At 39.6% G+C, this 72,089-nt stretch overlaps 1 long non-coding RNA gene across 1 annotated transcript; it reads right to left on the reverse strand.

The window, feature by feature from the left end:
* Positions 1-22,574: 22,574 nt before the first annotated feature.
* Positions 22,575-41,743, reverse strand: LOC124271125. The gene is made up of 3 exons (XR_006896952.1): positions 41,709-41,743; positions 23,191-23,196; positions 22,575-22,690 (listed from the first exon to the last, which is right to left on the reverse strand). It is a non-coding gene; the product is annotated as an uncharacterized LOC124271125 (long non-coding RNA).
* Between the last annotated feature and the right edge of the window lie 30,346 nt (positions 41,744-72,089).

The raw sequence follows: 72,089 nt of genomic DNA on the forward strand, positions 1-72,089 counted from the left end.
ACGAATTTCATTAAATTGAAGAAACGTTAGGTTATACCTACTTGGGCTGTACATCAAAGATTGATGAAGTCGTGCAGAAACGATGTCAAATTGGCCACACACGCTTTACTCATGAATATGTGTTGAAAGCAGAGGATCCTCCGTTCTGTGTGCCTTGCTTGACTGCATTTTTTCTCTCACAAGGGATATCTATTATTATTTGTCTCCTTTAAAGAACCTTTTAATTATGTCAGTGCTCATTTCATTTTGGACTGTTTGAAAAGAATATAGTTTTTAATAAGTTTTGAATATTCAAATCATCTGGTTGTCAAAAACAATAGCTTGATGTTATCGTCAGCTCAGATGTTATTTGACGATAGTGCCACTCGGGTTTATTGAAGTACGGTAAAATCATTGTCTCCGTGACAGTGGCACGTAAGGCCATATATATGTCAAAGGATATAGTGTTTGAATTCCTAGATAGCATTTGATTTGCTTTTTTAATATTGGTTGGCATATAACCACTGGTGACCAAAGTCACTGCGCAAAACCTGCCGGGAAATCATTCAGGAATCAGAAGCACCGTAAAGTCCCCTTGATCCCATGTAAGATCGTGTTACTTTGGTTGCTACTGGTCTATGACCTCGTTTTAATGTATCCTTAACAATCTGATGACAAATGATTTGTTTTAATATCGACATTTGTTTGTTTGTTTTATAAGGACTGTGATACATACCTTTCTGTTTTACTGTCCTTTGTTGACATGTATTAAATTATAACTAACTCGTTGTTAAGTGACTGGAATTTCACGTCATGGGATGAGTCACTGGTCGGACTGACAATCTTGGAACAAGTACCGTTTGGCGGGTGTCCATTGATGACATGAGGTGCATGACTGTAAACGTGACCTTGTGATTAAATCTGAATGGACTAATGTACATTACTGCCATCCTGGACACAGTTGTACCTCATTTCGATGACCATCTTCTGAACACAAGCTAGTCTTCATGGGCAACAGTGCTAGGCCCCTATCATTGGTGATTTCTTACGTCTTGAGGCAGTAGCAACTCTACCATGGCCCACCTGGATCGCAACACCATACAGCTTGTTTTGGGACATTATGGGTCGAAGAATGCGCCAGAGAGATCCTCCCCTACAAAATCTTGAAACAAGCCCTCCATTAAGAATGGAACGCAATACCTCAACGTCAAACGTAACGTCTGATACTGTCAATGAGGAGGAGAGTCAGGGATGTTATTGCAGTTGGCGGAGGTAACACGAGACATTGACGCTGACACTATGCTCGGTTATTGATACTTTATGTGATTTCGTGAGGATTGTTAACCAGAATCTTGAAAATGACAGCACTTTTAAGTCATAAGACATACGTGATAGTTATTAGCACTTACCATGAGTAAACTTTCTGCTATGTTTGTTGCTCTGAATAAACTACAGTTTTGGTGATTTTTGCATTTAATAATAATAAATAATAATAATGTCACTTATAAAGCGCAAATGTCCACACACTTATGAATGCTCAATGCGCTGAAAAGAAATGAGTAAAAGAGTCAATCATAGGCACTTTTGAAACAGGTGAGTTTTAACTTTTGACTTGAAAGTTGAGAGAGATTCACATAGTTTGATATCTAAAGGTAAAGAGTTCCAGAGAGTTGGTGCAACATAGGAGAAAGCCCTTTTCCCATACGAAACTAGGTGGAATTTGGGAACTTGTAGTAGGTGCTGATTCTGTGACCGGAGTGACTTTGATGGAATGTATTCTGTGATGAGTTCGGTGAGATATTCTGGAGCTTGATTGTGGATTGGTCATTCAGTTATTCCTTGAGGGTCAGTATATACAGATTGTAAGTTAAATTGAGGATTCGATAAGTGCCTTGCTTGGGGTTTTGCTGGTAACATACTAATATTATGATAAACATGAGATGTTTCCATGTGTATATTTTTGCCCATTGCCAAAGGCAGTTATACAATACGTGATCCACATTGTCAAGCTAGTTACAGCAAGACATGCTTGACCGTGATTCGTTCATCACAAGGGATACAAAACGGAGGATCCTCACCTTTTAATAGGTACTCATGCGTATATCTAGTGTGGCCAATACGACATCGTCGCATAATGACCTCTTCAAATCTGGACTGACAACCAAAGTAAGTGTAACCGATATAGGGTTTTATTGCATGTAATTTATTGATACCCACTTGGGTGTCCCCTTCTTTGCATCAGATCACGGATATACGATCTTATAGCAGCTTTGTAATCAGAGTATGGGATCAGAAGTGGTGTCACAGATTTGTTGAGTGCTGCCTTAGCAGCAATATCAGCCATTGTGTTCCCAGAAATGCCAACGTGGCTGGGTAACCAACAAAAGACGATGTCGCATTGGCCAGTAGCAAGGTCATTGTACAATTCAATAATTTCTAATAAAAGTGGATGTTTGCAAGAAAGATTTTTAATAGCCTGAAGACACGAAAGAGAATCTGAAAAGATGATGTATTGTTTATATTTACGGTGTTTATTAATATATTTAAGAGCTGTTAGTATTGCGTTTGCTTCTGCTGTGAAAAATTGAACTGTCATTGGGTAGTCTGGAAGATATTGTTTTGGACCCAATGACAGTGGCACAAGCAACCGCGCCACCATCCTTGGATCCATCTGTATATACGGATTCATAGGTATTATATTTATTTCTTAATTGACTAAATTCTTGTTTATACTGTAGATCATTAGTTTCTGATTTTTAAATGTGGTTAATGTTAAGTCAACTTCTGGCCTCACCAATTGCCAAGGAGGAGAAGAAAGAAGACGGGAAGGAGATATATTGTCCAGCTCAATGCCGGCAGCAGAAATATATTGTTGGATTCTTATCCCAAGAGGTGGAACAAGTGAAGGTCTTTTATTATACAAATCCTCATAAAGAGGATTAAAAAACGCAAGTGTGAGCAGGATTGGACTCATTAGAATATAACTTTGTGATATATTGTAGGGACAATTTGATACGGCGAAGTTTTAAAGATGGCTCATCGGCCTCAACGTAGAGACTGTCAATGGGAGAGGTCCTGAAAGACCCAAGACAAAGTCTTAGACCCTGGTGATGGATAGAATCAAGTAGTTTGAGGTTGCTTTTACAGGCCCCACCATATACGATAGAGGCGTAATCAAGCTTCGAGCGGACCAGTGATCTGTAAAGGTGTAGGAGCGTAGCTTGATCCCCTCCCCACCTTGAATTAGACACGACTTTCAATAAATCGAGTGCCTTCAGGCATTTAGTTTTAAGAGATTTGATATGCGGAAGAAAAGTTAAATGGGAGTCGAAAATGAGACCTAAGAACTTGGCCTCCTTTACAACCTTGATGGGAGTGCCATTTAAATTTAGTTCTGGGTCCTTATGTGGCTTATATTTTCGACAGAAGTGTATACAATTAGTTTTTGATTTAGAAAATTTAAAGCCGTTTTCAAGACACCATTTATTTATTTTGTTTAAACACAATTGCAGTTGCCGTTCAATAGTATGCATATTTTTACCACGACAAGAAATATTAAAATCATCCACAAACAGCGACCCATCGATTGAATTATTTAAAATTTAAAATTTATTTATTTATCTTTATGCTAAAATGTGTTACAGATAAAATACTGCCTTGTGGGACACCCTGTTCCTGATTGTAATGATCAGACAGGGTAGAACCCACGCGGACTTGAAATTGCCTGTCAGTTAAAAACTTGGATATGAAGTGAGGCAAACGGCCTCGCAAACCCAAATCGTGTAAATCTCTTAAAATCCCATGTTTCCAAGTAGTGTCATATGCTTTTCTAAATCGAAAAGATCGACACTGCATGTTGTTTTGAATAATGGCATTTTAACAAAGGATTCTAAACGCACTAAATGATCGATCGTACTTCTATTTTTACGGAAACCACACTGGATATCTGTTATAAGGTTATTGGTTTCCAAGTACCAAACAAGTCGATTATTTATCATGCGTTCCATGGTCTTGCAAACACAGCTTGTTAGTGAAATCGGTCGATAATTCGAAGGATCAGTATGGTCACGTCCAGGTTTAGGGACGGGAACAATAATAGCATCCCGCCAAGAAGCAGGAAATTTTCCAGATGTCCAAATAATATCAAAATGTTTAAGAGGGTCTCAAAACATGATTCTGGTAGGTGTTTTAGAAGCTGATAATGTATGTTATCAGCCCCTGCAGCAGTATCATGAGCCTGGTCAAGAGCAGTACGAAGCTCATGAATAGAAAATAGTTTATTGCAATCTTCCCATTATCTGAATTGAAACAGGTTTCTTTTCCTGTTGATTTTTATAATTTTGGAATTGAGGTAAATTAATTCGATGAGGAAGAGTGTTTGGCCAAAGTTTCTCCAAGTTTATTTGCAATATCAGATTTACTAGTTAATAATTCGTCTCCATCTTTAAGATGCTTAATGCTAGATTTAGAACCCTTACCTTTTATTTTCTGGATCATATTCCATACTTTTGATATCGGCGTTCGTGAATTTATTTTTGATACATAATTTCGCCAGGATTGACGTTTATTTTGCTTGAAGGTACGCCGTGCCTTAGCATTTAACATTTTAAATTTATTCAAATTATGGACCATAGGATGGCGACGGAAATAATTCTCAGCTTTCTTCCGTGCCGTCCTAGCCTGTTTGCATTCAGCGTTAAACCATGGTTTTCGGATGTGCAGGTTGAAGTCTGTTACAACAGAGAGTTTGATATAAATTCCAGTTAGCTTTTTTAAAGTTCCATCTAGAGGATGGGGTATTATCAGATGGGTTCACAGGCTTTAATATTGTTGGGAAATGGTCACTTCCACAAAGATCATTGTGGACTGACCATTCAAATTCATTCAATAGGTCTGGGTCTGTAATTGATAGATCTAGAGCTGAATAAGTTCCCGTGCCAGGATGTAAATAGGTGTTGGAACCGTCATAATATATTCATAAATCATTATCTGAACAGAACTCTTCCAATAGTTTACCTTTAGCATTAGTATTTGTACCACCCCAGAGTGGGTTGTGGCCATTTAAATCTCCCATAATAATACAGGGTTGTGGGAGTTGGTCATATAGATTTTGAAGTTCACTCTTCTGAAGAGCTGAAGACGGTGAGATATACAAAGAGCATAATGTGAGCGTAACATGAAAAGTGAGTCGAACGGCAACAGCCTGTAGACCAGTATTAAGTGAAACAGGGCTATGGATAATATTCTGCCTGATGAGGATGGAAGATCCGCCAGTGGCCCTGTCACCCCAAGGTGAAAAATAATGATACGCATTGAAATGGCGTAAGTCAAAAGTGTCCGTCTGTTTTAAATATGTCTCCTGCAGACAGATTGCTGATTGATCTTCAGTAAACCATGCTTGTCGTAAGAGGCGACTAACGGGCTCAGGTGTTCAGGCTCGCTCCCAGTTGCCTCATTTCATCTCTGACATTTTGTCATAAAAATCAATCCATGTTAAAGACAGTTATCACATTAAAGACACATTTGACTAACCAAGGATACATTAGCAACCCTTGCCAGTTCGTTGAAACTGTTGAATACTAGATCTCAGCCTTCTCAAATAATGTTTGTTTGTTGTTTAAGCAGCTCTGCATATAATCGCGTCGACAAATAAGCACTTTAAACAAAAACTGAAAATGCACATTTGAAAAAAACCATTTTAATCATTGTAGGCATGACATATGTCTTTGAACAATTAAGAAAAATAGTTTTCAATTCTCGCTAATGACTTAAAATTAAGATATTTGCAACGATAACTGGATTATAACTATACCTATCGACTTGTATGTTCTGATGTTGAAAGGTTGAAAAGGAGAACCACTTTGTCACCTGTTACAACAAGCCGACACCATCATTACCTGCGGTGATAATCCGTCATGGGTTATGTGATCATTTTTCTCTTTGTGTCTGACTGATACCTTTTCAAAATCGCTGTTGAAACATTTGATGTTAAGAATGTTGAGTCAGCTGCCATCTACATACACCTACACATCTCCAATAACTACCCGTCAGAATCGAACATGCAATCGATAAACCAATATATACTGCCTACCTGCCGCTGGATGAACCAAAACAATATCTGTGGAAGATATAATCGATCGATTAACCAATATATACTGTCTACCTATCGCTGGATGCACAAAAAGTGAGATGCTGTCTCATCCCGGCTCAGTCAATGCTGAGTGTAGCAAAGGAAACCCCAGACCTTCTTCCTTTGACTGCTACTTCAGTGGATCAACGATTCTTGGGTCCAGTGTCAGGTAGGTGTATCATCTGCAATAAAATTTGTTTACTACAGTCGAACTTCGCTTATCCGAACGCTATCTTTTCTCCTATTTTGTCTGCATAAACAGATATTTTGGCCTTTTTTAGGTATATTTTCAGCAATTCTTTTCCTTTGCGGAAATGACCACTTGCTTGACAACGACATTAGAATCTATGTCGAAGCGTCGCCTATACAGATTAAAGAATTTGTATATCCATAAAAATAGTCCTCATTCTTCATCTGCCAAACTTCTAGAATGCCAATGAGAGAAGTCATGTGTTAAGGCTTTCATATATTTTGAGTCTTTTAGGAATTAGATATATTTATTGATTTCCTTTGTGAAATAATTTATATTAATCAGATAGATTTTTTATTTCTGACATGTTTGCCAGAGGCCCGTCGTACAAGTAAAACGGTTATAAAGGGCAAGTGGCACAAGCGTTTGCGTTGCGTTTTATCAGTGCATGGTGTATAAACGTAGCAACATTCTGTAGGAGCTGTACATTTTCGGTTGATATTAGTACACAGAATTTGTAAAATGTGTGACAGGGAGTATACTTAAAAGGGACATATTGGCTCCTTAGATTGTCATACTGTGGACTGATGAGAAGAACGTGATATGCAATCCTTCAATATTATTCATTTTGCAGCATTGGTTCTCAGAAGCATGACATAATTTTAAATACGTTAGATCATAATAACCACATTGAAGCTGGGATAAAGATACTCTTAAACAGAGAATACGAATATGAACATTTTCAGTTTGAATATTCCAAGTCCATTCTTGCTAGAAGCATACCTTACATCTTTGGTGGACAATGTTCCTGCTAGAAACATACCTTACATCTTTGGTGGACAATGTTCCTTCTAGAAACATACCTTACATCTTTGGTGGACAATGTTCCTGCTAGAAACATACCTTACATCTTTGGTGGACAATGTTCCTGCTAGAAACATACCTTACATCTTTGGTGGACAACGTTCCTGCTAGAAACATACCTTACATCTTTGGTGGACAATGTTCCTGCTAGAAACATACCTTACATCTTTGGTGGACATTGGATAAAAATGCTGTAATATCTCCAGCTCCCTGTCAAATCCATGGATATCGAAGACCCAGTTGTAAAAATGTATTTTAGTTAAAGAACAAATAAACGTTGTTGATTTTTACTCTTTTAACCATTACATATGAAAGATCTGTGGTTAGTCTTACGCGGAACACCAAATTCATTCTTAAAAAAACGTATGGTTGATTTATACCGAGCGATTAAAAGTTGCCAAAAAGTCGTCTGCGTCAATCGCGCTCGCCAACGAAACCATAGACCGGTTACGTAACTCTGTCGCCAGAGCACTTCAGTGACGTCATATGAGGAAGGGTTTTCAGTTAGTTGTATATATAGTGTGTAGCTAGCTAGTCATTTTGATGATTTCTCGACATCAACGAAGACATGCCGAATCGTTGCGTTGTCGTCAATTGCTCCTAGGGGTCGGGCGATTGTGTCACCATGTACAGATTTCCACAGTACCCCGCAGTTCGTAATAAATGGGTTATGTTTGTGAGTGCGAAGCGAGCGTTGTGGAAGCCTGAAACGATATCTTTCTTGATTTCAGATCGCTTCACAGAAGTTACAGAATCAAAACTACTTACTAGTTGTAGTAAACTATGTATATGATTGATTACCATACAGATTTTCCATGACACAACTTGTAACATAACGATTTCTTCCTCAGAAGAAGTTTTACGCCGCACTGAGCACCGTCAGAAGCGAGGTTGTGGTCGAAGTAACAATAATACTGTAAGTAGTATTATATTGACACCCACCTCGCTTCCACGAGAGAAATTGTTATGTTATAAGCTATGTCATGCAAAATCCTATTGGCCATCAATCAAATACATATTTTACTACCAGTACAAAGTAGTTTTGATTTTGTAACTCGGTGAAAACAAACCTAAATAGCATTTATACTCAGACTGGCGGATGTTCACGAGAGGGCGCCGCCATTTTTGAAAATCGTAAAGTCACGGGCTAAAGTCTGTTAGAATTAATGAGATTATGGCTTGTTTTCATCAAGTTAGAAAATCAAAACTACTTTTTTCTCGTAGTTAAATATGTATTTGAATCATGTCCAACAGGATTTTGAATGACACAACTTATAACATAACGGTTTTTTCCAAGGAAGCGAGGTGAGGGTCGAAGTGACAATACTGGGCGATAAATTTCTTGCTACATTCACGTGGTTAACGTCCACTCACCGGTATGTAGATACTAGTCAATGTACGTCTTTATATTTGGTCTTATAATCCTAATTAGTTTATTATCATACTTGTGTATGCATTTTGAATCTAAATAAAAAGCAGACGATCTGCTGATACTTATAGTGAATTTATAACTGGACTGTAATATCTGGACATTTTATAGTTTGCTAATGTGAATCATAATTCGCACACACGCCATAGTGTATGTTGTCTGTCTCATTACACTTCACGGCGAAAACAATGATTCTGTTGAATGCTACGATAAATGAATGAAAACAAAATGCAAATATTAAAATTAAACAGATTAAAGTTATAGGAACAATGTCAGGCTATTACCTTGTTCGAGGAATGTATCCATCAATATCCACAAAAACGAGTGATATGCCATTCATCTGCAGCTGTTCCAAGTGATGTGTCTTTTAACAGTCTAATATACGAAAAAGTGATATATCGTTTCAGGTATTTCACATTGGTGTATCGTCTCATTGGTCACCCAAGATAGCACACATGGCAACTAATTTCATAAAAAAGTAATTTAGTTAGCCAATAATGAGGAATCAATCAATCTACTGGCGGTTAATACTTTGAAAGAAGGACGTTGTTTTTTGACAGACACGACAGAGTGTATTCAGTATAGATTAGTAAATCTACATACATAAACACTACCTTCTGAGAAATCCGCTGTGCAAGGTAAAAGTAATTAATCAATCAGCGTGTTATCGGTTAATCCTTTGATCGATGTTTATAATGTTGAGTATTTACTCTAGACACAAGAAATGCCAAATGGGAACCTTTGTCGGGTAATCTAAGTGGTGTTACCACTAATTATACCTGTTATAAATTCATTAACTGACCATCAAGTGAATGATGACAAATAACATGTGTTGGTTTATACCATCTAACACGGGTTCGACAAGGGAGTATTACTTGCTGTATTGCATGAACTTTTAATTGCATGTGAAAACTTATGGGCCGACACTGTTTTGAGAATACGAACAGAACCTCATTGTTGCATAAGACATACATATAAGCATTTGCTGCGTGCCAATACTGTATGCACCTGTTTACCTAAGCTATTGTTCAGATTCATCTAGCAATGGCAAAGTAGGGTTGTTTAGTTTACAGATTCAAATAAATCAATTGTCAATTTTTTAATATCATACATAACAGACGTCATATTTTTACATGACATGATTAAATATCGAGGTAATACCATCCAGGCATTAGAAAACCTGAAAAAGCCCACACTGCTTTGATACTTTATTACAATCAGACAAGAACTACCGGGGATATTTTCAAATAACTTCATCTGATGGGCATCCACCCTTCTTAATGTCGCACTGTGTAGGTTGAGTGAGTTAAGTGAGTGAGTTAATATTTAACGTCACATCGGCAATATTTCAGCCATATCGTGACGAGAACATTTTACATTGTAATGGAATATGTATATATTATAAAACCTGTCATCGAAGGACAGTAAAGCAACTAGAGTATCACAGATATATAAATGTAAAACTAGTAATTGAATCTAAAACATTTTAACCATAGGGGAGAACACAATCTAAAAATGGGCTATAGATCGCTAACAACTGAAGCTAGATCACCAAACTAGGGACCATGGGGACTTACAGTACATTTGCTTCCTGCATGGGCCCTAGCTGGATTTATATCATCCCCTCAGCCGTTAGCAATTAAGACATATCTAGCCATACATTAAAATTACAAATATTCTACGAAATTTGAAATTTACTTTGAAATTTACTTTGAATGTTTTGGGACTTACGTACCCTCTCAGGAGGACAATTATTTTACAGTACTTTAACCCCCCTCGAGGATACAGCCACTAACAATCTATGTTACTAATTCAAACTTTCAATCATAAAATATTTAGCTATTTACAAATCTGTTAACAAATTTAATTCTTTTAAAAAAGCAATAATTAAATGAGTACTTACATTAGTAAAAAGATCCTTCATAGTTCGGGATTTGAAATAGATATCCCTTGTGATGGAGTACTCAACACAGTCAAGCAAGACATGCTTGACCGTGATTCGTTCATCACAAGGGATACAAAACGGAGGATCCTCACCTTTTAATAGGTACTCATGCGTATATCTAGTGTGGCCAATACGACATCGTCGCATAATGACCTCTTCAAATCTGGACTGACAACCCAAGTAAGTGTAACCGATATAGGGTTTTATTGCATGTAATTTATTGATACCTACTTGGGTGTCCCACTTCTTTTGCATCAGATCACGAATATAAGATCTTATAGCAGCTTTGTAATCAGAGTATGGAATAAGAAGTGGTGTCACAGATTTGTTGAGTGCTGCCTTGGCAGCAAGATCAACCATTGTGTTCCCAGAAATGCCAACGTGGCTGGGTAACCAAACAAAAGACGATGTCGCATTGGCCAGTAGCAAGATCATTATATAATTCGATTATTTCAATTAAAAGTGGATGTTTGCAAGAGAGATTGCCTTTTTAATCATTGCCTGATTCCAGTGCAAGAAAGAGAGTCAGAAAATATTATATATTGTTTATATTTACGGTGTTTATTAATATATTTAAGAGCTGTTAAGATGGCGTTTGCTTCAGCTGTGAAAATTGAACTGTCATTGGATAGTCTGGAAGATATTGTTTTGTACCCAATGACAGTGGCACAAGCAACCGCGCCACCATCCTTGGATCCATCTGTATATAAGAATTTATAGGTATGATATTTGTTTCTTAATTGACTAAATTCTTGTTTATATTGTAAATCATTAGTTTCGGATTTTTTAAATGTGGTTAATGTTAAGTCAACTTCTGGCCTCACCAATTGCCAAGGAGGAGAAGAAAGAAGACGAGAAGGAGATATATTCTCCAGCTCAATACCAGCAGCAGAAAGGAATGGTTTAATTCTGTGCCCAAGAGGCGGAACAAGAGAAGGCTTTTTGTTATACAAATCCTCATAAAGAGGATTGAAGACACAATTAAATGCAGGATTAGATTCGTTTTGAATATAGTTTAGTAATATATTGTAAGGATAATTTAATACGGCGTTGGGAAAGCGAAGGCTCATCTGCCTCAACATAGAGACTATCAACTGGAGAGGTTCTAAATGATCCAAGACAAAGTCTTAGACCTTGGTGGTGAACAGAATCAAGTAATTTAAGGTTGCTTTTGCAGGCTCCGCCATATACGATCGAACCATAATCAAGTTTAGATCGTACCAATGATCGGTATAAGTGAAGGAGGGTAGTTTGATCCCCTCCCCACTTTGAGTTGGAAACAACTTTTAACAAATCGAGAGCCTTCAGGCATTTAGTTTTAAGTGCTCTAATATGTGGTAGAAACGTTAAGTGTGAGTCAAAAATAATACCCAAGAACTTGGCTTCCTTCACAACTTTGATAGGAGTGCCATTTAGAGATAGTTCCGGGTCTTTATGCGGCTTGTATTTTCTACAAAAGTGTAGACAATTAGTTTTGGACTTGGAAAATTTAAAACCATTTTCAAGACACCATTTATGTATTTTATTTAAACACAGCTGCAGTTGCCGTTCAATAGTATGCATATTCTTACCACGACAAGAAATATTAAAATCATCCACAAAAAGTGATCCATCTATTGAATCATTTAAAACCTTGGATAAACTGTTAATTTTGATGCTAAAAAGCGTGACAGACAAAATACTGCCTTGTGGGACACCCTGATCCTGATGATAATGGTCAGACAGGGTAGAACCCACTCGGACTTGAAATTGCCTGTCAGCTAAAAACTTGGATATAAATTGAGGCAAACGGCCTCTCAATCCAAAATCGTGTAAATCTCTTAAAATACCATGTTTCCATGTAGTGTCATATGCTTTTTCTAAGTCGAAAAAGATCGACACTGCATGTTGTTTATTAATTATGGCATTTTTTACAAAAGACTCTAAACGTACTAAATGATCGATGGTACTACGGTTTTTACGGAAACCACATTGTATATTAGTTATAAGGTTATTGGTTTCCAAGTACCAAACAAGTCTGTTGTTGATCATACGTTCCATGGTTTTGCAAACGCAGCTTGTCAGTGAAATTGGTCTATAATTAGAGGGATCTGTATGATCACGTCCAGGTTTAGGGATGGGCACAATGATAGCATCACGCCACGACGAAGGGAAATTTCCAGTTGTCCAAATGTCATCAAAAATATGTAACAGTGTCTCCAAACATGACTCTGGCAAGTGCTTCAGGAGTTGATAATGTATGTTATCAGCTCCAGAAGCAGTATCGTGAAGCCTGATCAAGAGCGGTATGAAGCTCATGTATCGAAAAGGTTTCATTGTAGTCTTCCCCGTTATCTGAATTGAAATTAATAGCTTTCTTTTCTTGCTGTTTTTGATATTTTTGGAATTCAGGTACATAATTTGCTGAGGAAGAATGTTTGGCCAACGTCTCACCAAGTTTATTTGCAATATCTGATTTACTAGTCAATAATGTGTTCCCATCTTTTAGATGGTGGATGCTAGATTTAGAGCCCTTACCCTTGATTTTCTGGATCATATTCCACACCTTTGATATAGGTGTGCGCGAATTAATCTTTGATATATAGTTTCGCCAAGATTGACGTTTACTTTGCTTGAAAGTACGTCGTGCTTTGGCGTTTAAAATTTTAAATTTGTCCAAATTGTGGACCATAGGATGGCGACGGAAATAGTGCTCGGCTTTCTTCCGGGCCTTCCTAGCCTGTTTGCAGTCATTGGTAAACCATGGTTTTCGTACGTGAGGAATTGCAGAGGACTTTGGGATACACTCGTCAGCTATGTTATTTAGTTCATCTGCAAAACATTTTATGGCATCAGGAATGTCATTAAAAAGTTCAGGTTTCAGAATGTCAGCACAGAGAGCTTCATATAAAGGCCAGTTAGCCTTTCTAAAATTCCATCTTGACGATGGAGGAACATCAGATGGATTCACAGGTGTCAGTATTGTTGGGAAGTGGTCACTTCCACAAAGGTCGTCATGGACCGACCATTCGAATTCACTCAGTAGGTTAGAGTCAGCAACAGTCAAGTCAAGAGCTGAATATGTTCCTGTGCCAGGATGTAAATATGTCTGTGAACCGTCATTATAAATGCATAAATCATTATTTGAAATAAAATCCTCCAGTAATTTACCTTTGGTGTTTGTATTAATACCACCCCAGAGTGGGTTGTGGCCATTTAAATCCCCCATGATTAAACAGGGTTTAGGTAGTTGATCATAAATAGCTTGCAGATCGGTTTGTTGAACAGTTGATGAAGGCGGAATGTACAAAGAGCATAAAGTAAAAGCAACCTGTAATGTGAGTCGGACTGCAACGACTTGAAGATTTGTTTTAAGTGGAACTGAGCTATGGATAATATTGTTCCTCACCAGGATGGATGATCCACCAGAAGCTCTATCACCGGGAGGAGAAAAACAGTGATATGCATTGAATTGACGGAGGTCAAAAGTATCCGTCTGTTTCAGATGGGTTTCTTGTACACAGAACGCTGACGGCTTAAAATCTTGGACAAGTAGCTGTAAATCGGCTAAATTATTCCTCAGTCCTCTACAATTCCATTGTATTATGTGTGAGGACATTATGTGTTCGGCGGATGGACTGGGGATCTACCCCTCACCTTCCTTGAAGGCGACAAGCTATGTGTCCTACCATGGTCTTGTTCGGACACATCCATGTTGTCAAGGGATCCAAACTTATTAAAGATTTGGATCGGGTTTTTGGCCCCTTTTGGGGCTCTGCCACTTTGATTCCTTCTGGACTGTTCAGTGTTTGGTTTGGACTTGTTTTTCACGGTTGTCTCTGGTTTAGATGATTGTTTCTGAGATGCTGATGTATCCATCTCAGAAGATGCTTTGGACTGAATGATACTTTTGGAGGAAGACATGGTTTGGGAACAGGACGTCACTTGAGAAGGTTTCACCTGGATTTTAGTAGACAGCAACGTGGGAGCAGAAGTCGAAGTCCAGGTATAATCTGTCTGGCATCCGACTGAAGTACATTCAACTTGTTTCGGTTTCGAGGCTTTAGAAGAAGCAGAGACGGTGGTAGCATAAGTCGGACCAGACTGTTCTTGTGCAAGAACAGTCTTTTTCGCTTCTAAGAATGAAATATTGCGCTCGTGTTTCACCCTCGAAATTTTAGATTGCAATTTCCATGTAGGGCACTCTTTGGATGAAGACGGGTGGCAACCAGAACAGTTGACACAAACAGGAGGTTTGTCACACAGACTGCTGTCCTGGCATGTTCCAGCGCATCGTTGGCAAGCAGCTGGACTGTGGCAGGATTTGGACCCATGACCGTACTTTTGACAGTTAAAGCATCTCAAGGGGTTAGGAATAAATGTGACCACCCTCAAATTGCAATAACCTGCTTTCAGAGATGTGGGATGAACTGGAAGACAAAAAGTGAATAAATAGGTGTTTGTTTTGATAATCTCGTTATTCTTTTTGACCGTGAACCGTTTAACATCAGTAACTCCTTGTGACTGCAATTCTACGACGATGTCAACTTCATTCATATCAGCAAGACAACGCCCAATATCACGGACGATGCCTTTGCTTGTATTCAATGTCCTGTGAGGGGACACCTCAACAGGAACATTTGCCAACGATTTTGTGTTGAGCAGAAGTTTAGATTGTATCTGTTTCTTACACTCAATGAGCAAAGAACCAGATCGTAGCTTTTTTAATCTCCTTAACATCACCGGCTAAACCTTCAATGCCCTTTGCCACAGCAAAAGGGTTCAACTTGAGAGGGCCACCATCAGGAGCACACATGACAAGGAAATGAGGCCAATTGTCAGGGCTGGTGAGAGATGTAGGAAGCTCATCCTCTGAGGAAATCGAATCATCGGATTCGTACGAACGTTTTTTTGTGTGGGGGTGCCATGATTGAAATATATATGTTTCACCCTCCTAGATCCTCACCCACCACGGAGTGTCAACAAGGACGATGTCACATGTCTATGGATCTCCAACAGACGACACCAAGGATACTAGGAGGGTATACTCAAGCAGGATAACATCTCGAAAGATATGACCTACCAGATTGGCCCATGAGCCATCGCCTTCTGGCACCAGCATCTAGGCAAATTTTTCATGTCTGAAAATACATTTATCATATTATATATAACAAGTCAATAATGTTTCTAAAATCCAAGCCAAATAATGATAGAGCAATGAAAGTTTTAGTGCTCAGGGCTCGGCATGACCAGCCGATTGGTTGAACCGGGCCCATCCAACCACCCGTCTAGGCGAAGTCAGGGCCGAAGTGGTGTGTTGAGCAAAGGAACACTGTTCCTGGAACCAGTGCCCTCAACCACCAGGCAACCGTCCTCCGCCGACACAGGGGCGCAACCCACGGCAAACAGGTTGGTGGACCTAATATCCCCCCGGGTCCACAACGGGGGGTTGAAGGGCTCTTAGCGTGACCCAGCACCCACCACGAGGAGGTGGCCCTTCACGGGTGCCTGTGTAGGTTGAAGAAATTAACCGTAACCGTGATAAGCGAGGCTGATCAGCGTTTTTCGCTATTCCTAGCGTCTGGCTCGAACAAATAAAGGCTTAGCGACAGCAATAGATTTTGACAGAATCGTCTATGAAAACAAGTTGTAACTCGGAAACTAGGCAAAGCAGGAGACAAAATTAAATGACAGTAGATTGTGAGAACATATAGCATTCATTTTTCACAACAGTTGTCACGATTTCAGGTTTATACAAACTTGTAAAAAAGATAATTTACCCCCTGAAATGTACATGAATTCTGCATCGGCCCTCATACCTATTCCTCATATGACGCCACAGAGACGCGCCGCCCTGATTGGTTGAAATTTCGTTCGCGGATGAGAATTGTGCACTGTTGTCAAAAAGGTCGATTTAAGTTACTTAAAGATCGAAATGAGTAGTTTTAATGACGGGGTTTCATTTATAACGATGCCACTTAGTGATTTATGTATTTGTACCCCCCTAGAGTATATGTGATATTAAACATATCTCATAACAAAATACAATAACATCTGATAGGTTTTTGATGTATAGCAGTGAGGGGGCTTTGACATGAGTTTCAACCAATAAAACCAATATAACGTTTCTGTGCCAAACTATTGATGGGTATCTCCCGCATTAGCTAGTTCAGTGTCACTAGTTGTTGTTGATCTGTGGATGCCCATAAAACCTTTACATACTTGCAACTGTATTTTGTTCAATCTTATGAGAGCCAGTTATCAGAGCCTTCTTTGCTTCAAAAGTTATATGGTTTATACATGCCTGTCAAGTGAGATGTCTAGAAAATAGCATACTAAAGTAGTTGTACGATGACGAAACTCTAATTGGAGCAAGTTTGTAGATCCCCCTTAAAAACAACAATACTTGTCTTTAATTTACTTGAAGACTCCATGCATGTTTCGCAGTAATTCTCTAAAATATCAGTTTGCCTTTGGAGTCCTATTGCAGTATAAGGTAACAGAACAACGTTATCAGCAAATACAAAGGAACAATAGTAAGTCAGGGAATAACTGAACGCCATTTGTACAAGTGGACGTGATTTTGTCCGCCAATACATTAATGAAAAATGAGAACAGAAACGGACACAACCTCGCCATACCCCTAGAGGACATTAAAAACCCTTTGTGTTTACGTTATTCGATGTACACACACAGGCTTTTACGTTTTCTTAAATTAATACAAAAGCCTTTGTTTGTTGACAGAATCGATTAAACAAGCATAGGGTTTTCCACTCTTTTTATAGGTAAGTACTGACAAGGGCTGTAAGTTAAAGGTATGATCAGTTAGTTCAATTCTTCGATATTTTTATCACAGCACTTAGCCCAGAATAAGATATTAGTATATTGTTTGCCAAAGACACCGTGAAGTAATATTCAGCTCTAGTTTTATCTCCATTTTTATATGAGACTGCATGTTTACATTACATCAAAGCATCATTTTATAGCATGGTATCAACATTTGCTTCAGACCGGCAATAGCACCACACTCATCCCCTTTTACAGTTATATATGTCAGTACCGTTAAGAGTACTACCAATGAGTTAGATCCTTTACCCAACCCTTTAAATAAATGCTGGGTAGGGTATTTTATCTTGCCTTCAACGATGCGATGATTAAATTTAATAACAGTCTGCTACTATTCAACAATAAAAGCGGCAAAACCATTTTCGCATCCTCAAGAAATATTTGCTGCTGTTCGTTACGACTCCAAGCACAGACACATTTTGCAGTCCACATTATTGAGGTTATTTAAGTATAAAAATGTTAAAATATCAAACTTCTACTTCGATCCCAGCGAGGGCACCCTTTCAGATAATGTTCACACATCACCATGTCAGGAAATACGTACATGTATGAAAAAACAGATCTAAAACTTTTTTATCCAATTCATTTTCATGAAAAACCAAATGGGAAATCAACACATGTAAAATGAACCTAACGATCGGTGGATTTTTTTTTATGGAAACCACGTTGTATGATTGCAATGATATTGCATGATCAAACAAACGTATCGATATTTCATTATTTGTTTCATGCTTTTCAAAGTGAAATGGGTCGATACTTTGAAGGATCAGTATGATCTCACCCAGATTCATTTATTGAAGCGAAAAGAGCATAACGCCACATAGAAGGGGAATTTGAAGATCTTGGTTAGAATTGGCCTTCTGGAACCCGTGCTTGTTGTAAGAGCCAACTAACGGGATCGGGTGGTCAGGCTCGCTAACTTTGTTGACACTTGTCATCGTATCCCAATTGCGTAGATCGATGCTCATGCTGTTGATCACTGGTTTGTCTGTTCTAGGTTCGATAATTAAAGACCGCAGTCATATAGCTTATAAAAACCAAGCAAACAAACAAACGTATGTAGAAACCTCAATAATTGCCATACTGTTTGGATTTTCAGACAAGGTTGTCCAGATAATATCATTTCTGTTTTCATCAGTATATGCCTGACTTTCTCACTTTCAGAAACAGTTTGTACACAGGTTACACTACCATTTTTTTATTTTTTATCAGATGCAACCATTACTGTAAAGTTTGATATTCCCATAGAAATAGAGAAGAAGTGGTTTTGGTCGAAATATCAATACATCCCTGTGAATGACACTCATGTAAATATTGACAATGAGCTGACCCAATTCAGTGTAGTGTTATCATGGTCATCTTAAACAAAAAGTACATGTTCAATATATCGATAGGTATTCTTGTTAGTGCAACTGTAAACAGAGCATGGGACGAAACCAGTTATTAATCACGAACTCATCTTCTCTGTATTTTGAAGAATCATAAGTATTAAAAAGGCAAAATTCGACCTGAAGCTACACGTTTTGACGATGAGCAACATGTTGGTTAAGCCATCCTTTGGCCAACAGGAACTTCATAAATAAAGACTTGAGAGAAATGTTTAGAAATTGGTAGGACAATTATGACAAGAGGTTAGTTACACTTGTTAGTGCAACAGTAAACGGTACATGGGGCGAAATCAGGGAGTCCAATGTAATCACGAATTCTTCCTCTTTTGAAACTGTTTTAACGAAATCTGTTCCAAGGAGCTGGAAACAGAAGATGGATGTTGGCACTACCGGCCGACATATCTACAAATCTTTAAAGCCTGGTCGTAAAATGTGTTGTCGTGATGAGGTCATTCTGGCACGATTGCGAGTTGGACAGTGTGGGTAAAGTAGGGCTCTTCTATAGTATGACCAGAAATTATTGAGAATTTTAGGAATATGTTAAAATGGATTTCTAGTATAAACAACCTTGACCAGCTATCAAGTGCTTGTTTCATTCAAGAGATACAACTCCGTTAATCCCTTCTCATTAGTTTGGGAAGAGTTATCCCCCTTTGTTTACTTGCTAGCAGACGACATTTTCAGTGATCCTCAGTATGGATGATTTAGAGAAGAGGAAGTTGATTTTGGAGTATTATAACAGGGACATCAGATCAGCTAAAGTGATTTCAAGTAGAACAGGCATCCCTCTGTCCACTGTTTATCGTGTTTTAAAAATATTGCAAATGGATATGGCATTGAGCACCAGGGAGGCGCAGGTAGGCCCAGAAAATTGACTGTCGGTGACACGAGGCGGCTTGGTATTCTTGTTTCTAAAAACAAACGAAGGAGTTTAGAAAACTTAAGGCTGGATATGATTGATAGAGGAACTGTGGCTGTCTGTAATGAGACAATTAGAACTGAGCTGCATGCAAGGGGTTGGCAGAAAAGTCGAGGAATTCCATCACCGATCATGAAACCTAAACAAAAGGAGCGAAGGTTGAACTGGTGCTTACAGCATAGAAAGTTTAACTGGGACAATGTGATTTTCTCAGATGAAAGTTCTGTGTGGCTGTTTCCTAATACACTGAAATTCTGGACCAAACAAACTGAAAAACCTTTGTATCAGCGCCCAAAGTACAGTCCGAAATTTAACGTGTGGGGTGGCATATCTGTGTTAGGGGCAACGCCCCTCTGTGTATTTGAAGGGAATATGAACAGTGAGCGGTACACAGATATTCTCGAGGGACATTTATCAATCTGCTCACGTGTTCTATGGAAATGTTTGGATTTTCCAGCAGGACAACGACCCAAAACATCGCTCAAAGCATTCACAGGCCTGGTTTCGGACCCCAAATATGACATTATTAGATTGGCCAAGCTATAGCCCTGACCTAAATCCAATAGTAAGTGTTTGGGGACTTATGAAGGAAAGTGTCAATAAGAAAAATCTGGCAAATATTGCTGAAATGAAGGAAGAGGTGGTCCGATATTGGGACAGCATGGACCACGACTTTCTAACTTCTTTGATTAGTAGTGTGCCCCGCCGCATTGAAGCCTGCATTGCTGCCTATGGTGACTTGACAAAATACTAACTGTTCACCTGTCTTTGAATCTGGAGTTATGTTCTGCTAATATTAACATTTAATACGTGAGTAATGAGTGAAATTTTTTTTACAATCTTTAAGTTCTCAATAATTTCTGGTTGTACTGTGTAACTGTGACCATTGCAATTTGGAGACGCCGGCAAATATTGAAGACTATCATGCCCCTGAAAATTATAAATTAATATCACAAACACACCATCCATATGCTACAGGTTTAGATTTATCAGAGAGTGTTTTCTTATCATGTTGAAAATTAGTTCTTTTCACGCCGTTTCATAGTTCGCTGCTGTGCAATATCACTGGCCTATCTATATGGCTGAAATAACGTCAAAACGACATTATTCTCTTACTATCTATTCTCTTACTATATAATTCGTTTTTGTAGACATTGATTATCTTCAATTCAACTGACAACCAGTTTTCTCCACCAGGTACACAGTAGGCAGACATCAACTAGCCGACACATTTGATATATCATCGGCAATGTACAATTCAAGTATGCGTACATTAAAGGAGATAACAATCCTCTTCCTGGCAGCGTTCATTGGTAAGTTCGAGACTCGCCGAGGTATTTGGATGTCATGGGTATCAGGTCTAATTGTCGCATGGCGTTTGCTTAGATTCATCCTCGATTACCCGCTGTGTTTATGCTATTTAATGAATACCCTGGACCCTGTTCATCAAAACGATGTTAAAGTATTGGGAGTTCAGATCAACTATCGCTATAACGCATCCAAGACCCATTCCCCACAATACCACCATTTCTAATGTGATTTCACCGGCTCCACTTGTCCCATCCTTCACTTAAAACACACAAAAGTCACCATCAACAAACAGTAAAGGCCTCACTGTGATTTCACCGGCTCCACTTGTCCCATCCTTCACTTAAAACATACACAAGTCACCATCAACAAACAGTAAATGCCTCTTCTGAAAGCTTTCATCTGAAACCGAAAACTGTTGCACATCAGCTGGAACGCCACCATCGAGAAGAACCAGGCTTCAACAAAACGATGTAAAAGTATTGGGAGTTCAGATCAACTATCGCTATAACGCACCCAGGACCCATTCCCCACAATACCTCCGTTTCTAATGTGATTTCACCGGCTCCACTTGTCCCATCCTTCACTTAAAACATACACAAGTCACCATCAACAAACAGTAAAGGCCTCACTGTGAATTCACCGGCTCCATTTGTCCAATTCTTTACGTTAAACACACAAAAGTCACCATCAACAAACAGTAAAGGCCTCACTGTGATTTCACCGACTCCACTTTACTAAAAACATACAAAATCACCATCAACAAACAGTAAAGGCCTCACTGTGATTTCACCGGCTCCACTTGTCCAATCCTTTACTTAAAGCATACAAAAGTCACCATCAACAAACAGTAAAGGCCTCACTGTGATTTCACCGGCTCCACTTGTCCAATCCTTGACTTTAAACACACAAAAGTCACCATCAACAAACAGTAAATGCCTCTTCTGAAAGCTTTCATCTGAAACCGAAAACTGTTGCACATCAGCTGGAACGCCACCATCGAGAAGAACCAGGCTTCAATAAAACGATGTAAAAGTATTGGGAGTTCAGATCAACTATCGCTATAACGCATCCAGGACCCATTCCCCACAATACCTCCGTTTCTAATGTGATTTCACCGGCTCCACTTGTCCCATCCTTCACTTAAAACATACACAAGTCACCATCAACAAACAGTAAAGGCCTCACTGTGAATTCACCGGCTCCATTTGTCCAATTCTTTACGTTAAACACACAAAAGTCACCATCAACAAACAGTAAATGCCTCACCGTGATTTCACCGGCTCCACTTGTCCCATCCTTTACTTAAAACGTACAAAAGTCACCATCATCAAACAGTAAATGCCTCTTCTGAAAGCTTTCATCTGAAACCGAAAACTGTTGCACATCAGCTGGAACACCACAACGGTCATCGAGAAGAACCAGACTTACTTCAAAACCCAAAACTACTTGAAGGTGCCCACATGAAGAAGGTTTGCCCTGCTATCAACGGGGATGAAGGATATTTTATCCCCTGGGCCTATCATCACTTACTCAGTTAATTTCCTGTAACTTTACTCAACCAGTGTACATGATCTCTTGTATAATATCACTTCACTACTGACTTCTCAACAACCTCCTTAATCCTCTATGTAAACAACCTATGCAGATCATTCCCTACTGGCTGCCAATCAACATCCTTAACCTCTTATGTATGCTACCTATGTACATCCTCTTAACTGGCTGAACAAAGAAGTTATATATCCATAAAAAACGTCTTCATTCTTCATCTCCTCAATTTCTAGAATGCCAATCAAAGAAGTAGAACATAATGTTTCAACGCGACAAGACGGGAACGAGTCTAAACACATTGCAGTTTTACACTGCAGGAATAAGTGATTAAAAGCATCACTGGCTACAAATGAGTGAGTGAGTTAAAAGTTAACGTCACCTCGGCAATATTTCATCCATATAGTGACGTGAAATGTTGGGCATACACAATAAACACAAGTAGGTAAATAAACAGTCATCGACGGACTGTAAAATAACTAGAGTATCACAGATATAGGATATAAAACTAGCATGGAAAACTAAAACATTTTATTGAAAGCAGACAATACAATATAAAACACGGGCTATAGATCGCCAACAACTGAAGGTAGATCACCGTACTAGGGAACCAAGGGGACTTACATTACTTTTGCTACGTGCATGGACCCTAGTTGGATTTACACCATCCCCTCAGCTACTGGAGGTAGTAGGAAGATTTAGCCGAAATTTAAAATAACAAAAATACTACGATTAAAGAATATGGAAGAGCGAAATTTACTTGTAAAGTTTTGGGACTTACGTATCCTCTCGGGACGAACTGGCTACAAATACTGACCGGAATTTTTTTTATGTAAGTTTAAGGTATGGTACGCCCAAGAGAGCTTTGTGAAACACCCATAAAATCGTAAGTTAAAGAGAAAAGTAACGAGACCTTAGGCTAATGAGAGTTTCGTGAAACGGTCTCCTGGCTTGCTTTTTCCCCTTTCGTTTCTGAAAAGAACGATTGACCGTATTCAGAACTTCTATTTGATAATTAGGTCCTCCCTTCTGCACTGGTTGAATTTTGCACAGATATGTCTAATATATGTATGTGAAGCCCAATTTTTCTTTAGTAAATCGGAGTCTTAAAGAATTTTTGCCATATTGGACACTTCTTCCCAAACCGGAATGAATTTAACTTTTCAAACTTGTCTAGAATTCCCTATATCCGATGGGAGCTATGCAAACCGTTTATTTCTTTCAATTAAAATGTCGTTTTCTAAAACCAAATGATTGATTATACCTTACAGCCGTCGACATATACATTAAAGAGGATAAACTCTTTCCACATCGACAAGAAATGCAAGGCTAAAACCAGAGTCGATTGTACAATGTCATGAGTATGTGTTGGTGGATCACTATCAACTTGTGATGATAGAAGTAACATGGTGTAGCCTTCTGGATTTGTTAAAACGAAAGTTTGATTGTGACTGAAGGGGCACCTGATGTTTCAGATATTGCAACAACGACCCCAACACTACCAATAAAGTATACGCTTTACGGCACAACCAAAACCTGGAACGAGGCCCGTGCTGTTTGTGAGTCGAATGGTCAGCAGATGCTGAAGTTGGATACTGAGGCCAACTTTGACAACTTCATGGCTTGGAAAAACATCTGGGAGGCCAATGGGCAGCTGTACGTATAACATATATAAAGCAAAATTATTGTGAACCTATTTTATGAACCTATAACAGAATCCGGCTGTGAACTGCCTGTTTGCGTTATCAATTGAGGCACTAGATCATGAAATGTACAGTTCGTATTGGTATGAGAAGTTGCTCCGAAAAACTAGCTGGTACCTTCACGAAGCTTTCAGGATACGTTGGGTTATGGCGACATGTGTGACACGTTGTGTCTTTTTGACATGTGTATGACATGTTCTGTTGTTGTGACGCATGTGTGTGACCTGTCCGGTTAATCAGACATGTGTGTTACGTGTTCTGTTGTGAAAAGTGTGTGACATGTTCTGTTGTGACCTGCGTGTCACATGTTATGTTGTGACATGTGTTTCACATGTTCTGTTATGACATGTTTCTCGTGTAATGTTGTGACGTGTGTGACATGTTCTGACATGTTTTGTTGTGCCATGTGTGTCACATGTTCTGTTGTGCCATGTGGGTCACATGTTCTGCGGTGACATGTGTGTAACATGTTCTGTTGTGACATATGTAACATGTTCTGCGGTGACATGTGTGTAACATATCTGCGGTGACATGTGTGTAACATGTTCTGTTGTGACATGTGTGTCATATTCTGCGGTGACATGTGTGTAACATGTTCTATTTTGACATGTGTGTGTCACATGTTCTGTTGTGACATATGTGTCACAGGCTCTGTTATGGTATGGGTCTGACATGCTCTTTTGTGATCTAATGTGAGCTGTATGTCACATGTTTTGTTGTGACATGTGTGTCACATGTTCTGTTGTGACATGCCTACGACACATTACATACGGTTCTTGTGACGTGTGTGACATTATATTGTGTACTCAGGGACTCCTTCAAAAGGGATTATAGCGCAACTCTTCCAATGAAAACTTAATTACGACAGTCGTATCGCTAAAATCGCTTTGTGGGACGGGTCCGAGACCGACCGTACCGCCTGCATTTATTAAAACGGTAAATTAATGTTCTTATATCGTATGTTTAGATACAAACTTTTATCATAATGCCTTACTTTATAAAAATGACTTCGTGAAATTGCAATCAATAACATGGGTGTTTCAGGACCGTAGGTATATGGACTGGACTACACCAACATGTTCTCACAGACCCTACTGTGTTCAACTTGGAGTGGCATGACTGTGAGCCACTTGGAGCCTGGGTGCCTTGGGATAACAGCGAACCAAACGCACCAGAAACGGAAAAGTGCGTACGGATACGATTAACTAACAAGTTCCGCACATTCCAATGTAGTGCTAAACGTCACGTGGTTTGTCAAGAGGCTACAGGTAGGAAGCTTCTTTAACTGGTGCCGAGTTCCAGCTAATTGTACGTTGGGTCTTGGTCAATGCAACCTGATGTAACACATTTGCCAGATCAATTCTTACCACATATAAATATCAGAAAACGAAATGGCTGAAGGCACTGGATTTAATGAACGGTGTTTCTAATTCTAAATGGGAAGACATCAACACAAGACGTAATGAGTGTGTAATTGCGCAATATCACGCGTAGAGAATTCCCAAAATCTTCACTGATTCATGTTTCAAAAAGCTGTCGTAGTGCAGGTCGTAAGTCTATGCTGATATATGATGGGTACATGATCTCATTGAAGCGGGATTCCAACTCTGAGGAAAATTCATTCTGATGTCTTGGAGTAGACTAGAGGTGAAAGCATTCGTTCGTCAAGCCGAATACCGATTCGATTCCCTACATGGGTATAAATGTGTGAAGCCCTTTTCTAGTGCCCGCCAGTCGTGGTGTTCCTGGCAGTATTGCTAAAAGCGGAGTAAAACTAAACTCCCTGATTTAATTTCGACACAATGTTGATCAATGTATGACTCGTCACACTTCGCGAACTAAATATTGATGCGTTTTTATGTGTTGACTAGATGAATGTACCTTTGAAAGATTTGATGGTCAGGACGTTGTTCTCCCTACGGCTGCCTCCTCCATTAATGTGGGTATTGATGACTGCCAGCGCGCATGTCTCACTTATACCGGAAGTGTACAGTGTGTTGCTGTAGTCTACAGCGAAACAGCATCTGGCGACCCTTGCAGGATATACACTAGGCAGCAGGTGTACATAATCGACAATCCGGAAATGACGTCATCGTCTGGTAGAACAGCTCTCGTGAAGCGGTGTGTTCAAGGTACATATACATAAGAAGGTCTAGATCTTCCTTATGATGCAGGGATAGGAATGATTTAGGTAAAGAATCAGTTCAAGCAACTTGTGTCGGTCATAAGGGATGACCTGAGTGATCTTTTGGCCAGACTAAGTGACTTGGTTGATATCATGTCATCGTAGCAAAACAGTGTGGATCATTGCTCATGATATCGATCACTGGATTGTCTGCTTCACACTGTCACATACAGACGTCCGTCCTATAGCGTATTACTCAAACACTCAAATAATTATGGTTTTTCACTAACAGTCCAAACCTTATGTAATCCACATCTTTGTATTATTTCAGAATGATAAAAATACTGGACCTTTCCAACTTCTTAACCGATTAATTATAAATAAATCTGTTCCTTTTTTAATGTCATGATAAAATAACTTTCAGGTGATTACATGTCGACTGCCGTATCGGTTCCAGCAAACAAAGACAATGACCCAATAACTACATGTCTTGTGACCACGTCATTGACATCTATTAAGACGTCAGAACCGATCTCAGCATCACCCACAACTATGGATATTCAACTGGATATTTTAACCGACACTCAATCAGAATGCATACATTCTTCATATGGAAGTTTTAGTAACGGTGATCCTGTGCACGAAAGTGCATTTACACCCGCAAATAGCTTTCCTGAGACGAACTCATTGACGTCCAGTTCAGTGAATTCTCCTGAGACATCCATCATAGAGACCGAACCTTCTTCCGAATCACATTCTACATCCACAAATCGCATGTACTCAGTCGCCGTTTCAATGATTTCCAATTCAGGAAAGACATCCGTGATTGAGACCGAATCTATCGAATCACATCTGACATCCACAATGACATCAAATAAGCTTACTCCTATCAGCCTGTATTTTTCAACCTCGTTAGTCTCTGACAGCACAACGACCAAAACAGCTTCTGCGTCAAACGTTGCACCCTCGGAAACATTAACGATGACCATGTCTGAATCGTCACAAATCACCACGTTGCTTGATGTTGTTGATACGGCATCATCTGAGGCCACACAGCCTACATCGACTATAGTCAGCGATCCTCTGGAACCGGAGTCAAGCACACAGGTTTCCAACCTGGATCTGGATCCATCAAGCGTGGTGTCAAGTACTGGTAAGAATCCATTATCTTAACATCAGCCAGTTGATGTTATTTTCAGGACGTTGTCTAACAATCCAAATGGACAATGCATTTTGAAGCAGAAATTATTGATAACTTTTGCCATGTGAAAACTCACTGTTGTCACATATCAGTTTTGTCAATATATTAATCAATGCTATTAAACTTCAAGTTTGTACACAATATTCTGTCAGAGAAAAAACATTGATTGCTCACGTTCCTCTGATAATCTTCATATGATAGAGCTCTCCTTCCCAGCAAACAAATGTTCACCAGAAAAGGCTAAGAAGGCAGAGGAACTTCATCAGAGTTCTATTTATTTCCAATCCAAAGTCATGACATCCATTAAAGCAAATAATCTGCACTTTAGTTCGAAGAAGTCAAGTCAAAAACAGATTAAAAATTATTTACTTCCCCGACATCATTTGTTGGCAGTTTGAAGTTCCTGAGGGCGAAGGATCCGTGAAGATCGGCTTCAGCAACCCATGCTTGTCATAGGAGGCGACTAATGGGATAATTTGGTCAGTTCCACGTTTCACAAAGCGATCATAGCCCTACGACTATCGTATCTCCTATACTTTAACATAAAGTTACGACAGTCGTAGCACTAAGATATCTTTGTGAAACAGGGTACAGGCTCGCTGACTTGGTTAACAAATGTCATCGAATCCAAATTGCGTCGATCAATGTCAGTCACTGGATTGTCTGGTCCAGACTCAATTATATACAGATCACTGCCATATAGCAGGTATATTTCTGAGTACGGAGTTAAACATTCAAACAACAAAGAACCTGTTGGGCGAAGGGGATCATACATAGTTTGATTTCAGTTTCTCCAGGTCCAAGTATGTCAAGCGAGCACCGCTGTGTTTGCGCATGCACGCACCCTCTGATGTCAATGACAGTCGACGCGAATGGCTATCTGTTGGACCGGAAGAACCTCTCCTCCTACAGAAGGTCCAAGACATCGGCCAATGATGATCGTGTTTCGGCCAGAGCTATCGGCGTTTCAGGACTTGCTATCATCCTACTCGTCACTGCGCTCATCGTGTGTGTTGATGTGGACAGGATGATACGGGCAACGGGACAATGTAGAAAACGTCAACCACTTTGAATCTTATTTCGATGTTTTGTTGAAGCGGAATAAGCTATAACCCTATTCCATACTACTTTGCATGCAGCCAAACACCGCTGTGTCGATTTTAAGGTGACCTACGTTAATACACTGAGATATCCGATGTTCGGGTGCACAAACAATCAGCTTGACATACGTTAACCGACTTGAAATCATTCTCGAGAAGGAAAATGCAAAGGAGGAAACGAAATTAATATCTCAAAATTTAATGGGAAAATGACACATCTGAGATCAATTATACGAAGTAATGCTCGGGTACTTAGTTTTACTTCTTTGAGAGGCATTTTAAAAGTTGTAAAGAAGAAGGAAAACCACTTTCTATGGATAGGCAACTTCTTTATTGCCATGGGTCCGACATTTCGGTGTAGGTACTAATACCGTTATCAAGCAGGTGATAAAAAGAGTTGAAACAAGGAGAATAGCTGCATAGTGAGTATATATACAATTGACAAAGTTGACTATACAAAGAACCCGGTTTTCCTTTACATGTACCTAGTTTTATTTTGAGACAAGCGTCATTTCAAAGGTCGCCTCATAGATGATTGTATTTATCAGGTATATTTTGGGAGGGGAGATTCAATTTCATATACAATGTATCTACTTGGGTGTTCCACTTCGCTTGCATTGACTCTGTGATATATTCTTTGATGTAGAGTTTACAATCAGAGTGCGGTATTAATAGTTGAGGAACAGCCTTATCAAGAACTGCTTCAGCTGCAGCATCAGCTCGTGAGCTATACGCAATGTTAAAAAGACTTGGCAACCAACAAACTGGCCTGTACAGACTTCATTGTACATTGCCATTGTTCTAAAATGTATGACAGGCAGGAGAGGTCATCATAAAATTAATGAATTGGTTATATCGAATTGATGTTGAATGTATTCAACGACTTGTTGGATTGTCTTGGCAGTAAAAATGGAGCTGTTATCAGGCATCCTTGACGAAATAACTTTTACCTATACTGCATTGTACTGTGCATTAACAGCACGTAACACAACTAGTTACCATGAACTGTACACTATTTACAACATGACAAAGCAGTTAAATTATTAAAAACATAAACCCAATATCTCTATAAATCAGATGAATATGTACAAACTATGAAATATCAAAAGAGATTACCCTTTAGAAGTAAATCCAGGACGCCAGAATAAATGATAATTTCCAAATGAGAGTCACACAATGTCCACAAGTACTTTACGACCTGTTGTCAGTAACATCAAATGTGACATAACCTGTAGTTAAACTAAACCCTTTAATGTCGAGACAGTAAGCTAACAAAGCTCATAAGGTGAACATAGCGATTTTTCACATCTTCTTTTATTCTTGAGTACAACGTTCACTGTTCACTGTTCAGTTTTGCCTGATGATGGGGCCAGAACAAGCCCTGGAACGTTGTACTCAAGAATAAAAAGACGACGTAACCCAGAAAAATCGCTATGTTCACCTTAAGAGCTTTGATAGCTTACTGTCTCGACATTAAAGGGTTTAGTTTAACTACAGGTTAAGTCACATTTGATGTTATGTCACATTTTCTAAAATGCCAATCAAGCATCTAAAGCTCATAAGGTCAATGCTGAATATTCCCATCATAAACTTTTCAAATCAATCACTTTCGTGACAGTATTCTGGTTTTAGATACAGTGGACTCAGTATAATCCGACACTCACTGGGACGGGGAAATAATGTTGGATTATACAGAGCGTCGGATAATTCAATGTCTCTTTGCTTGAATACTTTTCAAACAGTACCATACATTGTAACTGGCCTAGATCATGAAATTAATGCTAAATAGCATATAGCATATGTCGAAATAACCCACATCGGCCAAACTGGGCGTTCAGTTGGATGCGTAATAGGATATCCAGAAAAGCATGTTTACTCATAAAATCTGTCAAAACTTCGAAAATATACGAACAGCTGCTGAAAACAATAGATCAGACTATAGATGGCAATTAGGTCGCTCAGCCAGGTATGACGACGGACCGTCGACTCACATGGCATGGAATGCACGTGCTACCCACAGGCACAAGGGGTCATCACAAAGATATTTTATTCATTTTCATGTGTGTTGAATATGTCTCTATTTTGATTATCTTATCTTAGCTAATATCTCATTACCCCAGCCCGACTCCAACCACCGTCTGCGACAAAATGATCATTTAAAAACTGTCCTTTGTAATACAATACCATCGCACACTAATTTGCATAAAGACATGGTCTGTTCTGAATAAGTCGTATTAGACTTAGAAAAACCCGCATTGGTCATTTCTGCACTAATCTCTCCTCAGTAAAATCCTTCTTTTACGTTTCCTATCTCCCTCCCACTGCGACTGTAGATAGGCCGAACTTAGTTTAACAGTTATTTCACACTTTCACATATTAACTACCTAAATTGTAGACATAAATGTGAAAAAAGTGTTGTTTTTCAACAGTACTTTACTATCACAATCATATTCACACTTTCATGAAAAAGTCCTCCATTGTAGACTGGCGTTTCTGTTATGTAGTCAGCTTCTTTTGCAGGCAGATTCAAGTTGGCAGTCATGCTTGACAAAACATACCTAGGTCCTCACATTGGCCACACAGCTTGTAAAAACAAAGGTACAGACGTTCTCACACTGCTAATTACCTAGGTATAAACAAACTTGAATAACCTGAAGAAATGTAAGGTTATACCTCCTTGGGCTGTACGTCAAGAACCGATGTAGTACTCTATAGATGACATGTGGTGCATGACTGTAAACGTGAACATGTGATTAAATCTGAATGGACTAATGTACATTACTGACATCCTGGACACAGTTGTACCTCATTTCGATGACCATCTTCTGAACACAAGCTAGTCTTCATGGGCAACAGTGCTAGGCCCCTATCATTGGTGATTTCTTACGTCTTGAGGCAGTAGCAACTCTACCATGGCCCACCAGGATCGCAACACCATACAGCTTGTTTTGGGACATTATGGGTCGCAGAATGCGCCAGAGAGATCCTCCCCTACAAAAGCTTGAAACAAGCCCTCCATTAAGAATGGAACGCAATACCTCAACGTCAAATGTAACGTCTGATGCAGTCAATGAGGAGGAGAGTCAGGGTTGTTATTGCAGTTGGCGGAGGTAACACCAGACATTGACACTGATACTATGCTCGGTTATTGATACTTATGTGATTTCGTGAGGATTGTCTACCAGAATCTTGAAAATGACAGCACTTTTTAAGTTATAAGACATACATGATAGTTATTAGCACTTACAATGAGTAAACTTTCTGCTATGTTTGTTGCTCTGAATAAACTACAGTTTTTGGTGATGTTTTGCATTTGGATTGGTCATTCAATTATTCCTTGAGGGTCAGTATATACAGATTGTAAGTTAAAATGAGGGTTCGATAAGTGCCTTTGCTTGGGGTTTGCTGGTAACATACTTACATTATGATAAACATGACAGTTATACACTACGTGATCCACATTGTCAAATTAGTTAAAGCTGTACGTATTTACGAACGTTAATTCATCACATTTCATATCGACGACATAGAAGTCACATTAAAACTTTGATTTGGTTATCGCCAGTTAGACAGAGTCCAGCGAGATGTTACGACTGGAGATACTGAAACCTTGCAAATGTAACTTGTCAGGATTCGAACTGCTAAAATACTCTGTTAACTATCCTCGCTCGGGCTCACGCGGACTGAGTGAGATGTGATGGAAGAAGAAGACATTGTACATGCACTTTGAACATAACTGAATTGGCCGGCATTGCTGACGACGTAAAGTCTGAAAACAACAAAGTAGTATGTACGTGCCCATTACACAAACACATGTTTCCATTTCTTCTCTGTTAATATTGCTGATCATATTTTGTTAAAGATAACAATTACAACCACGACAACACTGACAACAAAAACAGCGACAACTCAACGTATAAATAATGTAACCTCTATTCCGACCGTCATAGAGAGCATTACACAATCCATAACGATTGCAACATGTCTGTCAGTATCAGCTACAAGTACAACTCGGGTTAGAATTGATCTTCAGTAAACCATGCTTGTCGTAAGAGGCGACTAACGGGCTCAGGTGGTCGGGCTCGCTCGCTCCCAGTTGCCTCATTTCATCACGGACATTTTATGTCATAAAAATCAATCCATGTTAAAGACAGTTATCACATTAAAGACACATTTGACTAACCAAGGATACATTAGCAGCCCTTGCCAGTTCGTTGAAACTGTTGAATACTAGATCTCAGCCTTCTCAAATAATGTTTGTTTGTTGTTTAAGCAGCTCTGCATATAATCGCGTCGACAAATAAGCACTTTAAACAAAAACTGAAAATGCACATTTGAAAAAACCCAACTTTAATCATTGTAAGCATGACATATGTCTTTGAACAATTAAGAAAATAGTTTTCAATTCACGCTAATGACTTAAAACTAAGATACATGCAAAGGTAACTGGATTATAACTTTACCTAGCGACTTGTATGTTCTGATGTTGAAAGGTTGAAAAGGAGAACAACTTTGTCACCTGTTACAACAAGCCGACACCATCATTACCCACGGTGATGTTTCGTCATGGGTTATGTGATCATTTTTCTCTTTGTGTCTGTCTGATACCTTTTCATATCGCTGTTGAAACATTTGATGTTAAGAATCTTGAGTCAGTTGCCATCTACATACACCTACACACCTCCAATAACTACTTGTCAGAATCGAACATGCAATCGATTTACCAATATATACTGCCTACCTTCCGCTGGATGAACCCAAAAAATATCTGCGGAACATATAATCGATCGATTAACCAATATACTGTCTACCTATCGCTGGATGAACAAAAATTGAGATGCTGTCTCATCCCGGCTCAGTCAATGCTGAGTGTAGCTAGGAAACCCCAGGCCTTCTTCCTTTGACTGCTACTTCAGTGGATCAACGATTCTTGGGTACAGTGTCAGGTAGGTGTATTATCTTCAATAAAATGTGTTTACTACAGTCGAACTTCGCTTATCCGAACGCTATCTTTTCTCCTATTTTGTCTGGATAAACAGATTTCCGGATATCTGAATCTCGACAGGTATATTTTCAGCAATTCTTTTCCTTTGCGGAAAATGACCACTTGCTTGACAACGACATTAGAATCTATGTCGAAACGTCGCCTATACAGATTAAAGAAGTTGTATATCCATAAAAATAGTCCTCATTCTTCATCTGCCAAACTTCTAGAATGCCAATCAAAGAAGTCATGTGTTTTAGGAATTAGATATATTTATTGATTTCCTTTGTGGAATAATTTATATTAATCAGATAGATTTTTTATTTCTGACATGTTTGCCAGAGGCCCGTACTACAAGTAAAACGGTTATAATGGGCGAGTGGCACAAGCGCGTTTGCATTTTATCAGTGCATGGTGTATAAACGTAGCAACATTCTGTAGGAGCTGTACATTTTCGGTTGATATTAGTACACAGAATGTGTAAAATGTGTGACAGGATGTATACTTAGAAGGGACATATTGGCTCCTTAGATTGTCATACTGTGGACTGATGAGAAGAACGTGATATACAATCCTTCAATATTATTCATTTTGCAGCATTGGTTCTCAGAAGCATGACATAATATTTTTTAATACATTAGATCATAATAACCACATTGAAGCTGCGATAACGATACTCTTAATTTCTTTACATTCTTTTCATTTACAACTGTTAAATACTTTTCACACATTATATGTTGTTTAAACAGAGAATACGAATATGAACATTTTCAGTTTGAATATTCCAAGTCCATTCCTGCTAGAAACAATCCTTACATCTTTGGTGAACAATGGATAAAAATGCTGTAACATCTCCAACTCCCTGTCAAATCCATGGATATCGAAGACCCAGTTGTCAAAATGTATTTTAGTTAAAGAACAAATAAACGTTGTTGTTTTTTACTCTTTTAACCATTACATATGAAAGATCGTGTGGTTAGTCTTACGCGGAACACCAAATTCATTCTTAAAAAAACGTATGGTTTATTAATACCGAGCGATTAAAAGTTGCCAAAAAGTCGCCTGCGTCAATCGCGCTCGCCAACGAAACCACAGACCGGTTACGTAACTCTGTCGCCAGAGCACTTCAGTGACGTCATATGAGGAAGGGTTTTCAGTTAGTTGTATATATAGTGTGTAGCAAGCTAGTCATTTTGATGATTTTTCGACATCAACGAAGACATGCCGAATCGTTGCGTTGTCGTCAATTGCTCCTAGGGGTCGGGCGATTGTGTCCCCATGCACAGATTTCCACAGTACCCCGCAGTTCGTGCTAAATGTGTTATGTTTGTGAGTGCGAAGCGAGCGTTATGGAAGCCTGAAACGATATCTTTCTTGTGTTCAGATCGCTTCACGGAAGTTAGAGAATCAAAACTACTTACTAGTTGTAGTACACTATGTATATGATTGATGACCATAAAGATTTTCCATGACACAACTTGTAACATAACGATTTCTTCCTCAGAAGCGAGGTTGTGGTCGAAGTAACAATAATACTGTAAGTAGTATTATATTGACACCCACCTCACTTCCACGAGAGAAATTGTTATGTTATAAGCTATGTCATGCAAAATCCAATTGGCCATCAATCAAATACATATTTTACTACCAGTAGAAAGTTGTTTTGATTTTGTAACTCGGTGAAAACAAACCTAAATAGCATTTATCCTCAGACTGGCGGATGTTCGCGACAGGGCGCCGCCATTTTTGAAAATCGTAAAGTCACGGGCTAAAGTCTGTTAGAATTAATGCGATTATGACTTGTTTTCAACAAGTTAGAAAATCAAAACTACTTTCTACTCGTAGTTAAATATGTATTTGAATCATGTCCAAAAGGATTTTGAATGACACAACTTATAACATAACGATTTTTTCCACGGAAGCGAGGTGAGGGTCGAAGTGACAATACTGCGCGATAAATTTCTTGCTACATTCACGTGGTTAACATCCACTCACCAGTATGTAGATACTAGTCAATGTACGTCTTTATATTTGGTCTTATAATCCTAATTAGTTTATTATCATACTTGTATGCATTTTGAAACTGAATAAAAAGCAGATGATCTGCTGATACTTATAGTGAATTTATAACAGGACTGTAATATCTGGACATTTTATAGTTTGCCAATGTGAATCATAATTCGCACACACGCCCTAGTGTATGTTGTCTGTCTCATTACACTTCACGGCAAAAACAATGATTCTGCTGAATGCTACGACAAATGAATGAAAACAAAATGCAAATATTAAAATTAAACAGATTAAAGTTATAGGAACAATGTCAGGCTATTACCTTGTTCGAGGAATGTATCCATCAATATCCACAAAAACGAGTTATATGCCATTCATCTGCAGCTGTTCCAAGTGATGTGTCTTTTAACAGTCTAATATACGAAAAAGTGATATATCGTTTCAGGTATTTCACATTGGTGTATAGTCTCATTGGTCACCCAAGATAGCACACATGGCAACTAATTGCATAAAAAAAGTAATTTAGTTAGCCAATAATGAGCAATCAATCAATCTACTGGCGGTTAATACTTTGAAAGAAGGACGTTGTGACACAGACACGACAGAGTGTATTCAGTATAGATTAGTAAATCTACATACATAAACACTACCTTTTGACAAATCCGCTGTGCAAGGTAAAAGTAATTAATCAATCAGCGTGTTATCGGTTAATCCTTTGATCGATGTTTATAATGTTGAGTATTTACTCTAGACACAAGAAATGCCAAATGGGAACCTTTGTCGGGTAATCTAAGTGGTGTTACCACTAATTATACCTGTTATAAATTCATTAACTGACCATAAAGTGAATGATGACAAATAACATGTGTAGGTTTATACCATCTAACACGGGTTCGACAAGGGAGTATTACTTGCTGTATTGCATGAACTTTTAATTGCATGTGAAAACTTATGGGCCGACACTGTTTTGAGAATACGAACAGAACTTCATTGTTGCATAAGAAATACATATAAGCATTTGCTGCGTGCTAATACTGTATGCACCTGTTTACCTAAGCTATTGTTCAGATTCATCTAGCAATGGCAACGTAGGGTTGTTTAGTTTACAGATTCAAATAAATCAATTGTCAATGTTTAATATCATACGTAACAGACGTCATATTTTTACATGACATGATTAAATATCGAGGTAAAAAACACAGAAATGGGATCAATTCGGATCAGTCATTATACCATCCAGGCATTAGAAAACCTGAAAAAGCCCACACTGCTTTGATACTTATTACAATCAGACAAGAACTACCGGGGATATTTTCAAATAACTGCATCTGATGGGCATCCACCCTTCTTAATGGCGCACTGTTTAGGTTGAAGAAATTAACCGTAACCGTGATGAGCGAGGCTGATCAGCGTTTTCGCTATTCCTAGCGTCTGGCTCGAACAAATAAGGCTTAGCGACAGCAAGAGATTTTGACAGAATCGTCTATGAAAACAAGTTGTAACTCGGAAACTAGGCAAAGCAGGAGACACAATTAAATGACAGTAGATTGTGAGAACATATAGCATTCATTTTTCACAACAGTTGTCACGATTTCAGGTTTATACAAACTTGTAAAAAAGATAATTTACCCCCTGAAATGTAGATGAATTCTGCATCGGCCCTCATATCTATTCCTCATATGACGCCACAGAGACGCGCCGCCCTGATTGGTTGAAATTTCGTTCGCGGATGAGAATTGTGCACTGTTGTTAAAAAGGTCGATTTAAGTTACTTAAAGATCGAAATGAGTAGTCTTAATGGCCGGGTTTCATTTATAACGATGCCAATTAGTGATTTATGTATTTGTACCCCCCTAGAGTATATGTGATATTTAACATATCTCATAACAAAATACAAAAACATGTGATAGGTTTTTGATGTATAGCAGTGAGGGCGCTTTGACATGAGTTTCAACCAATAAAACCAATATAACGTTTCTGTGCCAAACTATTGATGGGTATCTCCCGCATTAGCTAGTTCAGTGTCACTAGTTGTTGTTGATCTGCGGATGCCCATAAAACCTTTACACACTTGCAACTGTATTTTTTCAATCTTATGAGAGCCAGTTATCAGAGCCTTCTTTGCTTTAAAAGTTATATGGTTTATACATGCCTGTCAAGTGAGATTTCTAGAAAATAGCATACCAAAGTAGTTGTACTTGTCTTTAATTTACTTGAAGACTCCATGTTTCGCAGTAATTCTCTAAAATATCAGTTTGCCTTTGGAGTCCTATTGCAGTATCAGGTAACAGAACAACGTTATCAGCAAATACAAAGGAACACTAGTAAGTCAGGGAATAACTGAACGCCATTTGTACAAGTGGACGTGATTTTGTCCGCCAATACATTAATGAAAAATGAGAACAGAAACGGACTTAGAACACAACCTCGTCATACCCCTAGAGGACATTAAAAAACCTTTGTGTTTACGTTATTCGATGTACGCACACAGGCTTTTACGTTTTCTTAAATTAATACCAAAGCCTTTGTTTGTTGACAGAATCGATGAAACAAGCATAGAGTTTTCCATTTTTTTTTATAGGTAAGTACTGACAAGGGCTGTAAGTTAAATATATGATCAGTTAGTTCAATTCTTCGATATTTTTATCACAGCACTTAGCCCAGAATAAGATGTTAGTATATAGTTTGCCAAAGACACCGTGAAGTAATATTCAGCTCTAGTCTTATCTCCATTTTTATATGAGACTGCATGTTTACATTACATTAAAGCACCAGTTTATAGCATGGTATCAACATGCGCTGCAGACCGACAATAGCACCACTTCTCCCCCTTTACAGTTATGTCAGTACCGTTAAGAGAAATGAGTTAGATCCTTTACCCAACCCTTTAAATAAATGATGGGTTGGGTATTTTATCTTGCCTTCAACGATGCGATGATTAAATTTAATAACAGTCTGCTACTATTCAGCAATAAAAGCGGCTAAACCATTTTTGCATCCTCAAGAAATATTTGCTGCTGTTCGTTACGACTCCAAACACAGACACATTTTGCTGTCCACATTATTGACGTTATTCAAGTATAAAAATGTTAAAATATCAAACTTCTACTTCGATCCCATCGAGGGCACCCTTTCAGATAATGTTCACACATCACCATGTCATGAAATACGTACATGTATGAAAAAAACAGATCTAAAACTTTTTTATCCAATTCATTTTCATGAAAAACCAAATGGGAGATTACTTGTGATTGTAAAATCAACACATGTAAAATGAACCTAACGATCGGTGGATTTTGTTTTATGGAAACCACGTTGTATGATTGCAATGATATTGCATGATCAAACAAACGTATCGATATTTCATTATTTGTTTCATGCTTTTCAAAGGCAGCACGTCAGTGAAATGGGTCGATACTTTGAAGGATCAGTATGATCTCACCCAGGTTCATTTATTGAAGCGAAAAGAGCATAACGCCACATAGAAGGGGAATTTGAAGATGTGGGTTAGAATTGGCCTTCTGGAACCCGTGCTTGTTGTAAGAGCCAACTAACGGGATAGGCTGGTCAGGCTCGCTAACTTTGTTGACACTTGTCATCGTATCCCAATTGCGTTGATCGATGCTCATGCTGTTAATCACTGGTTTGTATGTTCTGACACGATTATGTACAGACCGGAGTAATATAGCTTGGAGACTGCTGAGTTAAAAGTCAAGCAAACAAACAAACGTATGTAGAAACCTCAATCCGCTTTACAATAATTGCCATACTGTTTGGATTTTCAGACAAGGTTGTCCAGATAATATCATTTCTGTTTTCACCAGTATATGCCCGACTCTCTCACTTTCAGAAACAGTTTGTACACAGGTTACACTACCATTGTTTATTTTTTATCAGATGCAACCATTACTGTAAAGTTTGATATTCCCATAGAAATAGAGAAGAAGATTCATCACAAGTGGTTTTGATCGAAATATCAATACATCCCTGAGAATGACACTCATACAAATGTTGACAATGAGCCGACCCAATTCAGTGTAGTGTTATCATGGTCATCTTAAACACAAAGTACATGTTCAATATATCGATAGGTATACTTGTTAGTGCAACTGTAAACGGAGCATGGAATGAAACCTGTTATTAATCACGAACTCTTCCTCTCCAACATATGTAAACGTTGTGTATTTTGAAGAATCATAAGTATTAAAAGGGCAAAATACGACGCGAAGCTACACGTTTCGACGATGAGCAAAATGTTGGTTAAGCCATCCTTTGGCCAACAGGAACTTCATAAATAAAGACTTGAGAGAAATGCTTAGAAATTTGTAGGACAATTATGACAAGAGGTTAGTTACACTTGTTAGTGCAACTGTAAACAGTACATGGGATGAAATCAGGGAGTCCACTGTAATCACGAATTCTTCCTCTTTTGAAACTGTTTTAACGAAATGTGTTCCAAGGAGCTGGAAACAGAAGATGGATGTTGGCACTACCGGCCGACATATCTACAAATCTTTAAAGCCTGGTCGTAAAATGCGTTGTGGTGATGAGGCCATTCTGGCACGATTCCGACTTGGACAGTGTGGGTAAATGCCTGCAGGAGTATCATTGATAAGTAGGGCTCTTCTAACTGTGGCCATTGCAATTTGGAGACGCCGGAAAATATTTAAGACTATCATGCCCCTGGGAACAATTTAAATCAATATCACACGCACACCACCCATATGCTACAGGTTTAGATTTATCTGAGAGTGTTTTCTTATCATGTTGAACATTAGGAAGTTTGTTTTACGCCGGTTTCATAGTTCGCTGCTGTGCAATATCACTGGCCTATCTATATGGCTGAAATAACGTCAAAACGACATTAAAATATATTCTCTTACTATATAATTCGTTTTGGTAGAGATTGATTATCTTCAATTGAACTGACAACCAGTTTTCTCCACCAGGTACACAGTAGGCAGACATCAACTAGCCGAAACATTTGAGATTTCATCAGCAACGTACAATTCAAGTATGCGTACATTAAAGGAGATAACAATATTCTTCCTGGCAGCGTTCATTGGTAAGTTCGAGACTCACCGAGGTAATTGGATGTCATAGGTATCAGGTCTAATTGTCGCATGGCGTTTGCTTAGATTCCTCCTCGATTACCCGCTGTATTAGATATGTATGCTATTTAATGAATACCCTGGACCCTGTTCATCAAAACGATGTTAAAGTATTGGGAGTTCAGATCAACTATCGCTATAACGCATCCAGGACCCATTCCCCACAATACCACCGTTTCTAATGTGATTTCACCGGCTCCACTTTACTTAAAACAAAAAAAATCACCATCAACAAACAGTAAATGCCTCACCGTGATTTCACCGGCTCCACTTTACTTAAAACATACAAAAGTCACCATCAACAAACAGTAAAGGCCTCACCGTGATTTCACCGGCTCCACTTGTCCAATCCTTTACTTAAAACATACACAAGTCACCATCAACAAACAGTAAATACCTCACCGTGATTTCACCGGCTCCACTTGTCCCATCCTTTACTTAAAACATACAAAAGTCACCATCATCAAACAGTAAATGCCTCACCGTGATTTCATCGGCTCCACTTGTCCAATCCTTTACTTAAAACATACAATTCAACCATCAACAAACAGTAAATACCTCACCGTGATTTCACCGGCTCCACTTGTCCCATCCTTTACTTAAAACGTACAAAAGTCACCATCAACAAACAGTAAATGCCTCTTCTGAAAGCTTTCATCTAAAACCGAAAACTGTTGCACATCAGCAGACGCCACCAAGGTCATCGAGAAGAACCAGGCTTACTTCAAAACCCGAAAAACGACTTGAAGCTGCCCACATGAAGATGGTTTGCCCTGCTATCAACAGAGATGAAGGATATTTTATCCCCTGGGCCTATCATCACTTACTCAATTCCTGTAACTTTACTCAACCACTGTACATGATCTCTTGTATAATATCACTTCACTACTGACTTCTCAACAACCTCCTTAATCCTCTATTTAAACAACCTATGTAGATCATTCCCTACTGGTTGCCAATCAACATCCTTAACCTCTTATGCATGCTACCTATGTACATCCTCTTAACTGGCTGAACAAAGAAGTTGTATATCCATAAAAACCGTCTTCATTCTTCATCTCCTCAATTTCTAGAATGCCAATCAAAGAAGTAGAACATAATGTTTCCACGCGACAAGACGGGAACCAGTCTAAACACATTTAAGTTTTACACTGCAGGAATAAGTGATTAAAAGCTTCACTGGCTACAAATGAGTGAGTGAGTGAGTTAAAATTTAACGTCACCTCGGCAATATTGCAGCCATATAGTGACGTGAAATGTTGGACATACACAATAAATTCAAGTAGGTAAATAATGCGTCATCGACGGAATGTAAAATAATTAGAGTATCACAGATATGGATCTAAAACAAGCATGGAAAACTAAAACATTTTAATGAAAGCAGACAATACCATATAAAACACGGGCTAGAGATCGCCAACAACTGAGGGTAGATCTTCATACTAGGAACCATGGGGACTTACATTACTTTGCTATCTGCATGGACCCTAGTTGGATTTACACCATCCCTCAGCCACTTGAGATGGTAGGAAGATTCAGCCGAAATTTAAAATAACAAAAATACTACGATTAAAAAAAAATATGGTTGAGCGAAATTGACTTGTAAAGTTTTGGGACTTACGTATCCTCTCAGGAGGAACTGACTACAAATACTGATCGTAATTTTTTTATTGTAAATTTAAGGTATCGTAAGCCTAAGAGAGTTTTTGTGAAAAAAATAAAATCGTAAGTTAACGAGAAAAGTAACGAGATCTTGGGCTTATGAGAGTTTAGGGAAACGGTCTCCTGGCTTGCTTTTCCTTTCGTTTCACAAAGAACGATTGACCGTATTCAGTACTTCTATTTGATAATTAGGGTCCTCCATTCTGCAACGGTTGAATTTTGCAGATATATATCTAATATATTTTTGTGAAGACCAATTTTTCTTTGGTAAGTCGGAGTCTTAAAGAACTTTTGCCATATTGGACACTTCTTCCCAAATCGGAATGAATTTAACTTTTCAAACTTGTCCAGAATTCGCTATATACGATGGGAGCTATGCAAACCGTTTGTTTCTTTCAATTAAAATGTCGTTTTCAAAAACCAAATGATTGATTATACCTTACAGCCGTCGACATATACATGAAAGAGGCTAAACCAGAGTCGATTGTACAGTGTCATGAGTATGTGTTTATGGATCACTATCAAATTGTTAGGATAGGAGTAACATGGTGTAGCCTTCTGGATTTGTTAAAACGAAAGTTTGATTGTGACTGAAGGAGCACTTGATGTTTCAGATAATGCAACAACGACCCCAACACTGCCAATAAAAGTACACGCTTTACGGCACAACGAAAACCTGGAACGAGGCCCGTGCTGTTTGTGAGTCGAATGGTCAGCAGATGCTGAAGTTGGATACTGAGGCCAACTTTGACAACTTCATGGCGTGGAAAAACATCTGGGAGGCCAATGGACAGCTGTACGTAAAATTTATATAAAGCAAAATTATTGTGAAACTATTTCATGAACCTATAACAGAATCCCGCTGTGAACTGCCTGTTTGCGTTATCAATTTAGGCACTAGATCATGAAATGTACAGTTCGTATTGGTATGATAAGTGACTCCGAAAAACTAGCTGGTACCTTCACGAAGCTTTCAGGATACGTTGGGTCATGGCGACATGTGTATGACATGTTTTGTTGTTGTGACGCATGTGTGTGACCCGTCCGGTTAATCAGACATGTGTGTTACGTGTTCTGTTGTGACAAGTGTGTGACATGTTCTGTTGTGACCTGCATGTCACATGTTATGTTGTGACTTGCGTGTCACATGTTTTGTTATGACATGTCTGTGACATGTTCTGACATGTGTTTCTTATGTTATGTTGTGACGTGTGTGACATGTTCTGACATGTGTTTCACTTTTTCTGTTGTGACCTGTGCGACATGCTTTGTTGTGATATGTGTGGCATGCTCTCTTGTGACCTGTGACCTGTAGTGTTGTGAGCTACGTGTCACATGTTCTGTTGTTACCAGTATGTCACATGTTCTCTTGTGACATGTGTGTCTCATGTTCTGCGGTGACATGTGTGTAACAGGTTCTGTTGTGCCATGTGTGTCACATGTTTTGTTGTGCCATGTGTGTCACATGTTCTGTTGTGCCATGTCTGTCACATGTTCTGCGGTGACATGTGTGTAACATGTCTGCGGTGACATATGTGTAACATGTTCTGTTCTGACATGTGTGTCACATATTCTGCGGTGACATGTGTGTAACATGTTCTGTTTTGACATATGTGTGTCACATGTTCTGTTGTGACATATGTGTGACAGGCTCTGTTATGGTATGGGTGTGACATGCTCTTTTGTGATCTGTTGTGACCTGTATGTCACATGTTTCCTTGTGACATGTGTGTCACATGTTATGTTGTGACATGCCTGCGACACATGCGGTTCTTGTGACGTGTGACATTATATTGTACTGGGGACTCCTTCAAAAGGGATTATGGCGCAACTCTTCCAATTGAAAACATAAAAACTTAATTACGACAGTCAATATCGCTAAACATCGCTTTGTGGGACGGGTCCGAGACCGACCGTACCGCCTGCATTTTCTTAAAACAGTAAATTAATGTTCTTATATCGTATGTTTAGATACAAACTTTTATCATCATGCCTTACTTTATGAAAATGACTTCGTGAAATTACAATCCATATATGGGTGTTTCAGGACCGAAGGTATATGGTCTGGACTACACCAACATGTTCTCACAGACCCTACTGTGTTCAACTTGGAGTGGCATGACTGTGAGAGGCCACTTGGAGCCTACTAGTGCCTTGGGATAACGAAACGAACCAAACGCACCAGAAAGGAAAAGTGCGTACGGATACGATTAACTAACAAGTTCCGCACATTTCCATGTAGTGCTAACCGTCACGTGGTTTGTCAAGAGGCTACAGGTAGGAAGCTTCTTTAACTGGTGCCGAGTTCCAGCTAATTGTACGTTGAGTCTTGGTCAATGCAACCTGATGTAACACATTTGTTTGGTACAAATCAAAATGCAATCTGGATCTATGAACATTTGGATTAATGTTATTTTGTAACAGACCATTCATTTTTGGAATGCAGAATATTTCATGTTGCCAGATCAATTCTTACCACATATAAATATCAAAAACGAAATGGCTGAAGGCACTCGATTTATTTAAAGGTGTTTCTAATTCTAAGTGGGGAAGACATCAACACAAGACGTAATGAATAGGTGTATGGGCACAATATCCGCGCGTAGAAATTCCAAACATCTTCACTGATTCATGTTCCAAAAGCTGTTGTAGTGCAGGTCGTAAGTCTATGCTAATATATGATGGGTACATGATCTCTTTGAAGCGGGATCTTGAGTCTGAGGAAAATTTATTCTGATGTCTTTGGAGTAGACTAGTGGTTAAAGCATTCGTTCGTCAAGCCGAATACTGAGTCGATTCCCTACATGGGTATAAATGTGTGAAGCCCTTTTCTGGTGCCCGCCAGCCGTGGTGTTCCTCGCAGTATTGCTAAAAGCGGTGTCTAAACTCCTGATTTAATTTCGACACAATGTTGATCAATGTATGACTCGTCACACTTTGCAAACTATATATTGACGTGTTTTATGTGTTCACTAGATGAATGTACCTTTGAAAGATTTGATGGTCAGGACGTTGTTCTCCCTACGGCTGCCTCCTCCATTAATGTGGGTATTGATGACTGCCAGCGCGCATGTCTCACTTATACCGGAAGTGTACAGTGTGTTGCTGTAGTCTACAGCTGGAAACAGCATCTGGCGACCCTTGCAGGATCTACACTAGGCAGCAGGTGTACATAAACGACAATCCGGAAATGACGTCATCGTCTGGTAGAACAGCTCTCGTGAAGCGGTGTGTTCAAGGTACATATACATGAGAAGGTCTAGATCTTCCGTATGATGCAGGGATAGGAATGATTTAGGTATAGAATCGGTTCAAGCAACTTGTGTTTGTCATGAGGATGACCTGGAGTGATCTTTTTGGCTAGACTAAAGTGACCTGGATTTTGATATCATGTCATCGTGACAAAACAGTGTGGATCGTTGCTCATGATATCAGTCACTGGATTGTCTACTTCACACTGTCACGCAGACGTCCGTCCTATAGCGTAATTACTCAAACACTCCAAATAATTGCCTGTTTTTCAGTGACAGTCAAACCTTACATCGTGATCCCACATCTTTGTATTTATTTCAGAATAAAATGCACTGGGACTTTTCAACTTCTGTAACCGATTAATTATAAATACATCTGTTTCCTTTTTTTAATGTCATGATAAAATAACTTTCAGGTGATTACTTGTCGACTGCCGTATCGGTTCCAACAGAAACAAAGACAATGACCAATAACTACATGTCTTGTGACACGTCACTGACATCTATTACGACGATCAGAACCGATCTCAGCATCACCCACAACTATGGATATTCAACTGGATATTTTAACCGACGACTCAAATCAGGAATACATACGTTCTTCATTATGGAAGTTTTAGTAACGGTGATCCTGTGCTCGAAGTGCATTTACACTTATACAAATGGCTTTCCTGAGACGAACTCGTTGACGTCCAGTTCAGTGAATTCTCCTGAGACATCCGTCATAGAGACTGAAGCTTCTTCGAATCATTCTACATCCACAAGTCGCATGTACTCAGTCCTTTATTTCAATGATTTCCAGTTCAGCCGGTGAAGACATCCGTCATTGAGACCGAATCTATCGAATCATCTGACATCCCACAATGACATCAAATAAAGCTTCCCCGCTCCTATCAGCCTGTATTCTTCAACCTCGTCTGGGGTTTTCCAGAGGCGGTACATCACACTCAATTTGTATTGGAGTAATGCTTATTTGACGTCGAATCTCTGACTTTCACAACGACCAAAGCAGCTTCTGCGTCAAACGTTGTTACACCCTCGGAAACATTAACGATGACCATGTCTGAGATCGTCACAAATCACCACGTTGCTTGATGTTGTTGATATGGCATCATCTGAGGCCACAAGACCTACACCGACTATTGTCAGCGATCCTCTGGAGCCGGAGTCAAAGCACACACGGGTTTCAACCTGGATCTGGATCCATCTAGCGTGGTGTCAAATACTGGTAAAATCCATTATCTTAACAACAGCCAGTTGATGTTATTTTCAAGGACGTTGTCTAACAATCCAAATCGACAATACATTTTGAAGCAGAAAGTATTGATAGGTGACTCAACTTTTGTCATGTGAAAACTCAGTTGTCACATTTCAGTTTCAATCAATGTATTAATCAATGCTATTAGCAATAGCTTCAAGTAGATTTTTAATATTCTGTCAGGAAAAACATTGATTGCTCATCTTCAACTACTGATAATCTTCATATGATAGGCTCTCCTTTGCAGCAACGGATACGGCAGACATAATGTTCACCAGAAAAGTCTAAGAAGGCAGAGGAGACTTCATCAGAGTTCTATCAAAGCAAATAAATCCTCACTTTAGTTCAAAGAAGTTCAGTCAGAAACAGATTAAAACTTATTGACTTCCACTGACATCATTTCCTGGCAGTTCGAAAGAGTTCCTGAGGGCGAAAAGGACCCGTGAAGATCGGCTTTAGCAACCCATGCTTGTCATAGAGGCGACTAATGGGATAATTTGGTCAGGGCCGCGTTTCACAAAGCGATCATAGCCGTACGACTATCATTATCTCCTATACTTTAACATATAGTTACGACAGTCGTAGCACTAAGATCTCTTTGTGAAACGAGAGTACAGAGCTCCGCTGACTTGGTTAACACACATGTCATCGTATCAAATTGCGTCGATCGATGTCAGTCACTGGATTGTCTACGTAATCCAGACTCGATTATTTACAGATGCTGCCATATAGCAGGTATATTTCTGAGTGCGGCGTTAAACATTCAAACATCAAAGAACCTGTTGGGCGAAGGGGATACATAGATGCAACGGTTAAAATAATAGGATGTGTTTTATGTCTGCCGATTTCAGATTTATCCCAGGTCCAAAAGTATGTCAAGCGAGCACCGCTGTGTTTGCGCATGCATGGACCCTCTGATATCGATGACAGTCGAGCGCGATTGGCTATCTGTTGGACCGGAAGAATCTCCTCCTACAGAAGGTCAAGACATCGGCCAAAGATGATCGTGTTTCGGCCCGAGCTATCGGCGAGTTCAGGGACTTGCCATCATCTACTCGTCACTGCGCTCATCGGTATTGTGTAGATGTGGACGGGATGATACGAGCAACAGGACAATGTAAGAAAACGTCAAGCACTTTGAATTCTTATTTCGATGTTTTGTGTATGGCCGGAATAAAGCTATAACCTATTCCATGCTACTTTGCATGCAACCAAACACCTGTGTCGGTTTTAAAGGGTGACCTACGTTAATACACTTTTGGATATCCGATGTTCGGGTGCACAAACAATCAACTTGACATACGTTAACCGACTTGAAATCGATTTCTCGAGAAGGAAAATCTGCAAAGGAAGGAAACGAAATTAATCTCAAAATTTAAATGGGAAAATGACGCATCTGAGATCAATTATTCGGAAGTAATGCTCGGAGCAGTTAGTACGCTTCTTTGAGAGGCATTTAAAAGTTTATGCAAGAAGAAGGAAAACCACTTTCTATGGATAGGCAACAGCTGTATTGCCAAAAGCTAGGTCCGACATTTCGGTGTAAGAATTACCTAATACCGTTATCAAGCGAATTGATAAAAGAGTTGAAACAAAGGAGAATAGCTGCATGGTAATTATATATACAATTGACAAGAGTTATTTATACAAGAACCCGGTTTCCTTTACATGTACCTAGTTTTATTTTGAGACAAGCGTCATTTCAAAGGTCGCCTCATAGATGATTAGCCCATTTATCAGGTGTTATATTTTGGGGAGGAGATTCGATTTCACATCTAATGTACCCTCTGCAGGTGTTCCGCTTCGCTTGCATTGACTCTATTGATATATTCTTTGGTGTAAGTTTACAATCAGAGTGCAGTATTAATAGTTGAGGAACAGCCTTAGCAGGAGCTGCCTCAGCTTCGCAGCGTCAAATATTGAGCTATACACGCAATGTTAAAAGACTTGGCAACCAACAAACTGGCGCTGTACAGGCTGCCAGGCAGCACATTGCCATTGTTCACTGAATATATGACGAGGCAGGAGAGAGGTCTATCACTAAAAGGAAATTGAATTTGGTTATATCTGAATTGATGTTGAATGTACTGGCAGGCCCGTTGAATTGTCTTGGCAGTAGAAATGGAGCTGTTATCAGGGGCATCCTTGACAGAAATAACTTTTACCTATACTGCATTGTACTGTACGTTAACTTGCTTGCGTAACACAACTAGTTACCATGAACTGTACACAATATTTACAACGCAATAAAGCAGTTAAATTATTTAAAAGGCAGCAGGCCCAATATCTCTATAAGTCGGATGAATATGTACAAACTATGAAATATCAAAGAGATTACCCACGCTAAGAGTAAATCCAGGGACCCTTGGAATAAATGATAATTTCCAAATGAGGAGTCACAATGTCCACTAAGTACTTTACTGACCTGTTGTCAGTAGCATCAAATGTGACATAACCTGTAGTTAAACTAAACCCTTTAATGTATCCAGGGACATTTGATATTAACTAAACTCATAAAAGGTGAACATAGCGATTTTTCTGGGTTTGCATCTTCTTTTTATTCTTGAGTACAACGTTTATACTGTTCACTGTTCAGTTTTACCTGATGATGGGGCCAGAACAAGCCCTCTGGGAACGTTGTACTCAAGAATAAAAGACGAGGTATGTTGAAAATCGCTATCGATAAACTTGGCTTTCTATCTCAATTTCGTTAACAGGATCTAAGAATCATTTGATAGCATTAATGTATATCCTGACCACCACAAAATGCCAATCAAGCATCTAAAGCTCATAAAGGTCAATGCTGAATATTCCCGTAATATAAAGGCTTTCAAATCAATCACTTTCGTAAACGTATTCTGGTTTTAGATACAGTGGACTCAGTATAATCCGACACTCACTGGGACAAAGGGGGAACGCACTTTACTTGCGGCAGCACGGATTTATACAGAGCGTCGGATAATTCAATGTCTCTCTTTGCTTGAATACTTTTCAAACAGTACCGCACATTGTAGCTTTCGGCTGAATCCTGTGAATTTATGCTTAAATAGCATATGTCGAAATAACCCACATCAGCCAAACTGGGCGTTTCAGTTAGATGCATAATCGGATATCCAAGAAAGCGTATTTATCTCATAAAGTCATCAAAACTTCCGAAATAGCACGAACAGCTGCTACAGAAACAATAGATCAGACCTGGATGCTTACGAAGTGGGTGCGGCGCTCGTAGGTATGACGGCGGACCGTCGACTCACATGGCATGGAATGCGATGCTTTACCCACAGGCGCAAGGGGGTCATCACAAAGATATTTTATTCATTTTTCATGTGTATGTTGAATATGTCCAATGCGATTATCTTATGCCAGCTAATATATCTCATTACCCCTGGCCCGGAAACAAAGCCACCGTCTGCGACAAAATGATCATTTTTCAAAACTGTCCTTTAATACCAGTACCATCGCACACTAATTTGCGCCGGAAGACATGGTCTGTTCTGAATAAGTCGTATTAGACTTAGAAAAAAACCCGCGATGGTCATTTCTGCTAATCTCTCTCGAAGTAAAATCCAGCTTCTTTTACGTTTCCTATCTCCTCCCCGCCGACTGTAGATGGGCCGAACTTAGTTTAACAGATGTTCCACACTTTCACATGATAACCTGCACAATTAGCAGACATAAATGTAATGAAAAAGGTATTGTTCAACTCGACAATTGCGGTATCACGATCATATTCACACTTTCATGAAAAGTCCTCCATTGTAAGGCTGGCGTTTCTATTCATGTAGTCAGCTTCTTTTGCAGGCAGATTCAAGTTGGCGATGCGCCGATATAAAGAACATACTAGAGTCTCCATTTATTTACAAAACTTGTAAAAACAAAGGTACAGACGTTCTCACACTGCTAATTACCTGGAAATTTATAAACCATGAGCTTTAATAACCCTGAAGAAATGTAAGGTTATATACCTCCTTGAGCTGTGCATCAAGAACCGATGTAAGTACTCTATAGATGGCATGGTGCGCATGGCTGTAAGCAATGAACATGTGATTAAATCTGAGATGATTTATTGCGCATTACTGACATCCCTGGACACAGGTTGCTACCTCATTTCGGTGATGACATCTTCTGAACTTCAAAGCTATTCGCCGGGCGGCAGCATTACTGGAAGGCCCTATCATTTAGTGATTTTCATGCTTACGTCTTGAAGGCGGTAACCCAACTCTACCATGGCCCACCAGGATCATAACACCATACAGCTTGACTTTTGGGACATTATGGGTCGCCGGAATGCACCAGAGATCCTCCCCTACAAAAGCTTTAGAAATTAAGCCCTCCATTAAGAATGGAACGCAATACCTCAACGTCGCGTCATTAGCGGCTGATACGACACCAGTCAATGGGAGAGTCGGGTTGTTGTTATTGCGGGGTTGCGGAGTAACGCGAGACGATTTGACACTGATACTATGCTCGGTTATTCCCGATTACATTGCCCATGTGATTTCGTGAGGATTGTCTACCAGAATCTTGAAAATGGCGGCACTTTTTTAAGTTGCAGGCACTTGCATGATAGTTATTAGCACTTACAATGAGTAAACTTTTCTGCTATGTTTATTGCTCTGAAGATAACCACAGTTTTTGGTGATGTTGTTTTGCATTTGGATTGAATGAACAGAACTATTCAACCGGGGTCGAGTATATACAGATTGTAAGCTAAATTGAGGGTTCGATAGAAGTGCCTTTGCTAGAGGTTTTGCTGGTAACTTACATACATGATGATAAACGCTGACAGTTATGCACCACGTGATTCACATTGTCGGAAATTCGTTAAAACAGCACGTATTTACGAACGTTAATTCCATCACATTTCATATCGACTGACGCCAGAAGTCGCATTAAACTTTTGATTTGGTTATCGCCAGTTGGGCAGAGTCCAGCAGGATATTGCGACCGGAGATGCACGAACCTTACCAAGTACAGCTTATCCGGGATTCAGACTGCTAAAATCACTCTATTGCGTATTAACTATCCTCAACCAGGCTCCGCGCGGATTGGTGAGATGTGATGGAAGAAGAAGACGTGAACATACACTTTGGAATATAAACTGAATTGGCCGACATTACTGACGACGTAAAGTCTGAAAACAACGAAGTGAGTATGTACGATACCCATTACACAAAGCTTATGTTTTCATTCTCTTCTGTTAATATTGCTGAAGTCATATTTTGTTAAAAGATAACAATTACAACCGATAGCACTGACCGCCGAACAACGGGCAAGCTGGCCGTATAAATTATGTAACCTCTATTCCGACCGTCATGAGAGCATTACACGAAATCGCGAAACAGTTTGCAACATGTCTGTCGAGTATCAGCTTCAAATTACAACTCGGAGTTGGGAATTTGATCTTCAGTAAACCATGCTTGTCGTAGAGGCGACTAACGGAATCAATTGAAGTCGAAACAAACTTACAGTTGCCTCATTTCACCATCAGGACATTTTAATATCGCAAAATCGATACATGTTAAAGACAGTTATCACGGTTAAGACACATTTATTTAACCAAAGGATACATTGGCAGCCCTTGCCAGTTCGTTGAAACTGTTGAATACTAGATCTCAGCCTTCCTCAAATAATGTTTGTTTTGTTTGTTTAAGCTTACAGTTCTGCATATAGTAAAATAGGCAAATACAGCGTACTTTAAACAAAAACTGAAAGTACACATTTACAGAAAAGGCTAGCTTTAATCATTGTAAGCATGACATGTCATCTGTGAACGATTAAGAAAATGGAACTTTTCAATTCACGCTAATGACTTAAGAAATTATGATATATGCGGCGGTAACTGGATTATAACTTTACCTAGCGACTTACGCGTGTTCTGATGTTTGAAAGGTTGAGAAAGAGGAGAACCAACTTTGGCCGCCTGTTACGAAAGCAAAATTGCAGAGCACTACCATCACATTGCGGTGATGTTCAAATCGTCATGGGTTATCTTGATCATTTTCTCTTTGTATGTCATACCATCTGATACCTTTTACCATGGCTCAACTGTTGAAGCATTTGATGTTAAGAATCTTGAGTCGGTTGCCGTCCACATTCCCCGCACAGCCATAGCTTTACTTGTCAAAGGTCGAACATGCCGTCAATTTAATGGTATATACTGCCTCTACCTGTCAGCTGGATAGAATTTGAAAATATCTGTGGAACATGTAATCGATCCAGTTAACCAGTATATGCTATCTCACCACCTATCGCTGGACCCGGAACTTAAAGATTTGAGATGTATGCAATACCGAAACCAGTCAATGCTAAAGTGTAGCAAAGGAAACCCCAACGGAACATTCTTCATTTGTTCACTACTACGGTGGATCAACGATTCTTGGGTAGGTTCAGTGTCAAGGTAGGCGTATCATCTTCAATAGGTATTTACAGCACGACAGACTGCGGTCGAACTTCGCCCATCACGGACCGCATTTTTTTCTCCTATTTTTGCCTGGATCCAACGGTTTTGGATATACCCGAATCCTGGACAGCAGTGTTTTAGCCAGCACTATGTAGGTATATTTTCGGCTGTTCTTTTCCTTTTAGGAAGTTGGACGTTTATTAGCGAAATGCAAGATTTCCTTACATACACATTTCAATGTACGCAGGCTCTTTAAAAATGAAATTGTTTGCTGGGTTATTACAAAATTGGTTTTAATTGTTTATCCACGGTGATCCAATAAATTAAAACACTTTAGATTACCAAAGTTCATTTTCCGTTTAAAATCCCTTATCGGTCATCAATGTAATAGCAATGTTTTACATGTGGCCAGTAATCAGTTATTATAGACTGTAACTCCTAAAATCATCGAAATATTTTGGCCTGTTGATGCGGAGTGTCAGTTTTTGTGTTCTTGCGTGCTCAATTACTCAGATTAAAGTAATTAACTTGGAGCGGCATAATGATACGAGTTCGATGAATAGATCTACACACCTTTTGTATCAGCACAAACTGTTTAAGAATATATCCATTTCTAACATACTACACACTGTAATGTGGCAAGTGTGATTTATTGTTTCTCCATCCGGTTGAGAATAGAGTTTCATAATGCTTTACTTGTACATGGAGTCTCGGTAAGGAACTGTTTGCAGCTGTTTGTATTTCACGTCCAGGGCAGGTGGAGTCACTCTGTTTTACTCAGCTACCATTTGAGAACATGAGGAGTTTCAAGTATCAAAGTAAGAGAAGAAGTATTATAACGTTTTATATGCAAAGAATGGCAAATTTATATAGTATTTAAGTATTTACGCTGAGGTTTATGTATTAGTAATCGTATGTTTTACCGTCGGCGGTCGGTAAGACGAGGCGATGTTTCAAGACCATTGGAGATGTGAAGCGTGCCGGAATTAAAGGCTGACATACTACACCTACTACCTGTATTGGATGTTTCCATGTACTGTGAAATTCGTAGATTGAATTTGAGGAGATATCTCGATGACGAAAGCGGGACAAGCGATCGTTGAAAGGCTGGCCTAATGTTGAACGTCTTAAATCAAATATATTCATATAATGCATTTTTATACGACGAACAATTTTAGATCCCGCTTGTGAAAATGTAGCATCGCTTCCTATTAGAGATAATGAAACTGTACAGCGATCAAAGAGATATTAATGTTAAATTTGCTTAGAAGTCTAGTCTTGGCTATTGAACCGAATGAATACGTTTCGGAAATGTGTACCAAAGCTGTATTCATCAATCGAAAACGTTTTGATTCGGTCACATAAGTTGTGCATCCTATGATGCTTATATTTGAAAATGTATGCATGTTGCATATTAGAGGGGCGGGTATTTTAAGTTGGATAACTTGTCCCCAATCGCTTTCACATTTTGTAGAATAAAATATATTTTGATCAGTAAATTTACCGATACCAGATACACCCTGATAGAGAAGGGTTTACAAGTAACCGAATTTTCCATCCGGAGTCCGGCAGGCTTCAGAAATGTCCCCTCTTGACAGTCCTGATCCGGTACGCACTGTTTGCGATGGGATGGATAAAAATATCCACAAAGTACAGATGGCCCTCCAAATCAGAAGGGGAAAGTGGTGGTGGACTGTGTACCGTGATTCCTCCTCTACTCAACTGAGTGAGTGAGTGAGTAGTGAGTGGTAGGTGAGTGAGTGGTGTGAGTGAGTCCTCTAGTTTTACTTCACTAGCAGTTGTATCGTCTGAGTGCTTCCTGTTCAGACCCCGTCGCATGGATGTACTGCAATTTGCTCGAATTTTGCTCTGACCTACATCATGAAGCACAGGAACCGAGAGGGAGCCGAGCTGGGTCGCACATACGGTGCAATCCGTGTACCAGACAACATCAGATTTATTTAAAATGCACACTTGCTCGGCCTCGGTCACATTTGCAAAATCCTGTCCATTACAGCACCGGTATTTGGAGATTTTCCCTCGAAAACTCCGCGGGTACTTTACGGGTAAAATATTACTCATTACCAAAATAAAACAAGCACAACTTTAGGGTTTAAACGTTTTATTTTGATTTTTTCAAATAATTACATTCAGTTGAGCGACACACATGTAGCAATGTAAATGGGTTGAAATATTGTTCAAAGAGAAACCAAACACTGCTTTGGGAAGCTTATCAGCATTATAGGCCCTCAGATTTTGCTTTACATTTCCGATGATTTAGGCCACTAGGGTTTGGATACAAAGAAAAACGTTGGACAATAATATATTTTTTACGAATCTAGACTTTTACCAATTTAAGTATTGCATTAACTTATTATATTTCAAATAATGGACGAAATCGGTAGAAGAAGCCAAAGATTTTTTTAGAAATTCTTCCCGCTACACTAGAATTTTGACACTCCCGACCTAGAAGCCTCATCGATAACCCTTTAGCCCGACTATTTTAACGTGTGTGGTTGAAATCCAACCTTACGTTTTTACAAACAAATTGTGTTGAGCTTAGGTCATTCTATTACCTTTTCTGCTCATCGTATTCAATTTGTCTAAATGCATAACATATTTGAAAACTGACCCTCTCGCACTAGCACTACCCTCTGCTTTTGAGAACGGCGTTTCGTCTCTCTCTTCGGTAAAGCATCGAGTGTTTCCCTAAAATCTCTGAATGACTCGAGGAATGAAAACGGCTCTCCAGTGGTCAATTTCCACGTGTCTGCGATGTGCGGGAAATTTGAAAGTGGCCAATTGACCAATGAGAGCTATTTCCTGTTTCGAGTCGTTCAGATATTTACGGAAACTGTCGGTGGACAAAGTGAAAGCTTAGGTTCCTGGAAATTATTATTAAAACGGTTTGTTTCTATTGCTTTGCCATTCTCTGAATAAATTGGTAGCCCATTTCGTTTTGATGCGTCTTGTCGGTAAAGCCTAAGGGGTAAAAAAGAAATTAAAATGTTATATACATGAAGAATATATGATATCGCAAATTCCTACATACTGAAGCGCAGCGCTTTAAATGCTAAAAGTATTCAGGAATGACGACAGACAGTACACTGAGAACAATCGCACATTTTAAGCACAGCATGACGAAAAGGAATTATAAAGGCAGATTAAAGAGTCAAAGGTCGTTTGTAACATATCTGAGCTTTCTGAGGAAAGAGACGAATTAGATTTAACTTTATAATGAATTACTGCAAAGTCGCTTTATAAATGCTGAGTTCCATTTCAGGCTCGAAAGCGTACAAAGGCAAATCAAGAGTTCACATGTCAAATTTCTGCATTTTCAAAGGATTTTCAAAGAGGAATTCTAGAATTATCTTAAATTATGAAGGATTAACATCAAAGAATAGGCATGTACTTTGGTTTTGAAGATCATTTAATATGTAACTTTTAGGAATGGGCTCGTGAAAGCGACTTCCCGCTGTGACGTTTTCCCTCCATCTTGTTTAGTTTCAGGCGCTGATGCTTCTCAAGCGAACTATACCAGAATTATATTATAATATCCCATGCGCATGCATCGCTCAAAGCGCTTTGGGGATGCGAATTAACTCGTCATCTGACTGGTGATTGCACATCCGCAAATCGTCACCAACAATAACTTTATCCAGTGAACAAAATACGGAACGCACTTATCCAAAGATTGCGTTCCGTATGTTACGACTATGAGTCAAAAACATGCCATCATCAGAGCTGTCGATGGCCATGCTTACGACATGAACAAAGATGTTTAGATTTGACTGCATTTGTGAAATTTACAACGCAGTTTTCGATGCGAATCTGGTGAATGGTTTGTGCTGCGCAGACAGCGTGACGCTGGAGCTAGAGGCTGCAAAGGGAATTTGGTCATCAGCGCGTGTTCCTGGTCTGGCTTGGATACGGTCTCCGTTGACTCTCAATCACTCCCAGATACTCGAAGTTGCAGTATGAACGGTGGCTGCGGCTTTCTGGTCCCTCACTGGTTCTGGTGCTTAACTGCGCACATCTGTTTGATGATGAAAATTGGGATCAGTGATGAAGTACTTAATAGCAACATATGTATTTGGTGCCAGCTTTGTTCCCCGACTTTAGTTTGAGCAACGAAACTGAACGCTTCCGCCAATGATTGTCTTCGCGAAAAGTAGAAGGCCGGCCACTGCGGAAAACCTGCATCCACGTTCGTTCCATTATCAATGGTTGGCTGAAGCTGGCCACACCGGGTATGATGCGAGGTTTGCGTGGTAGCCCTAAATTGAAGTGATTTCGTCTTGTGGCGCTTTACCAGCCAACCTTCTGACACATTTTCAGGGACGTGGCAATCTTCTGCGGCGATGTTGTGTTGCTGACCCAGTGGTTGTCTGCTGTACCTGGAACATGGGAGAATTTATGATTATAGACTCTGGCCAAGCGATAATACTGAACATTTCGGTGTATTGCATGTTTTTAATCATTATCATTTTGGAACTTTATTTTTTATTTATTTCACAACAAACCGAAATCTGCTATTTATTCGACTTAGAAAGTGCTTTTTAAAATCAGACGGTTGTACCAATTTGACAATTTTGTCTCCATGTGAAGACAAGAGCTTCTACACAAATTATGACTTCATGTATGGGATAGAAGTGTATACGCACTAGTTTTGCCCAAACGAGGGGTCTGGTTTGGATGTGAAATAGGTTTTCATTTCACGTTGATCAAAATATTTACGCCAAACATAATATCTTGATGAATGTTTTGGATAGGAATGCATCTCTGCCATTTTGTCACATTAAAAGAACCCGAAGTTTCTTCAGCTCACGAAACACCGCAGCACTTATCTGTCGGAACTGAAGAGCTTGAAGATACAAAGGCGTCATCATTCGCCGTCACGGAGGACTTGAGTGATAAAGTGCGCTGCCCAAAAACAGAATTGAACATGGCATCGGGCAGGATTACTACTTATTGTGATGTTCGATCACTTTGAAATTAACTCTTCTGTGTGGCTGGGCCTCTTGCACAGTTTTAAGAGTAATCTTCCCGGTAACACAGGTACTCGTGTACTTCAGGACTCATCTTCAAAGAGGATATTTACCAGTTTTGTTTTATTTGCTTTTAGCTTTCTGTAGCCACTTCGGAGAGTCCAAAATGTTTGCCATTCAGGAAAAGCAAGGTGTTCACCAGTACTCACACGGGACACGGTCTCCGAGTTGACATTACTCCCCTCCATAGCAGCTCATCATAATTCGGCACTGATAGTTTCAGCTTTCTTAACTTGCTTTGTCCCAACCCTTGCATGTATTGATCTTTTCATCCTCTCCGTCGAGAACCACGGCGGAATTCTTTGAACACACATCAGACTGGAGAAATTTAACATTTAGTTTTAGAAACAGTGCTTTATGTATGATTTGTATACACTTGCATAACTATCACGAAAAGGAAGGTGAATTTTGAGAGTATTCCCAGCCATCTGTTTTCTAACTTCAAGGGCAAACTTTGACATAAAATAATCCCAGCTCGTCAAGCCCCATATTTTCAAAAGAGCGGTAGGGCACCCGTGAAGAACCCAGCACCTCCTCGTGTGGTGGGTGGACCCAGGAAATTTATTTGGTCCACACCAACCCCGTTTTGATGAGTTGCGCCCACAATACATCAGTGGAGGATAGGAGGCGCTGGCGGTGATTGAGGAGCGCACCTTGGAGCCTGGAACCATTTCCTTTTGCCCAACACGCCAGCTGACCCTTACTTCGCCACTGGAGCAGATTCAGATGGAACTGGCCCTGATCTATCAATCGGCTGGGCATGTCGGCCTCATACTGCATAGTGGTTATATGTTTTTTACATTTTTCTCATTTTGGGGAGTATTACGGCTTTTCGATTTCACGATTACAATTTTAATTATAGCGGTAACTTGCCTACGAGTCCTATATGCCAGGAAGGCGGTGGCTCATGGAGCCAATCTGGTGATATGGATCTCCTGAATGCACCGGGCTGCTTGAGACTAATGTCATGGAATGGGCTTCAGCCTGGCATGTGATCTTTTTGAGATTTTCAGCTATTTATGTCTGTATTTATGGAGTATATAACATCCCTGCCAGCCCTGAATTTTGCAGTCAGGTATTCCACTGCAACGCGTAAATTATGTTGGCGCTCGATGGCGGGGTGGGGAGCAGGGGATTTAGTCGAACAATATTATTATGCCGCATGGCTCACAACACACACTCTGGTAACAAATAGGCGGAGACATCTTTCGTCGTCATCTGATGAAGATGCTTATCCCCGCTGATGAATGATTCCTAGCCAAAGGTTCTTGGATTTGCATAGCATGATGGAAGTCCATTTAAATATCAATCCCCTTTGCCGTATCCAAAGGGCATCAAAGATGTATCACGGGAAGTAAAGAGATATCACTCGCCTCAGGGAAATGGTTACTCTTGGTTGAATGTGCAAAAGCGTCGGAATCTACGCTATCCAATCCTGAACGAGCTTACAGCTTGGTTAATAGGCTCTGCAGGTTGTTATCTCGAGGGTGCATAAGGCTCTCAACACTTGCAGAAGTATTGTAAGGGCAAGGTCAGGGTAAACCATCCGGATAGGCCAAAAAGGAGGAGATTGTGCCAGGCTGGAGGACGTTGAGAGCGTTTGCATATGATGGGCGTTTTACGAGAGCGGAGTGCAGAGCGGTGAACAGGCATCTTTTCACGTTTTGCTTCGCCATTCCCACTTCCCAAATCCATTAAAGCTGGATACTGTAACATTGGAGTGGAGGTATGTGGCGCAAGTCCGCTGCCGTGTTACAAGAGTGCCGAAATTAGCCATGGGTACGGAGTCTTGCACCGGTAAGTCTGTATGCTCCGCTGCAGTGAAAATCATGAAATTGCGGAAACTGCAATGCTACTTCGCAACATGCTCAAACTTGCAGTGAGTGACTACGCACCGGCATCCATCAAAATCAGGGCCAAAATTCCAGCTGAAATCAAATGTACAAAACAACATCTCATACTTTGAAACGAAGAGAAGTAGTTATTAATGCTCAATCCAAATCTTCTGCGAGTCCAGCGCACTCAGCCGCAGTTGCTTCACTCTGCTCCGACAACTGCACTGTTCGAGAAATCCGCTCAGTTTCAACTGGATGTCAAACTGTTATATCTTGGTTTGAATGCTGATCCAATAACCTTGGATGACAATGATAAAATATCAAACGATCATCAATGCACATCAGCCTCTCAGACTGATTAAGCGCAACCAGACGATGTCGGAACTCGACTCAGGAAACACAGAGTGTTGCCCACCTTTCAAATAAAGAAAGAAAAGTGGAAACCCAGAAAGAACCGGACTCTTCAACATTTGGAAGGAGTCTCCTTTGTTTGCCACTTCCTGTGACGGATTCAAAATTCATTTTGAGCGCTGCACTTGCTATGGACGTCGCTCACTCACACACAGGGTGTAGGGTTACGTAAACCGCTCACTATCTCCAGTTGAGAAATACAGACATGGCGATGAATTTAAAACACGGCCGGAATTGCAGAGGCCTCAGGAACAATTTTAACGATCTACAATTATTTGTCACAAGATTTAACTTACCAACGGCGTTTAGTTTTACAAAGAACCTTGTCGAAGAGCAGTACTGATGATAAATTTGAGGCTGCGCCAATTTTCAGATTTGTTCCCGCGTTAATTCTCATCTCAGGCGATAAAGAAGCCAGCGGTAGTCTTCTATTCGTGTGGGGCTGGGTATTATCCGCGCATGGTTCCTCTTAAAACCAATCTTCCAGGCTGTTTCGCTGCGTCAAATCTTAGCACAGATAACCTTTACACTTTGCTCTACGTATGTTTCTCCTTCTTCCAGTTCTTCACGAAGCCGTTCGTCTTCCGGATCCTAACTGACCCAGCTCCAGAAGCCCTGTATCATCATGGGTGATCTTATTGGACATAACCACTCTGTGGGAAGTTCACCAACTAACTTTAAAGGTAAACTCCTTGAGGATTTTTCATTTCAAATAATAATTTATGCATATTTAATGATGGATCAGCCACGTATTTGCATCCTGGTTCAGAATTGCCATTCCTGCACTTGATCTAGCCACTAACTTGAGATCCAAACATTTACTTATGAATTTGAATGGTCGGTCCACGACGACCTGTGTGGAAAGTGACCATTTTCTAATACTCAGCTATAAAGCCTAATGATGAGCCTCACCACAACAAGGCGGAATTTTTAAAAAGTGCAACTGGCCTTTATTTCAAGAACTACTGTTCTGACCGATTGAAATCATTGACTGTTTTGGCAATTTTATCGATCCTATTCAGTTGATTCTCGGACAAGCTAAATATAATGGCTATTGGTAGAAACTATTCCTACCAAAGTCATCTGCGGCACCACATTCATGTAAACCATGGTTTTACTGATGATTCACAAACAGGCCAGGAAGTGTAGGAAGAAGGAACAGCAATACTTTCGCGCCGGCGTCACCACAGTTCTCAATTTAAATATAATGGTAAAATCACGCACTGGTGCCAGGCTCGACGTGCTTTAAACAGACTAAGCGGAAATCAGTCTTGGCGAAATTGTGTGTTTCAAGATAAACTCCACGGCCACCGATTTCAAAGGTGTGGAACATGATACAAAGGATAAAGGTAAAGGTTCCAAATCTACTGTTCATCATCGAAGGATGGTGATAATTTGTTAACTGAAGTCAGGAAACCCGACGTGCAAATAAACTTGAGGTGAGAACTCTCATGCCGGCATTCGTCTTATCCAATTACATCCTGAGTTTCCAGAGAACATCAGGAAACAACAGGAGAGAAAAGAATAAATTTGCCTCAGACAATGGAGACTACAATGAATTATTTTTCAATGCATGAGTTGCGTACTGCCCTTGAGCAAGCTCATGATACAGCAACAGGGGGCTGATAATATACACTATCAGCTCTTGAAACATTTACCTGAATCATGTTTGGAAACACTTCTAAATATTTTTGATACAATATGGACTTCAAGAGATTTCCCAACTTCGTGGCGTAAAGCTATAGTAGTCCCTATACCAAAGCCTGGCCAGGATCATACTGATCCTGTCTAATTACAGACCAATCTCTTTAACGAGTTGCGTCTGTAAAACCATGGAACAGAATAGTAAATAATAGATTAACATGGTATCTTGAAACCAACACCTTTAACAAATATTCAATATGGTTTCACCAGGAAAAATCGTAGTACCATTGATCATTTGGTACGTTTAGAATCCTTTGTCAAAATGCAATAGCAAATAAACAACATGCAGTATCTGATATTTCTTTGATCTCGAGAAAGCATACGATACCACCCTGACATGGCATTTTAAAGGATTTACATAATTTTTGGTTTCAGGGGTCGTTTACCTCTATTTTTATATCACAGTTTTTAACAGACATGCAATTTCAAGTCCCGAGTGGGTTCAACCCTGTCTGACCATTATAATCAGGATCGGGGTGTCCCACAAGGCAGTATTTTGTCTGTAACATTGTATTTAGTATTAAGATTAACAGTTTATCAAAGGTTTTAAAACGATTCAATTGATGGATCACTCTTTGTCGATGATTTTAACATTTTCTTGTCGCGGTAGAATATGCATACTTTTGAACGGCAACTACAGTTGTGTTCAAAACAAAATAAGTAAATGGTGTCTTGAAAACGGTTTTCAATTTTCTAAATCAAAAAATAATTGCATACATTTTCGCCCGTAAATATAAACCACATAAAGACCCAGAACTGTCTTTAAATGGCACTCCCATCAAAGGTTGTAAAGAGGCCAAGTTCTTGGGTCTGATTTTCGACTCCCATTTAACCTTTCTTCACGCATATCAAATCCCTAAAACTAAATGCCCAGAAGGCACTCGATTTATTGAAAGTCGTTTCTAATTCAAAAGTAAAGGAGGGGATTCAAGCTACCCTCCTCCACCTATATAGATCACTGTCCGTTCGAAGCTCGATTATGGCTCCTTCAGATATGGTGGAGCCTGCAAAAGCAACCTAAACTATTAGATTCTGTCCACCACCAAGGTCTGTGACTTTGTCTTGGGTCATTCAGAACGTATCTCTGTTGACAGTCTCTACGTCAGAACAGAGATGAACCATCCTGCTTACCCAACGCCATGCCAGAAACTATCATTTACAATATATTACCAATCCTATATTCTAGCGAGTCTAATCCTGCATTTCTGCCATCTTAAATCCTCTTTATGAGGATGTACAACTACGAAATCTTCTCTTGTTTGTTCCACTACTTAAAAGACCAAGATTAAAGCCATTCATTACTGCTGCCGGCATTGGGCTGGAAGAAATATATCTCCTTCCCGTCTTCTTTCTAACTACTCCTCCTTGGCAGGTAGGTTAGGGTACAAGTCGACCCTAACACTCCTGCTAAATTAAAAAATCAGGAAACAGATCAATGACACTATATAAAGCCAGAATATAACAATCAATTAAAAAGTAAATGCCATGCATACTCGTCCTTATTTACAGATAGGTCCAAAGATGAGTGGCAGGGGTTGGCATGTGCCACTGTCATTTGGAGTCCCAAAACAATATCTTCAGATTGCCCAATGACAGTTCTGAACGCTTTAGCAGAAACAGAGTACAATACTAACGTATAGCAAAACTATAAATAGACGCACCTAAATATAAACAGTATAACCTTTTCCGACCCTCTTTCTTGCCTTCGGGCGATTAAAATTATTTCTTATGAAGCATCCGCTTTTAGCCGAGTTATAGAGATTATATACCGTGATCTGCCGCCCAATGACATCGTCCTGCAGTTACCCAGCCACGTTGGCATTTTATGGGAACTGACGATCAACGCAAAGGGCGGCACTCAACAAATCTAATGACACCGCTTACGCTGACTACATTCTCTGATTTTTTTTAAAGCTTGCATTAGGGCACCGCTTCCCGCGATCTGATGCAGAGAAGTTCTTACTTGGTAGGTACATTAATAAATTACATGAAATAAAACCCACATATTTTGGCACCAATGAGCAACCTCATTTGTGGTGGGTGCTGGAGTAACGCTAAGCGCTCTTCGACCCCCGTTGTCGACCCGGGGAGGTATAATATTTGTAGTCCACAACCCGTTTGCCTGTGGGTTGCGCCCTGTGTTGGTGAACATGGAGGCTGGTGGATTACGAGGGCACTGGAGCCTGGAGACCGTGTTCCTTTGCCCAACGCCGCCCCATGCTGCGCTTCACCGCGAAGGCGGGTGGTAGAACTGGCGGTTCTATCAATCGGCTGGTGCGTCATGCCCTGTGCGCAATTGAATATTTTTGCACATTTAACTCTTTTTGGGGTTTGGGCCATTTTGATTGTGTATTTATAAATTATTGATCTCTTTTAATTTACCCGCAGAAGTCCTATGCCAGAAGAGGCGGTGGCTCATGGGCAATCTGGCACTATTGACCTCGGGTTCTGTTTGTCTTCAGGTAAATGTAGGGCGGAACCAGCCTTACTTTTACTGTTTGATTATTATAGCTACCGTGTCTCTTTTGCTGGAGTACCAGCATCCCTGCACAACCCTGGTGTTCGTAGTTGGCTTCCGCTTAGAGCACCGTCAGCATTGATACTCCATGGTGGGTGCAGGAGTGGGGAATGTTGGATGATCTTCCATATCATGGCAAACTTACTCCAAACTGGTTCTCGATCGAAAAAGAAGACATTTAGATACAGATGCATTTCTTCTTCTGAGGGGATGAAAGTATACTCAAAGTAACATCGACTCACTTGGCCCGGTTTCTGGTGGTTAATGGCGTTGATGGAGCACCTCTCAGATTAACCCTTTTATTGTTTGTGTCCAAAACATTTGAGGATTTGTAGGAGATGTCAAAAATTAATAACGCGTCTCAGAAATGGATCCCTGCGCATCGAATGTTCACGGCGTCAACAGTCGAATTAAATATGCTTCTCAAAGCAGATCACTTTTGGAGACTACAGAAATCGCTGTCTCTATTGCTGCAAATATTTAAAATTCAAAGGTAGAATTTGTCATCAACCGAGATCGTGCAAGGGTGTCTTTCTGACATGTCCGGGAGGATGACATAGCATCAGAACTCAAAATCTCAAGGGGAGGTGCATCTGTGAAAAGATTCTGCGCCAGAAAAGATCAGGATAGAGTTTGGCACCAACGACCACTTATCTTCTCTTACGGTTTGCACGCTTTTCCCAAAGTACCATCATCAATCAAGGCTGGTTATTTCAAAATCAGATTGGATATATAAATGCAAATCCTCTTTCAGAATGATGCCAATTAATCAAGAAGTTTGGGCCATGGGGCCAGGGTCATTAATACTAAGTCCCCAACTTACGTCCGTGAAGTAAAGATCATGATGAATTACCTGCACAGATGACAATTCGGTGTGCTTGCTGCAATGGTGAGCACTTTTCTTTCATCAAAATCTTGTCAAATTCTACCCAGAAACAACAATCACAAATGCTCAAATACGAAGCATACCAATATTATTGCCCTTTTCTGAAGCAATTAAATTACTGACTCCGCAAACTCTTGCTTCTCCATCCACAATCGTCGTATGCTGCCGAATTTCTTCTTCAAAGTGTACTGTTGACAGAGCATGTCGAACTGACATCTGCTGGGTCACGGACAAACAATCACTGTCTTCAATTGCTAAACAGCAGCAAATCTTCAACGTCTGCATCACGAGGTGCAAGATTGCAGAGTGAACGTCCAAATGCACGCTGAACCAGTGCGCCAGATCTGAATCTGGAGCCTGCAAAGTTATCGCCAGAGCACTGTAAAACTAACAAGCAAGAAAGGAAACGAATTAAAGAAGAAGAGGTCAAGGACCCTCAAACATGTAGAGGTGCCGTCCCCGATTAGATCTCCTGTAGTGGTTCATAGCAATTTTGAACCTTTAGACCAAAGGAGTTAATTCATCTCCACCAACTCAACCACGAGAGGATCTTCCTCCGGATCACGATCTCCGGTTCGTACTCCATAGGCTGTACTTTCCCATATTCTTCAGTGGAACTGTAGAGGGGCTTAGAAACAATTTCACAATGATTTTGCAGCTTTTAAATTCAAAGAGACTTCAAGCCATGCAGCATTGCCGTTTTGAAGAGCCTGTCAAAACCACGGATAGAATTTGATATCGGAACAATGCATAGTTCCTACCACAGCTGTTTCTCACCTCCAGGTGATAAGGCTACTGGAGGATCGATCTTCTGCTACAGTGAATCGTGGAACTATCACAGTCTTGTTCCCACTCAATACCCCTCTTCCAGGCGGATTTTTGGTCCGTGTTGCATATTGAACTTTTATTATGTTCATTGTATATCCCTCCATCGTAATCTCTGCGGCAATCGATCTTCCAGATGCTTTATGATAACTCCCAAACCATGTCTTTAACGCCGGGAATTTCAATAGTCGCGTTCTTGAGGATTTCATTACAAATAATGGTTATGTTTCAATGATGAAAATTCCTAACACATATCTTCATCCTGCAACTGGCTCCTACTCCTCTGGATTTATCCGTTGCAGATTCCAGCTTAGCACGTGAATTTAAATGGATCAGGCCGCGATGATCTTTGTGGAAGTGGCCATTTCCACTATACTTTCATACCATAAACCCCAGTGATGCGCCATGTCAGGTGGGAGCTTTAACAAGGCAGATTGATCTTTAATCGATGCCTTGTGCACGAACAGGTTAAACTGAATTCTTTCTAAATGTGTCTGATCCTATTCAGATGTTTTCTGATGAATTGATACCGAGTTGCTGTTGATTGTTTCCAAGTCCTCTATGGTCCCACACATCCGTAAGCCATGGTTTAATGACTGCAAACAAGCTGAAAGGCTAGGAAAAGGCGAAAAATATTTCGAAGTGGGACCCAACAGTCCATAACTTAAACCAATTTAAAAGATTTCAAACGCCAAAGGCTCGTCATTGCGTTTAAACTAAATGAAGCGACAAGTCGCAGCTGAAATTATGTTCTAAAATTAGCTTCGCGAACACCTGTTTCTAAGCTATACTGGAATATGGTGAAGAAGATAAAGGTAAAGGTTCAAATGCTTAATTATTGCACCATCTTAAGGAGGGTGACTCTTTTTTAACAAGAAAAATCTGATATTGCTAACAAATTAAGTTGAAACGTTAATGGAAACATTCCTCCTCATCCAATTATTCACCACCTTTTCAGAAATTTAAAGAAGCAGCAAGAAAAAATTAATTTTGAATTCCAGATAATGGGAGGATTATAATGAAATCTTTTCATTCACTTAAGGCTCCTTGCCCTTGGGGCAAGCTCATGACACAACTCAGGACCCGATAACATTCATTATCGAGCTCCTTAACCATCTACCTGAATGCATGCTTAGAAACATTATTAAATATATTTGACAGCATACGGACTTCTGGTACTTCCACATCATCATGGCGCAATGCCATAGTCATTCCCTATTCCTAAACCTGGCCCGGGATCAATACGGATCCATTTTAATTATTTCTTTAACTAGCTGTGGTTGCAAGACTTAATGGAACGTATGGTTAATAATCGTCTAGTTTGGGTACCTGAAACCACCAACCTCATCACTGACACATTCAATGGTTTTCGGAAAATCAGCATGGTACCATCGATCATTTGGTACGGTTAAGTCTTTCATAAAAAAGTCCATGCTGAAATAAACAACATGCTGTATCGGTTGTTTCGATCTTGAAAGGCATATGATACGACGCGGAAGTATGGCGTTTGAAAGATGCCATGATTTTGGTTTGAGGGTCGATTTTACACCTTGCTATCACAGTTTTAGAACAGATTTCAGTCGAGTGGGGGTTACCCTGTCGAATCCTGTTACAGTCAGGATCCAGGGTGTTATTTATACAAAGGTAATATTTTGTCATACATTGTTGTTCGTCAATTTAAGATCAACAGTTTAATCAAGGTTTTAAATGAAGTTCAATCGATGGTCTCTTTTTGTGGATGATTTTTAATATTTCCTTGTGCATTAGAGGAGGAAAATATGCATGAACGGCAGCTTTACAGTTGTGTTTTAAAATGGAAATAAATAGTGGTATCTTGAAAACGGTTTTAAATTTTCTAAATCCATTAATTGTATACATTTTCTGCCGTAAATATAAAACCACATAAAGGGCTTTAGAACTGTTTTAAGTAATTCCCATCAAGGTTGTAAAGAGGCCAAGTTCACAGGAGTCTCGTGCGACTCCATTTAACTTTTCTTCCGCATATCAAATTACTCTAAAGCCCCAAATGCCTGAGAGGCACTCGATTTATTGAAGTCGTGTCTAATTCCAAAGGTGGGGAGGGATCAGAGCTACATGCCTACCACCTTTACAAGATCACTGGTCCGCTCGAAGCTTGATATGGGTGGAGCCTGCAAAGCAACCTAAAACTACTTGATTGCATACACCGGGCCTGAGACTTTGTCTTGGAGTCTTTTAGAACCTCCTATTGTGAAAGTCTCTATGTTGAGGCTGATGGCCGTCCCGCGCCCACTAACGTCGTATCAAGCTATGCTTTGCGGTATATAAACAAAACTCTATTCTAACGAGTCTAATCCTGCATTTAACTTTGTGTTTTCAATCCTTCTTAGCGGGATTGTACAGCAAAAACCTTCTCTTGTTTCCGCCTCTTGGTTTAAAATTAAACCATTTCTTTCTACTGGAGCTGGAAAATCTCCTTCCCGTCTTCTTTCTTCTCCTCCTTGGCAACTGGGTGGGGCCTGAAGTTGACCCTAACTCTGACAAAAGTTTAAGAAATCTGAAACTAATGAATTACAGTATAAACAAGAATACCATAATCAATTAAAATCAAATGTAATGCACAATCTTATTTACAGATGGGTCAGGACAGCGGTGGCGCAGTATGCCACTGTCATTGAATCCAGAACTAATATCTTCTAGAATACCTAATAAAAGCTCTATATTTACAGCAGAAGCAAGAGCGCCATCTTAACAGCTCTTAAATATAAATTGCAAAGACATCCCAAACACTTAGTACATATGTGTATTTTCTGACTCTCTTTCCTTGCCTTCAGGCTATTAAAATCTCTCTGCAAACATCACTTTTAATTCGGTAATCGAATTATACCAATGATCTTGCTACTGCAGCCAATGCGACATCGTGTTGGTTTTCCGGCGCGATTGGCATTTCTGGGAATACAGTAATCTTACTGCCAAAGGCAGCACTCAACAAAATCTGTGACACCACTTCTTATTCCTTACTCTGATTTTAAAGCTTGCATTAGAGACTTACATCCGTATTGATCTGATGCAGAAGGAAATTAGGACACCCATGGCAAGAATATCAATAAATTACATGAAGTAAAACTCTATCAGTTTTGCTTGGGGACATCATGCGACTGATGTCGTATTGGCCCACCTAAGATGTATATGAATACCTATTGAAGGTGGATCCTCCATTTTATCCTTGTGATGAAAAATCACGGTCAAGTATACGCTTGGCTATTGATTAATCCATCACAAAGGGATAAATGTTAAATCACAGTGCCAGGAAGGATCTTTTTAAATAGTATCAGTTCTCATTTAATTATTGCATTTTAAAGAAAGAATTAGATTTGTTGACTGATCTGTAAATAGCTAAATATTTTATTGTTCGTAGTTTTGATTAGTAACTGGGATTATTTAGTGGCTGTGCCTCAAAGGGGGATTATGGAAGTAGTAAAATTATTGTCCTCTGAGAGGGTGCGTAAGTCCCAAAGCTTGCATTCAATGTAAATTTCCAAATCCTACTGTTATTTTTAATCGGCTAGAGATATATGTTCTTTTATTTGTGGCTTGAATATCCAAAAGAGTGCTAATAGCTGAGGGGATGGTGTAAATCAGCTAAGGTCCACATGCAGGAAGCAAAGTACTGTAAGTCCTTGATTACATGAGTAGCGGTGATCTACCTTCAGTTGTTGGCAATCATAGTCCGGTTTTATATTGGCATTTATCAATATAATTAAACTGTTTCTGATTTAATTACCCAGTTTAGGAAGGTATTCTCTGGTATCCAGTTATTTTACTGTCAGCCTGGCAAAGGCAGGCCTTTATAGTTTACTATTACTTACTTTTGTACCAATTACGATATATGGCTGAAATATTGCCGATGTGAGCGATAAATTTTAACTCTACTCACTCACTATATTGGTTACCTACTTGGAGTTTGTCAGTCCAAGATTTGAAGAGGTCATTATGGGCGATATCGCGTGGCCGCCTAAAGGGCACACTCACACATAATTGTTCAAGGTGAAGATCTATCGAACATCCTTGTTTAGAGAGTCACAGTCAAGCAAACCTGCTTAGGGCTGTGTTAAATTCTACATCATAAGGGATAAATATTCCAATGTTGAAACTGTTAGGATCTTTTTCAATACTGTTTATACTTCATTTTCAAATCTTGCTTTTGAAATTGATTTGATAATGAATTGCAGGCAAAGTATATTCTGGCACATAGATGTGTTTTGTAGTTGGTGAGTAGATTATGAGCTGGGTGTTAGTGGCTTTATCCTCAAAGGGAAGTTGAAGTAGCTTATGGTATTGTCCTCTGAAGAGTTACGTGATCCCAAAACTTTCAGAAGGATTAAATTTCATACTGTGTTTTTTCCGGCTTGTAGTATTTCATCATTTTAATTTTGTGGCTAATTTCCCTACAATCGCCAACAGCTGAAGGGATGGTGTAAAAGTCCAGCTAAGTCCATACGGGTGTTAGCTTAAAAGTAATGTAAGTCCCACATGATTTCCCTAGTATGGTGATCTACGGTTGATGGCGTCTACGCAGCGTTTTATATTGTATTGTCTAAATAGTGCTATCAGTTTTAACTTTCCACACTGGTTTTAGTTGTAATTTAGCGATGATATTCTGAACACGATGGCCATTCGGCAGGTTTTGTAATACTTATCTTTGTTTCAATGTCACATATATGTTTTCTCGTCACGATATGGCTGGAAATGTTACCGATGTGACGTTAAATATTAACTCACTCCTCACTCCAAAACAGTTACCAGTTTTCGTTCCCCCCTCCGATTGTTTTACGGCGTACAGCTAGACAGTAAACGTGTTGTACACCCATTTATCCCGCCGCTGGGTGTTGAGTAGGCGCACAGCATCCAACGCACGTTTCTCAATTTCACCATCATTTACGGCTTCGCTAAAGCAGCTCCCAGCAGTTTACCTTCTTCTTTACATACTTCTTTTTCCAATAATTTGGGGATGGCTTCAAACCAATTTGATCGCTGTCAGAACATGTTCGGGGCTTTCGCTTCTTGCGAAGCTCGACAAAGCTCATCGTCTGACCATCTTACTGAAGCGTTTCTCTTCCCGAAACCACGTGTACACACTTGTGCATGGCGGTGCAGGAAACGCACGTGCAACAAACTGTCGGACGATCCGATTGGGTACTTATGATTTAAGTAGGGTTAGCCTGGCGGCCAGGCGTTGAAATCCATATCTCGCACCAGCGGTGCTAACGTATGCATAATTGCTGCTGATGTAAGGGATCTTTATACAATTCCATTAACGCATCTGAAATACCTCCAATAACTAACTACCGTCGGTTTGAACGGCTGCAATCGATTAACCAATATATACAATGTCTGCTATCGCTGGATGATAAAGAATGTATTGAGATGCTACTCACATCAGCTCCAGTCAATGCTGAGTGTAGCGAGGAAAGCTCACGGCCTTCCTTTGACTGATATATATATATATATGTAAAGCTTCTACAGTAGATCGAAATTCTTGGGTTCGAG

The sequence above is a fragment of the Haliotis rubra genome, unplaced genomic scaffold (assembly GCF_003918875.1).
Source record: "Haliotis rubra isolate DU_JTF1 unplaced genomic scaffold, ASM391887v1 Scf1022, whole genome shotgun sequence".
NCBI lineage: Eukaryota > Metazoa > Mollusca > Gastropoda > Lepetellida > Haliotidae > Haliotis > Haliotis rubra.